Source organism: Amphibalanus amphitrite, unplaced genomic scaffold, assembly GCF_019059575.1.
Source record: "Amphibalanus amphitrite isolate SeventyFive unplaced genomic scaffold, NRLGWU_Aamphi_draft 001752F_arrow, whole genome shotgun sequence".
Classification (NCBI taxonomy): domain Eukaryota; kingdom Metazoa; phylum Arthropoda; class Thecostraca; order Balanomorpha; family Balanidae; genus Amphibalanus; species Amphibalanus amphitrite.
This window is the reverse complement of record NW_024883245.1, coordinates 8,851-80,939: the sequence shown is the minus strand read 5'-3', so window position 1 is coordinate 80,939 and position 72,089 is coordinate 8,851. Positions and strand designations below refer to the sequence as shown.

Here is a 72,089-nt window from a genome sequence, read left to right as displayed (position 1 = left end):
TTGAATAGAATCATGTAGAATCTAGCATATGAGTAGTTATTTGCAAGTAAAGGCAATATAAGACATGAGATAAAAATGATTTTGGCCTTTTTAATGTTTGAATCATAACATTTTGGTCCTCCGGGCCGGATCAGGCCAGTAAAGTAAACTTGATTATCACTAACGTAACGTAACATGTCGTCCAAATCACAAACCAGTTTGAAAACGAGAAGTGTAGCAGGGTCGGGCACATCGACTCAGAGTTCTGTGCGTAGAAGAGCACAGGTTTCACAAGTGAAAGCCGCTCAAGCCCAACGGGCTCTGGAAGATGTGGAGCGGGCTGCTGCGGCCCGACAGGCCGCGTCGGCAGCAGCGGCAGCAGCGGCGGCAGCAGCGGCGGCAGCAGCAGCCGCTGCGGAAGAAGCCCAAATCCAGTCAACATTAGAGCAAGCACGAGCAAATGCACGTCAAGCTGCTGACGCAGCTGAGGTGGATGCCATAGAGTTGCAGCTCGTGGAGGATGACGATGCAATTTCTCAAGGGACAAGAGAGGATGTGGAGGACTTCCGGGACGGCAATGGCACCGGGAGCGGTCTTGTGGCTCCAGCTGTAGAGGAGCGGGAACCTGCCGGCGGTGACTCGCCGCGCAGGGAGCCTGCTGCGAGGCTCCGACGAGTCTCCGAAGACCCACAGAATCGCACCCGGAGCTGGATAACGGCCCTTCCCGGCGGACGGGTCGAACACCGAGAAACAACAGCAGCACTCCCTAGGATATCTCTGGAGAAATTTGACGGCTCTCCGCTAGACTGGCCTAGATGGAGTGGTCTTTTTAAGGCACTGGTACACGACAACGGTACTCTGACCGATACGGAGCGTCTAACGCACTTGCAGTCTTGCCTCACTGGAGAGGCAAGAGAGGCAGTGAGGGGGCTGCTGTGCGATGGTGCACTCTATGAAGAGGCGCTCCGAGAGCTGGAACAACAATTTGGAGACCCAGCAGCGGTAGTGCAGCAGACTCTGGGGAGTGTACTGCAATCCCCTCCCGTGAGACCCAATGACCTTGCGGGGCTCACTCAGCTCTCCCGTTCGCTTCACGCGGCTGTTTGCACCCTGACCACCTACCGCTTCGACGCTGATCTCGCGGCCACGACCAACCTGCGCCAAGTGGTAGCAAAACTGCCAATGAATCTGGCGTGGCAGTGGGGACAAGCAGAACTGGAACTTGGTCACAGCGTGTCGACCCTGTCAGATCTGGATGAGTGGTTGCGAGGAGTAGTGCTCGCGGGTCGGCGCGCCCTCCCAGAGCTGGGCGCCGCGCGCTACTACCGGAGACCCAGTCAAGGAAGGGAGACGGGAGGATCAGCACGGACGACTCGACGCCCCCCGGCAGTGAGCAGCGGTGAGCTTCAGCGAACTACGCTGGCTACTCAGGACGCAGCCACACCTGCAGCAGTGTGCGTAATCTGCCAGAGAGGGGCACATCGACTGGACGAGTGTGAACAGTTTCGAGCCATGACGGCGGACGAGAGATTTCAGGTGGTTCGTGCCAGCAAGCGCTGTTTCAGATGCCTCGGCGAGGGTCACTGGGCTCACCAATGTCGCAAGAAGTCGCTGTGCGGGAAGGATGGCTGCCGCGGGCGGCATCACAGCCTGCTCCATTCACCGGCATCGGCGGTGAGCGAGCTGGAAGAAGTGGACGTGGAAGACCCGCGCAGGGTGCTCGCTACCAATTCAGCGCCTGTGAGCAGCCGCGTGTCAACACTGCTTCAGGTCGTGCCGGTACGGGTGCATGGAGATGATGGCGCGTATGTTGACACATGCGCTCTCTTGGACGCCGGCGCCGACACCTCTCTCTGCACAGAAGACGTGCTGCGGCGATTGGGGATTACCGGTGAGCCAGAAGAGCTGCGTCTCAACAATGTGGAAGAAACTGGCGAGAAACGGATGTCTGTTCGGACCACAGTCACGGTTTCACCAGTTGCTGCGGCTGACGGAGAAGAGCGCCTGACGGTGCCAGAAGTTTTTTCCGTCAAGAAACTCAACTTGCGTCCGCAGAGGATCGACTGGAGGGAAAAGCACAACTGGAAGCATCTGGCAGGGATCTCGATCCCGGACACAAATGGCCGGCCCGTGGAGCTGTTGCTCGGTGCGAATGTGTTGGAGGCCATGCTGCAGAAGGAGGTGCGTGTCGGCCCTCCAGGCCAGCCGACGGCCATAAGAACGCACCTTGGCTGGTGTTTGACGGGAAATGTGCAGCAGCTGCTACCGGTCGGTGCTCGAGAGGTTCTCCACATTCGGACCGAGCGTTCAGATCGGGACTCGCTGTCAGAGATGATGGAAGACTGGTGGTCAACTGAAGCATACGGGACTAGATTTGACTTCAAGGCTCCCCGTTCGGCCGATGATCTGGAGGCTGAACGGATACTGGAAGGAACGACCCGTTGGAGAGGTGACCGTTATGAGACCGGGCTGCTGTGGCGCTCTGACGGTATCATCTTGCCAGATAACTATGGAATGGCACTGCGTCGGCTAGAGAACACAGAGAGAGGACTGAAGAGAGCGCCAGAAAAGGCTGACGCCTATCAGAAGGTCATGCAGGAGTACATAGGAAAGGGCTACGCGCGGAAACTGTCTGAAGAGGAGCGGCGTCAGTCTCACGATCGATGCTGGCATCTCCCTCACCATGCCGTCACGAGCCAGAACAAACCAGGGAAGATCAGAGTCGTCTTCGATGCCGCGGCTAAGTACGGTGGCACCTCTCTGAACGAAAACCTGCTCACAGGGCCAGACTACCTGCTAACCATCCCAGGGGTACTCATGAGATTCCGACAGGAACCAGTGGCCTTGAATGCAGATATCGAGAAGATGTTCCTACAAGTGGCAGTGAGGGCAGAGGACCAGCCGGCGCTGAGGTTCCTCTGGCGAGGTCTGGAGGTGCACCGACCCCCAGACATTTATCAGATGGATCGGGTGATTTTTGGTGCGCGCTCGTCTCCAGCCTCAGCCAGCTATGTGCTGAACAAGACAGCAGAGGAGAAGTGTTCTGAATCAGCGGCAGGCCTAGCCGCAGCGGCCACCGTCCGAGACAACTTCTACATGGATGATCTGGCGACGTCAGAGAAGGACATCTGGGCAGCGAAGGAAATGGTTTCTGAAGTATCAGCGCTGGTCTCTAAAGGCGGATTCTGCCTCCGGAAGTGGCTGAGTAACAGCAGAGAGGTGCTGGCCGGGATCCCGACGGACGACCGGGTGTCAAGTGCGACTGACTTGCGAGGGCCGCTGCCGACGGAGAAGGTGCTGGGCGTCATGTGGGACGCAGAGCGAGACAAGCTGTCTGTAAGCCAGCCGCCAATAGTTACTGAAGATGCAGAGACAAAACGCTCAGTTTTACGTGTGGTGGCTTCGATCTATGATCCCATTGGCCTGCTCTCTCCATTCACGCTGCTGGCGAAGCTGCTCCTTCAAGACCTCTGGTCTGTTCAGCGTGACTGGGACGAGCAGCTCGACGCAGATGAATATCGGCGATGGACTGCATGGCTCACCGAACTGTCACGAGTCTCAGCGGTCACGGTGCCAAGATGGTACGGAAGACTAGAAGAAAGGCCACGTCAGACACAGCTCCACGTGTTCGGTGATGCCTCGGAAAGGGCATTTGGTGCGGTAGCATTCCTTCGAACAGTGTACCCAGATGGACTGGTGCATTGCTCCTTGGTTATGAGCAGATGCCGGGTCGCCCCCCTGAAGAAACTCTCCATTGTGAGACTGGAGACACAGGCGGCTGTCATGGCTGTACGGCTGGCCTGCTGTGTGAGACAAGAGCTCACACTGGACATCCACGAGACAATTTACTGGAGCGATAGCCGAGTCGTGCTTGGCTACATTTTCAACACCAGCCGGCGATTCCACACATTTATTGCGAATCGTGTCGCAGAGATCCGGAGTGTTTCCGAACCGTCCCAGTGGCGATTCGTACCCGGAGAAGAAAACCCAGCCGATGACTGCACTCGTGGACTGGTGGCATCCGAGATGACTGAAGACTGCCGCTGGATCCATGGGCCCGACTTCCTATGGCAGCCTGAGAAGATGTGGCCGGAGGATCCTCTACCACGGTCAGTCGCCGAAGAAGATCCTGAGGTGAAGACGGTTCTGAGCGTGAGTTATGGGAGCGAGACAACGTCTGAAGTGTTACCGGACCCCAGCCGCTTCTCTAGTTGGAACCGGTACCGGCGCACGGTGGGTTGGATGCTCCGATTCTGCAAGAATCTGGCGGCCGCACGCACGACTGGTAGGCGCGGCTCCGGCCCCCTGTCGACACCTGAGCTCCGAGAAGCAGATGCCGCTATCATTCGCCTGCTGCAACGCAAGGAATTTGGTCGGGAGTTGGCTGCGCTGAGAAGAGGAGCTCCCATAGACAGCAGCAGTAGCCTACTGCCTCTGTCTCCGCAGCTGGGTCAAGATGGCCTGCTACGTGTCGGAGGCCGCCTGGACCGTGCTCCGCTATCAGAGACGGCGTGCCATCCACTCATCTTACCAAGAGAAGCCGGTGTGACGTCACTGCTGATCGCAGCCACTCACGAGCGGCTGATGCACGCCGGGACAGATCACGTCCTGCACGAGCTCCGTCAGCAATACTGGATCCCGAGGGCAAGACAAACAGTGAAGAAGGTCGTGCGCGCCTGCGTAGTCTGTCGCCGTCGACGGGCCAAGCCATGCCAGCCGCTCATGGCCGATCTCCCGGACTCGAGATTTGACACCCGTCGCAGTTTCAGCTCAGTTGGGATTGACTTCTTCGGGCCTCTGGTCACCAGGTCGGGTCGGCGCAGCATGCAGCAGAAGAGATACTGTCTGCTGATAACATGTCTAACTACCCGAGCCGTCCATCTCGAAGTAGCAGAGTCTCTATATACGGACAGCTTCCTCATGGCACTTCGGAGGTTCATCACGAGGAGAGGCAAGCCTGAAGTGATCTACAGCGACAACGGCACGAATCTGCGAGCTGGCGAGAGAGAGCTCCGCCGGCTGATCCACGAGTGGAACCAGCAAGACATCAGCGACCAACTGTCTCAGGCTGACATCATCTGGCGCTTCAATCCGCCGGGGGCAGCGGACATGGGCGGCATCTGGGAGAGGATGATAGGAACGGTGAAGAGGGCACTCCGCACCGTTCTCGGAAAGCTGATTGTCACTGACGAAGTCCTACACACTGTCATCACGGAGGCTGAAGCCGTGGTGAACAGCCGACCGCTGACCTACGTGTCCTCTGAGGATGATGGCCTGGAGGCGCTCACACCCAACCACCTGCTGCTGGGATACCGGACCGTCTGTCTTCCACCGGGTGTCTTCAGCGACAGAGACACGTCCAGCCGGCGGCTCTGGCGTCAGACACAGGTGCTGGCGGATCAGTTCTGGGCCCGCTGGTTGAGAGAGTATGTACCCAGTCTGATCTGCCGCCAGAAGTGGACTCGTGAGACAAGAAATCTGGCCCGTGGAGACCTGGTCCTACTGGTGGAGGAGAACATGCCACGCGGTCGGTGGCCACTCGGTCGCGTGGTGGAGGTGATGCCAGGTCCGGACGGTCGTGTGCGCTCTGCCCGCGTGCGGGTTCACGGCGGTGAAGTGCACCGCCCGGTGCGACGGATCTGTGTGCTGGAGGAGGACACTGTCTGAGGGAGCTGCCACCTCGTTCCTCGTGTCGTCAGCCCTTGGGAGGGGGAGGATGTCGTTGCGAACGACAGCTCCCTGCCGGAATAAGCGCGAGGATTTGCATTCTCGTGATTTGTGTATTTTTGTCGAAGCAAGTAAAAAAAGGGAGAATTTGGGGAGGTGGATTCGGAACTTTGAATAGAATCATGTAGAATCTAGCATATGAGTAGTTATTTGCAAGTAAAGGCAATATAAGACATGAGATAAAAATGATTTTGGCCTTTTTAATGTTTGAATCATAACACCACTGTTTTCCTCACGGCCATATCAAAACTCGGGCCATATCAAAACTAAGCAAATAGTCTCTATTCGATGTACCTACCCATTAGCAACGTAGGCCTGCAGTGGACTTATTTTCTAATGCTGTACAGTGGAACCTGCTTAATAAATCCTCGAATAATAAATCCAGCCGCTTATTGTGGCCGCTTGAGCCATAGGCGACGGAACGGGGAGGGCACCGGGGCACCGTGTCCCCTTTTGATTTTGGCATTTTAACATTAGCCCTATGGGCGATGCATGGAAAGAATGGGACCAAAAGTCGGCAGTGCCCACCCCCCCCCTTAATTGAAGGTGTTCCGCCGCTACTGGCTTGAGCTGTTCCCGGATTTTCTCCATAGATATCCATAGTTTATCAATCCGCTTAATAAAGTCACTTTGGAGTTTCGAAGTCTGCAGTGACGTCTCCCGACTCGAAATGTGGCATCCAACCCGCTCCTTAACTAAGGTCCGCTCCTTAACACTTAACTAAGGTCTGGTCACAAAGTCAAATAGCCCTCTAAAAAAATGTGGTCCTTTAACCGTATAACTTATTTCCTAGAAGTTTGAAATTTTGTGTAGTGCAAGTGCAGGACTGCGGGATCGGAGCCGGAGCTTGACAGCTCGTCAGCTTGACTTGACAGCTCTGGCCAGAGTCGGAGCTGGAGTCACCGAAGTCGTTTGTACTTCGACTCCGAAGTCAGAGTCGACATTCTCTGGCTTGAAGTCATGCTCATTGCTCTTAACTGGTTAAGAGCAATGAGCTCTTAACCAGTTCCTTCGAAATTTATGAAGCCGTTTTAGCCGATCGTGGGCAGGTGGGATAAGAGCTGTAGGTTCTGTTGACCGTTGTGAGTGTGACTGGTGGACGGTGGTCGTATCAGTAAAGAGGTCAGACCAATATAGGCCCACACTGAGTATTCAAACCTCCTGGACCCTCCCATACCACACACCGTTCCGTCATTTCTATCCTCAGGGCAGTCAAATCCCTCTCCTTCACGCCTCAACTCCTTGTTCCGGGCTGGACGGGCAACTTTATCCCATGCGGGAACCCCCGATAAGAGCACGCCCGTAACCGGGTGCGGTGACTGGTGTGTGCTTGGGGTGCTGGTCGGCCTGCCCTCTGGACGGGCTCAGCCTCGTCGACTCACCAGGGTGCTCGCCCAGACCAAATGTCCCCCCTCGCCCTCCCCCTCATTCCCATCTCCTTCCGGCTCTGAAATGGTCTCGTCAGACCGAAAAGTCCTAACCCAATAAAAAATCCCAGACCGTGGCGAGGTCCTCTGACCTCTTACACCAGCATCAGGTACTCTAAGCCTCTAAGGTCATGGTGAACTGGTGAGCCCCTTCGGCTGTCGTTTTGCCTAGCACGGGAGGATGGCCGTTTAGAAGTGCTTGCTTGAGTATTGTGAATATTCGAATGTGTGGCTTATGCAGCTGTTACCCCACCCAGAGGACCGAACTTCAGCCTTTGGTGGGTGTACAGTCCACAGCAGAAGTAATGTGGGGTTTCAGTCATGGATATGTTCTGCTTATGAAGCTTAGGAACGATTAGCCAGACTACAATGAAACTTCGAATGTAGCTTAGGTATATGTATCGTCACCCTTGCAGCTGCAACTTTAGCTATTGACATCTTCTTTTCGATCACTCCGCATTAAACAATCGCCAGTCAAAGCCAACCGTTGAGATTGGTAAAACACTAAAACCGTGCATTACTTTAGCGGTGGGCTGTACCTGAGCCGCTTAAGTGTCTGAGTTCTCAGTTGTACCGTCGAACTGACCAGCATCAGTAGGTATTCTTTTAAAAATGGTTTATTTCTGTTTACATGACTCCATATTGAATGACCGTTGCAAATAGTCACTTTTGAAATTCTTTATGGCCGATTTTTTTTAGGGGACGTCCCCCCCCCCGGATTCCTCGACTGCCGGCGGGGGGAGGGCGTCCCCCGTCCCCCCGCTTTCGACGCCCATGCTATCTATAAACACTCTCAAACATCGGTTTATTGGAAAACATGACACACCCGAATATTGCACCCGTTACCCCTTTGTGTGACCCTGAGGTTATCTCAGGTCATGAAGGGTCACCAGCAGTTTTTTAAAACTATTTCTTTTGAATTGATATAAGAGACGACAGACGTGCTAGAGCGGTAAAAACATGTCAGATGTGTTCAACTCGGGGATACGGATCGACTGATATGCAGCATGACCCTTTCCGGTCAGGCCATGCCCTGACCCGAGGTCAAATTTTCCAAATGACCTTAGAAGTCCGAATTTCATTCGACGCGACTCGACGAGGGGAACACGTTGCTGGCAAAAGTAATGTCGTGGCTCCCTTCAGTCAAAATCTGTTACCTAAAACTTTTTTTTTCGTATAAACCAGGGATGCGGAGCCGTGGAAATTTCAGACGGTCCGGCTCCGGCTCCGAGTAAAATGGTCCGGCTCCGGCGGCTCCGGCTCCTTCTCAGTACATCCCCTATGCTATTACTTAAATACCTACGGGTGGAAGAGAAAGGGCGATTGAAATTGGATTGGTACACGTTGCCTCTGTATTTGCATAACAAGGCTAATTTGAATAGTGAATACCACATTGCCTTGTACTGTCAAACCGAACTAGGTCAATAATTTTTTCCTCTTGAAAAAAGAGCCGGAGTCGCCCCCTTTTTTGACGGCTCCGGCACCGGTTCCGGCTCCGGGCTATATTGTTTTACGGCTCCGGCTCCGGCTCTGGGCAAAATATGCCGGCTCCGGCTGCTCCGGCTCCGGCTCCGCACCCCTGGTATAAACGGCTATTTTTATATTTTTTTTTGCCCTCTGGAACATGGAATATATATCACATAGGACAGGAAAAAGGTTAACTGTGAAGGAACGGGAGGAGCTGACGATGATAAGCGCGATCTGACGGTGAGATGAAGATCCTTGCGGAGGCTTGGTTACGGGGATGGTGGACCTGGACACTACACGACTTATTAGGCACTTCTGGTGTGAAAACTGAAAGGGCAATTAATAAACCCACTTTCGGTATCGGTCTCCATTATCGACACTTCAGCCTACCTACATACGTGCCGCGCTTGGATACGCTGCAATGCGTCTTCATGTCATATGTCGTGTTTGTAGTGGTATCGCAGCGATGTCGCTACCAGCAGCTACGCACCTCCGTCTTGAGGATGTAAGGTCATTATAGGGATGCCACTGTATAGAGACTCAGTGATGTCATACAATTCCGTCACTTAGGAACCGTACGTGCCACCACCTATCGGACAGCCATTGAACTAATAGTTTACAGCTTGTACAACAGATGTCACTATTTTGGATGATACGGTCTTGGATGCTGCGGTGCCAAAAATGTTTTTTGGATGATACGGTTTTGGATGCTGCACCCTTGGATGTTTCACTCTTGGATGTCATGCTACAATTCCTCGTCCTTGGTTGCTGCCAATTTGGATGATACGATTTTGGATGTTGTGGTCCTGGATGTTGCAGTTTTGGATGTTTCGCTCTTGGATGCTCTGAATCATCCCTAAGGGGTCGGTTTTGGATGTTATTTGGACGTTTTGATCGCTGGATGCCAAGGTTTTGGATGTTGCGTCCGTTGGATGCTGCGCTCTTGGATGCTTCAATACTCACCCCTTATTCCTTAATCAGATGAATACTTGTCATATATTTTTTGGGCGTACGATATTGGCGTGCGAACTTAGGGCCTAGGGGCCAAAAATGCGTGTCTAAAACCGACTTCTTAGAAAAGAACCGCTAAAGCAGGAATCGATCCATCGACCCTTCGCTCATCACACCGAGATTCTATCCACTCGGCTACGACGACACACTTTCAAATAAAATGTCATATACAATTAAAAAAAAATCTCAACTCAAATCTGGCCTCAATGCATGATTGTCACGTCGGATGGCTATGACGTCGCACTAGAGATGTCGCTAGTTGGTGGGCCGATTCGTGTAATACTATTGGCGAATACGCGGCCCGGCCTGTAACGCTTTTGGGAGGCTTATATCTCAGCAGCCGCTGGGCCGATTGCCCTGCGGCCTTTTTTGCTGGGTAGCCCCATCCCTTCTACCCCGTAATTGTCTACTCTTGATGCATCTAGGTGACCGTCGTGGCACGGTGCACGTGAAAGGTTCAAGCTATTTTGCAAAAGTGGCGATTTTGAGAGGCCTACATATTATATCTCGGCAACCGCTTAGGCGATTGACATACAGTAATTTTTGTAAGGTAGTTACATCGCTTCAATCAAACATCCGATGCTCTCGATGCTTGTGAGTCACCCCACTGCACGTACAAAATGCAAAAAGAAGAGGTGTTAAAACTCAAAGTCGTCCCCATTACAATAATTCGGTAATTACTGAGGCAATTTCGCCGAAAGTTGGCATGCAGGTAGATGCTCTCCAGGCAATGCATTCCTATGTGTTACGGTAAGGGTGCTACTACACGTTCGCCCGTGCAGGGGGTGCTTTCAGATCTCGAAAACGGCTGGGCCATTGCGCTCAAATTTGGTACACAGCTGATAACCGGTTAGTAGGGTACCGTGCAAAAGTCAGTTTTGACTCAATTTGCATGTGCGCACGTGCAGGATGCCGCTTGCAGATCACGGGAACGGCTGGTCCGATTGCACCCAAATTTATTAGATTGCAAGCAACCGGTTGGTAAAGTGCTGTGCACAAGCCCGTTGGAAGTATCTTCTCGCCATCCCGCACGCGCAGGGCTCACTGTCTCGCTCGCTCGTTCTTCACCCATAAGGCGTTTTGCCGGTATTATTGGCTTGACCTTTCGGTTATTCGAGGAGTATTTTGGGCTGCTACCTGGCTACTGCCGACATATACGGCCTTGCTGCCGACCTGCAGGTCATCACCATGGGTCGCCCGCTCTGGCATAAGGCTCTTGGGCACGTTCTAATGAGTGTGACTTAGCATCCGATGTCTTATCTCTGCAGCCCAATAATGTCTTGATTCTTGATTCTTGAGCTTCGGCTAACGATCCTCCACAAATTCTTACCTATGGGCCCGGTGATGTGTTGTCGTTCGATTTTTATAGTTCATTAGGCAAGCCTCGGATATTATGTCACTTAAAAGTGGACACTTGAATCCGTATTTTCATGACCCTGAAATTCGGTCCAAGCATGCCTCAGTCCAAGCATGAAAGTGGAAATTGAAAGTAAGCGTTAACTGTTTGTAATTCGTTACGCTAGTCTTGATGGAAACCCGCCATCTGGGCGCTCCATCAGACCACGTGGCGCCTGGCGGCCATTTCACGGTGGGCGGTTTTGGCGGCCAGCGACGCGACCTCGGTCCGTTGGCGGCTGGCGCCGTTATCCGCAGCGCGCAATGGCGGGAACTCGGGCGCGCGAGTGGGCCCGGCGCGCGAGAGCAAGGTCGTGCGGCGGGGGCGCGGCCGGCAGCCGGCGCCCCGGGAGCTGCGCGTAAGACGCCGCCGGTGACGTAACGGCGTGTGAGGCGTGGCGTAACGGGGACGGGGCAGGGCGCCGGAGCCCCGGCCGGTCACGGCTGGTCGGCGCCGGTGACCGACCGTTTTGGTTTGGCGCGGCCCGGTCACGGTGACCCGACCGGCGAGTCACATCCGGCGGACCCCGCCCGCGGCCGGCGCGCGGTGGGCCGCCACACACTGGCCGCAGCTCGGCCACGTTAATGAACGCCATGAAAATGATCAATGGCGGTGCGTGAATGTGCTGTGTTGTGGTCACGCTGAACAAATGCATGATAAATTAGATAGTAAAGCGTACGCTGTATGTATATTGGCTGGTGATGTTTATAGTTTTTTTTCCTTTTTCCTTCGAGTTACACAGATAAAAGGTTATTTACAACAGAATGGCGCTCCGTTAGTATCTTATGTTGAGAAACGAAATATATTCACTGGCCTTTTTTTAGTCTGCCAAGCATATCCATTTGTGTGGGTGATTTTCACATCCGCTCCCTGCTTTACAATTCATGATATATTTGTGTTGTATTTTTTGCCCGTTTTCCCATTCTCATCTCCCGATCGGCCGACGTCGAAAGTCCAGCCCATGTGTCAGATCATCGGCGGTTGTGTGCTCTATGTGCGCTTTGATTGGCCCGCCCTGAGGCTGCCTTAGAGCCGTCTTTAGGCTGCCAGCTCTTACATCGGAGAAAATACGCATATCTTTCCCTTCTGACCGGATGAAAGCATGCATAAGACCACCTTTTAGTGCATACCGAAGTACGTAAGGACTTGATCCACAGAAATGTCTGCTTTTTCAATGACGGAAATGTCAGGCGGTCAGTCTGATCAGTTAGCAGCGCCGTTGAACCCACTACACCTATGTGCGGACACACAGACGGAGTATGTTGCTTTCATAAACTAGATGATGAGAATTTCCATATTTTTCGATTCGAATACTGCCCCTTTTCAATATGCATGTATACTACGCCTCTGTCTTGCCTCTACAGTTCTATTACTTTGCATACATAAGAGGTTCTGTCATCTGTTTTCATTTTATCATCGATTACCAAACCTCGATTTAGAAATCCGTCAATGCAAATCATTGATTGAGATCATTATGCGCCGCAAACGATAATGACTCTGACCTGTGCAAGTGGGTGTGTCCGCTGGTAAACTGACATGACCAGCAAATTAAAAGGACCGCCGTTAGGCCGGTGATTAAGACTCAGCTTGGTGCCATTATTCATACAAGACGCTTTGAAAGCTCTAAAAAAAAAACGTTCCCAGAAAAAAAAGACAAAGCGCAATAGTTATCTTTTTTTCCGTTGTTTTCTTTTATAGAATGCAGTTGATATTTTCTGGCGCGGTAAAATAGGTAGGTAAATAGGTGGCCCCTAATAAATGGCGTTTGCGTCTTCAACTGATCAGAAATTTAGCGTTAGCGATTCACCGAAATGCTAGCTGCCGAAAATGTCATTGTACAGTGCATTTAAGGTGTAACAAGCGCGCCTAGAGAATAACCAGTGACGTACATTTTCAGCTTCAGTCGATCATTGCGATACCGTCCGAAAGATAACATGGATTTGCTAAATCGGTGAGTTTTTTCCCCTCTCCTTTATCAGAGTGTGGTCAGCTGACCGCCATATCAACTCGCCTGCGACGCTGAACGTTTGCGACTTTCCCAGGCAGTTTGCACTTCCTGCACCCCAGAAAATGGCGCCGCCCACTGAGCTGTAAACCATGCTCCAGTTGCTAACAGGACTGCGACCTTGGTGCAGCAGTCACGGCCGCCGCGCCGCGGCTGGTGGACCGCCACGCCACCTGGTCATGGTGCCGCAGCGGTGGGCCAACGCGTGGCCAGGGGACATTTTCAACAGTAATATCTAAACTAAACAATAAATATGCAAATACGATGCAACTTATTCGCCTCGTCATCTGGAGTGGCATGTTTTAACAAACTTAAGATACATATGCATATGCAATTGACATTTCAAGCAAGGCTTGTGCTTTTGTAGGTCGGTCATCTTTCATACACCCAAGCAAAGCTATGCGTATTTATTTGGTGAACAACATATCATTCTTAGTAATAATTGAAATGCGATGCACTAAAATGTGGAGAAAACTGCTTGATGTAACAGTCAACATATAAAAAGATTAAGGGATATTTTCGATAGGTATACTGCATGGTCACTGGTCAGTGGTCACAATTGCTAAAACATAAATGCTCGTTTTGCGGATAAAGTAACAGTTTATAAAGTCTTTAAAATGAGATGACATCTTTATTCAAAACCTGACCCAACACGGGTGACATCAACACGTTTGCTACTCATGTTCCCTAAGGGAAGATAATAACGTAGGGGTCGAAACAAAAGTGGGGGCAGCGGTGCAGCTCAGAATAGTCCCTGAAGTGCACACCAGTGCGCAGCGCCGGTTTCCTTGTGACCATGACACAGCATACACGCGCACATTATCAGATATTTCAAGGATAGCTCTAATTCTTGCGGGAATTCTACGCAATAATAATGTGATCTCATGAGCCATTTATGAATGTTAATCTCTCAACTCCATACTGAAGGGCTTGTCATAACCGACGAACTGAAACACTTCACCAGTGACCACTGGAAGCGGACACGATCAGTAAACAGTGGAACTGGACACCCTCACTACCGGTCACCCGCCTCCCCCCGCGTCTCCGATCGTCACCTACTCTCCGGTCGGCGCCCCGACGCCCGGCCAGCCGCCGTTCAAGCGGCGCACATGTTGCGCTACCGTTCGACGTTTATTGGCCGTCACCTGCCGCCAAATGGCCCGCGGCGGCCTTGACATTGGTTCAAGGAGTGGTATATAGGCGGCACGCAACCGGCGACTTGCACAGTTCAGCCGAGAACGCCCAGTCACCCAGTCATGAAGGTAGGTGGTCGGTCACCGGGGCGAGTCCGGTCCCACGGCACAGGTCGGGGACTCTACTAGCGTGCAGTTAAAGACAAGGTCCAGTACGCAAGCACTATGTTTAATTAACATTTTTTAATCTAATGTTTGATCATGAATTAATCGGTATTTTTCCTTACAAATATTAATCGTCAATCTAAAAGCGTAATGTGTGTTTTTTTTTTGTCGCCACAGTGGCCAGCACCAAAATTGTGATAACTGCGCAGTGCGCATGGTTGCTCCAATTCTCCATAGGTCCACAAATGTCACGCGTTAGTGTTCTAATGAGCCATTTATGTGACCTCCAGTTCTTCCTGATCGCCGCCCTGGCCGCCGTGGCCGCCGCCCAGCACGGCAACAGCTACGGACACGACGAGTACGACGCCAAAACGCCGTGAGTAGCGTGACTCGGTCATAAATGAGCTGCCAATGCTGGTATTATTGGCGACCCATGAGAACATAGTGGCAACCTCCTTGATATCATTACAAACCGCCAATGGCCTGCAAACGCCAATAATTGTTGCTGAGATGCCTAGACTCATTCATTCATTCATTCATTCATTCATTCATTCATTCATTCATTCATTCATTCATTCATTCATTCATTCATTCATTCATTCATTCATATTGTATTGTTTCAGGTACGCGTACGACTACGCCGTGCACGACCCGCACTACGGCGCCCAGTTCAACAAGAAGGAGACCAGCGACGGTGGCAACGTCGAGGGCTCCTACAGCGTCGTGCTGCCCGACGGCCGTACCCAGCACGTCAAGTACTACGCCGACCACTACGGCGGCTTCAACGCCGACGTGTCCTACGAGGGCTACGCCCAGTACCCGGAGCACCACGCGCCCGCCTACAAGGCAGCTCCTGCCTACAAGCCCGCTCCTGCCTACCACGAGCCGGCCTACAAACCCACCTACAAGCCGGTCCACAAGCCCGCCTACACGCCTACCTACAAGGCCGCTCCCCTCTACAAGCCGGTCTACTAAGTCGCTCAATTGAAACGGCTCATTCAGAGAAACGCATAGTTTCACGGTCATATGTAGAATGTTTAACAGTCTTTCAAGCTGCGTTATGTCGCCGATATTTTCAATTTTGTACATAAAGTCTATATAATGTTTGTAAGTGCATGAGAAATGTACCTGATATGTCCGATACACCTGATGTGTGAACTTTCAAATATGTCGCAGTCATTCCTAGCTTGCCATGTGTCTTCCGTTTGTCTGTTACCTATAATTTGTGTTCAACGTTTGACGCAATACATGTATACTAATATCTACATGAGCATTGTTTGAACGAGTATGATAGGTGGAAAGGTGCATTTAGATAATATGAGCAACACATTTTCTTTATGTTGACATTAAACAGGGCGGTCTGCCAACAAAGCTACTGGGACATATTTTCATTCGCGATGCATCCATTATTTCCACGAGTTATGGCTCAAAATTCCACGAGTTAAGGTTCAAAATTCCACGAGTTGAGGCAAGAGTTGAGGCAAGATTACTAGAACATAAGGTTGGACAAATTGTGACGTCACTGGTGCTTGGAATATTTTTTCTAGTATCCCACTAGACAGGCCTAGTTGAAACTAAATTTGAAGGGAAGGCAATCCATTGCCAAGTATCTGATTTTGTGAAAATAATTGTTGGAAATGTAAAGTAAGGCACAACGTTTGTTTGTTGAGTTGGGGTTCAAAAATTTAAAGAGAGTAAAGGCTAGTTATTATAAGCACACACATGATGACACATGTTTCGATCATACTGTTAATTTGCACTAAAAGGCAGACATGTGCTTGGATCCGAGTGATGATTCTATGATCGCAATGGATCTTGAAACAAACGACAAGCTAGGATCTATAATCTCACTGGATCCCACGCTGAAAATATATCCCATGTATATGTGAGCTCATGGAATCTGACAACAAACCATGACCAAGCATCATAATCCGAGTGGATTCTGTCACAATGAACCAGTTAAAACATGTTTCTACTTTCTAGGCATGGTTCCATGTCATTTAAAGCCGCTAAATATGAATTGTGATGTCTGATCACATAATATCCCTGAAACAGAACCATTGCGAATTGCAGCCAGTTGAGGCACTAAAACTACTTCGTAAATGTTCAAATGGCTTCTAAATTCGAATTTAGCTCCAACAACTAGCAAATAAACATGTAAAACTCGAAAAAGGGAAACGGGGTCATCAAAGGTCAATGACCTGACCTTCAGGTGACCTTGACACCCATCCTTATGCATGGGGGCAACATCATATCACGTGTTTGAACTTTTGAAACCACAAAAAGACTGCAAACGCACGGCTAATGCGAGCCGACATACGCCGAATCGCGATTCCGGCCAAACATGGTCTCGAAAAGTAGGTCAAAAGTAGGTCACAGGTCAAAGGTCATTTGGGTCAGGGTCATGAAATTTTCAGAGTAGGTAGGTGTAAAATTGATTTAAGCGAGGGCACGTAAAGTTTCGTCGCGATCGGAAGCTTTTTACGCGAGTTATTCGCGAAAAACCGAGGGGGGGGGGGTCCATTCGACCCCCCACCATACGAGCGAGGGTTAAGTTAGTGATCTGTTTACTGGTTTATTAACCCGCGCCCCGCTGGGCCATTCAGTCATACGCGCCCTGCTGGGGGGGGGGGGGGGGGGCAGATTCTGCCCCCCTGTCTAACTTCCAAACCGATGGTCGTAGAAAGACGGGGAAAACGGAAATCGAAAGCTCTCAACGAGGCGAATCTAAAGAGCTCAAATTTCTTTGCTTAAGTAGGTCAGAGGTCAGGTCAAGGTCAGGTCAAGGGTACAAAATGCAAGTTTCTACAGTATCGGCCTTGCACCGTAATTGCCGAAGAATGGACTGAGACTGATTGCCCAAAACGTGTTCTTAGGCTACCAAGACAATATTCTTTGCATACAATATCATTCAAAGGTCAAGGTCAAGGTTAGGTCAGGTCAGGTCAGGTCACCAAAACAAAATATAGAAAAGGGCATGTGCGACACATGTTTTATGGGTCATTTCATTCATAGAATTTAATAGGCACACTCAATTAGTGATATGGACCACCTCTGGATGAATTTCAGGTCGAGGTCAGGTCAAGGTCAGGTCAAAGGAGGTCAAATTTTGAAGTTGGTTGTTAAGGCCAAAAAAGGTGTCTATCTGATGCAGTTTTTCACGGCGAGTCGAATGTGCTATTTTTGTTTCCGTACGAGGTCTAGAACTTACAAAAAATTCATTTTTCAAAAAATTTGTGTGTCGTGACGTCATAAAATTTTGAATAACTCCCACATTTTTGAACCGATTCTTCTCAAAATAGGTATGTAGGTGCACATAGACCACCTATCTGACATATATTCCGGTTTTTTCGGTACACTCAAAATTTTGGATTTTATAATTATTTCCCCAAAAAAATCGGTTTTTTGAAAAAATTTGGGCCAAAATCCAAAATTTTCAAAAAACCGAGACAGCCATTTGATAGACAACGTAGAATCACGTATAACCTTTTTTGTTACGTCTTGATTCCTTTAAAAATGAAGATCTTAGCGGCTTTTGAAATTTTGCGATTTTTGAGGCGAAAATGGCGAACATGACGTTTATAAAACGTCATTTTCTCAAAAATTTTCCGATGGATTTCGCTCAAATTTTCAGGGAAAGTGTCAAATTGATGTATGATAAGGTACTGAAAGTTTGACGTCGCTGGCGTTACGCGTTTATAAGTTATTGGCGAAAAACGGGAGGGGGGCAGATTCTGCCCCCCCAGCGGGGCGCGGGTTAATTATGACACCCTTACAGCATTCGAATTTGATCAATTAAACGTATTTTCTAGAAAATGTTCGCCGGCAGCGTATCATAAGTTGTATGTTTTACTGTATGGCATTAGATATGAAATGAATAAAAAAATTTATAAAAAATACCCATCTCCATTTTTTTGCATACTAGTCAACATGTAATTCCATAGGCAACACTGCACAGGCCATAAAAAAACAATATTTTTAACTGGCCACCTTAAAAAAATGAAAATAAGTTGTACTCAAAATTTTGAAAATTAAGAAACCGAAATTTCGAAAAAAATAACTATACCAAAATAATGCTTGGAATGTGGCTATTCCATTGATATATAATTTTTCTACTTAAGGTTTAGCTTTATGGGAGTAATAAATGTTCAAAACAAAGTAGTTTTTCAACTTTGCAAAATTCCCCGAGGCTATAACTCGATCACCGTTACTCTGACGGACCTGACCTTTTCAGCATCGGCTTCTGCGCACAGGAGTACTCAATGTACCAATTTTCAAGAAAATCCGAGATGGTTGGGTGTTAATTTGCAACCCCGAGCTGTTGAATCGTCCTGGAATGCCCCAGCTGAGGTGGGAACTTCGAATGAGAAGGTGGATGACGTTTATGGTGGATCCTTATTTAATGACTGCTCACCGTGCTTCCTTGACACCCATGGCATGACCGCAGCTCACGGACATTCTTTCGTCTGGAACAAATCGTGGCTTTGTTGGCGCTACATGGGCTGTCGCTCGACAGAGCAGCACTGACATCTGTCGGCAAGGCTGGCAAACTATGACCGCTTGGCGTAGAAGGGGACGCTGCAGCTGCATCATCGGGAAATACAGGAGCAAAACGCATCACATCCCAAGTGCGCGTTTCTGCAACGACGATACAAACATGGCCTTCATGTTAGTATTTCCATCGTTCCGTCAATTTTTATCTTCAGAACAGCCGATTCTTTCATCGGATCGGCTGTTCCTTCACGTTCCTTCACGTGTCAAACGATCCGGGCTGGACGATCACCTTTATCCGGCGTGGGTAGCATGCCCATCGTGCGGCTTGGTGACCGTTAGCGAGGCTGGGTGGGCTGTCCAATAGAATACAATACATGAGAAACTGGCTCTCAAACCTCCCAGAAACATGTGGCACGCACGACTCTTTTTTCAACAGCTAGTCTGTCTGAAATGAGCTCCTGCCTTCTCGCGTTTTTCATTTATGGGAACGCGCACAATTGTCGTATATAAATTGTTTTTCTGCTTACAGTTTTTTTACGTTTTTACGATGTTCAGTCTAATCAGTGCCACATTTTTCTTACCTACAGAACATGATGACTTGACGCCTCTTCCTCAACTTTTGAATCAAACAAAAGAGCGCTAGCCACTATGTTCCGGTATGTCGTCAGGCACCTGATCATTGAAAAGATGATTGCTACTTAATAACTTTTTATATTTTGATTAACTAGTGAAGTTTCGAGGCCTCAGGCGCTTAAAAAAGCGGGCTCCGACGACGGCGTAACTCAGCAGCGGGGACATGTGCATTACTGCAAGCTGGATTATGAAGCGATTGTTAAACAAACCCTGCCGCACGCCGTATTTATATGAGGAGCATCGCACCAAAACAGCGAAAATGCTAACTCGTTTATGTTTTATACGGCTAGGCTCTTTCGATCTGCCATTGCAGAGCCGGGAGGATTATATAAGGGTTAAGGGTAACATTGGTCTGGGCGGCAAACCTGGCGCGCCGCCGGGGCTGAGGCTGTTGCCGAGGTTAGAAGTGACTATTCCACCATTTGATAGCTGTTACAGAGATTTCAACCGTTAGCTTTTGTTTACGTGTAAGATAACGATTCGAACTTTCTAGCGCGCGAACCCGTGCGTGATTGTGCAAAATGTTAAAGGGACAGTATCATCGAAAAAAAAATCCATGTATGGAGCTGATTTTTTTTTTTACTAGCATTTCTTATTTTTCTGAATCAGAAAAACATAGTTTGAGGACCGAACTCGGTGAAAAATATTGCAACCACATTTCATTTTCATGATTCATTTTCATGAGCGAACCACCACTATACAAGCATGGCCGCCAGTTTGGAAGCATGCAAAATTACTACAGAACTGGCGCAGATAATACATTATTGACGCTACGCTTACGCGGTCGTTCTTCTGATTGAGTTGTCCTTAGGGAGAGGTAGCCTTAGGTATTGCCTATAAAAATATAACGTGACAATTGGAGGGAGTGACAATTGGACGTGACAATTGACAATGGGAGAAAATATCACGTGACAATCACGTGATAAACGTCATACATTGGAGGGAGATTGTGATTCAAGCTGAAGGAATTCCTTTGTTGAGCCGCTAGAATCCGAAGGAAACAGCGGAAATTGCCTACGACTATTTAATGAATTTAACGGTGATGAATAAGTGCGAAAAACGTTTTGGCTTTATAAAATTTGATGAAATGACCAGAGTAAAAGTTTTATTACTGGCGGTCAATTCAAAACGGCGCAAACATTTAAACAGTGAAGATAGTGAAGCACGATTCAAAGTGTGGTACACCTTTCGTACTTTGAGCGGCGATAGCGGGATAACGGTGTGGAGCTTCGAGGATCGGTCTTCAGTTCCCGGACCAGAAAGGTCGGGCCTATGCAATGTCAAATTTCATCAAAATGGTGATACTGTCCCTTTAAATATTTTGATAACCCACAGAACATCGACAGAAACGACAGACGGCTATTGAGATGGGTTTATAATTTGTTGCTCAATATACCAACTATATCTATTACCTATCAGAGATTACCATCAACAACCTGATTAAAAGATTGATGACGCTACTGCTCAGGAGCGGCGTACGCTTAGCAGTGCCAGTTAATGGCCTGCATGATGCGTACCTAGATTTGCTGGATTAATCAAGCATGCTTCCAAATCCAAGCGATATCAATATTTCTAGAATAGGGCTTTCCACCAAAATCGGCTCTGCTGCTCTGTTGCTCCCTGTTCTGTTCTGGCGGTCCACTGACCGTGCCGGCCCTGTCTGGGTGAGACGCCCGGAGATCAGGGAGCGCCCACCGCTGCTGTCCTCCGGCGGGCAGCGCGGCCATTTGTTGCCGGCCCGGCTGCTGGCGTTTTTGTGGCCCTCCAATGTGACCGTCGCCGACGGTGTCTCATGGCCTCGTTTCCCGCCGAGAGCACCAAATTGTGGCCGGCAGTGTGCCATTTGGAGTGCCCTCGGACGGAATGAAATGACGGCACAGTGTGCTAACGTGGAAATGTGGAGTGTCAATGGGACGTGCTGACTCAATGTGCGAAAATGGTTTATGGTTATGTGGCAAACTAGTATGACAGCAGTTCCACAAAAGATACTAGATGGCCACTTCCTAGGGTGTTTGAGGGTTATGTAACCATTTAAATGAGTGAGCATCTAGACGACGAAAGGTAAGAAAATAAAAAAAGATAAGAAAATATCTTAGTTTGTCAACTATTCGAGCAGTGTTATAGAAATAAAGGCTTATTTTTTTCCGACTCAGCATGAGGAATGAACATGACGCATCAAAATAGCCGTAGCCACTGCTACGATAACACATATATACTAAGTCATACTTAGTACCTCGCCAAAAATCTTCGCATTTCTTAGAAAGCTCAGCCGTTACTCGTTTGCACGACAAATCGATCAAAGTCGAAACACCCCTGTCTCAACTTCTGCAAAACTTACAGACCTGATGCAGGATCATGTATTGCAACATGTGAGATGGCAATTTGGGGTTTCCGGCATTTATTTGTGTCGTGGACTGTCTTTCCTACTGCGTCCCCCACACTTAGGCAATGATGCACGCACAGTGTTTGAGACTTAAGCGCAGCCGAGCTAATGAGATACACCTAGGCAATACTATTTGCCGCCGGGAAAGGCGTCTGTATGTAAATTATGTTGATCTGAGAAACAGTATGTAAATTAAAGGCAATGTTCTGGTGCTTGAACTATCAAATCTCAAGAGAAAATAGAAACTGCCTGGAGTAGCTGAACTGGATCTTAAGTTCACAACTTCAGTAAATAGGTCTGGGATTTCAAAGAGAAAATATTTTGACTTTTTCTACATATTTGACAGATACTTAAGTCTATACGTTTCTCTGAAATCACCTTTCGCCTAAAATGGTAAATGTTTTGGGAGAAAATGTTTCGCGCCCTGCATGCGTGATATGATTATAGTGCTGTCAAAGCTTTATTGCTGGCCATAACGTCAGTATTCAAGAGAGTGCTAAAATCCCTTCCACTAAGCGTGCTCAGTGCCCATATAAATAACATAGGTAAGTACATACACTTTATACTGTACATTGTACAATATACACTCACACTTGTTTTAAACGTGCGTCAAATTCGACACTGGGAGTGCACACTGCGCATTCTCTCCGTCATTCCAAACATCCATTGTTTGCACACCTTACCGGGACAAAGACCAACGCTAAAGCGATGCTGCGGCACTATCATGGTATTCTATGCGTCGAAATCAACTTATCAACTTGCGAATTACAACAATATTCATCGCAGGATACTGAGTGACACGTTTATATTACCAGTGTAAACTGTACCTAAAATACCCACATGCCCACATTGATTTAACAAGATATTTCAGTTTCAGCTCCAATCTAGCATTCAACCAGTGCAATGTTTGTATTCCATCGGGGGCACAGAGCGGCAGGCGTGGGGCCCGGCGCGGCGGTCGGTTTGTTTCACTGTTATCGTTTGTCGGCACCGGTCCCCACGGGCCCGTCGAACGCCGACGCTCCGACACGTGCGTCGGAAGCGGCGCCGATGATAGCAGGGCGATGGTGGGCTGTTTGATGTTGTCGGCAGTTCCCACAGAAAAGAAAGATCACAGGGAAAAGTCTGCGGTTGGATGATGTCTCGTAGGAACTTATTAAATGCATCGTGAGTTTCAGTAACGTGTTTTACAAACTGGATCAAATTCGCTGTTGTTGCGGAATGAACGATAACTCACAGGCAGCGTTACCGATGTCTGTGCCAATGCCTGATGATTACGGTGTACGACTTCAATGTCACAAATAGTACTTCTTATGCTTGGTTTTCACTGGTAGTGACGAAATTACGAGCATTCAATATTTTCACCTTTCCTCACGTCTGACATAACTGCACCGATTTGAAGCCAACAATAAGTTACATCTGGTGAATGCTTACTTGTTATAGGCACAACAATGCTACAAAACCTCAACGGCCCCAGTAAAAGAGAAAAATCGGCGTCAGTCATTGGTTTAGCATATCGGCCGATGCTGAGTGGCAGCTCAGTGAAATCATCCCTGAGAAAGTGAGCACCATAACCCTGTCCCTGACTGTGTTTGTCAGGGACATCGGACAGGGACATTGCCCCCGCTGTGTAATCAGGGAGGGACATCACCCCCCCCCCCCGCTGTGTAATCAGGGAAGGCCATTCCATCAGAGGCTGGCTCCAAATGGCGGCGACAGTCCGGCAGTGAGGGTCGGACAGACAAAAAGATGCTGTGCGGAGAGAGAGAGAGAGAGAGAGAGAGAGAGAGAGAGAGAGAGAGAGAGAGAGAGAGAGAGAGAGAGAGGGAGGGAGGGAGAGATAAGGAGAGGGAGGGAGGGAGGGAGAGAGAGAGAGAGAGAGAGAGAGAGAGAGAGAGAGAGAGAGAGAGAGAGAGAGAGAGAGAGAGAGAGAGAGAGAGAGAGAGAAGGAGAGGGAGGGAGGGAGAGAGGGAGAGAGGGAGAGAGATATGGAGAGAGAGAGAGAGAGAGGGGAGAGAGGGAGAGAGATGGTGGTACTGGTTCGGCTGTAGAGCTAATGACGGGAGGGATGTAGAGAGGGATGGGGAGAAGGCGGCACGACTACGCCCGCTCCATGACCACCTCAAGCAAGGCCCAGGTTTTCATAATTGGAGAGAGAAAGAGAGAGAATGAGAGAGAAAGAGAGAGAGAGAGAGAGAGAGAGAGAGAGAGAGAGAGAGAGAGAGAGAGAGAGAGAGAGAGAGGTGGGGATGAAGGAGGACTGGGTAGTTGCCTTTGTAGAAAAAATAAATTCATGCAACTCATGCAAAAAAAAAAACTAGTTTCCTTGTTGACATTTTGCACAAAACCTTTTTTGTTCATCTGAGTGCATTATTTTATACCTACCGATATTTAGCTTTCTGGAGTGTATCTTATTTAATCGAACAGGTTATGTGGCCCTTTTGCGGACCGGTGTAATGGAAAACAATTGCGCTGGCCAAATGACGTCATTTCACCCTGCTTATCACCACAGTGCCAAGGCAGACCGGGAGAATGGTCTGCGACCCCGACTTCGGACCTCGCTCACTGGCGTCCCCGATTTCTGCGCTTGATTGAACACAGTCAACGCGGCCGAGCGTAACGGTAAGTATCGGCTGGCCGGGGGGATAACAAGAGCGCGCTCTGACGTCACTGGAGGCAGCCGGGCGGCGCCGATAGCCGCTCGAACTGCGAACGGTCCCCAACTCAGCACAAAGCGGCGGGGCAAACGGCGCGGCACGTCACAGCGCGGAGTGCTCCTGACATATCGATGTGAGCTTAGTCATTCGACTGAAGAGACAGGGTGCAACATCTCTCGTGGGTCTTGCAGTTGAATCACTAAGACCTGATATGTAGGATAGCTAAGGTCAGAAACAAAATATCAAACTCTCAGAATGTGAGAATCTAAGTGCAACAGAAGACGTCCCCGTGCTATTTTGCCAGCTATTGCACGCTTCTTTGCGCGTCACCCCTAATCACCAATCAATTCCACCAGATTCGTCACGATAGAGCAAAAAGAAGTGCCCAGAAAAATTACTTTGCCCTCCTCTGATGACTCAACAAAGCCTGCTCCAAATGGGACTCTCTGCCCCAGCTCAAGGGAAGACTGCGATAGTTTCCAAGTGGGTGGACTCTCGGACCTCGGGCCAGTGCGAGCTGCTAGCTGTCCTGAGCAACCGATCACTTACTGCCTAGTGCTCTTTCCCAGCACATCTCTTGGATCAATTCCTTCAACATCTTCTCTTTTTCCTCTCCTCTAAGGGACCTGACTCGGAGCACTCAGAGCAGTCACTTCTGACAAATATCTCAGGCAGTTATTTAACTTGCATTTTTCATGTGATTATGTTTATAAATAATCGTTAGCATCCTAGGAAAAGTGCATTTCTTCAGGAAAAAATCGTTGAGAGGTAGCTTGCATATATGACAGATACTGAGATACATGACATATAATTCATGCAAATATCAAATACTGACTGCAGACAGTAGGTTAAGAGGATGCATCAGTTCGGCCCGGTCCGCGGCACGGGTCAGAGGTCGTCCCGCCCTACAGTGATGGCCTGGTAGCGCGGCCCAGTGTGGCGAGCCGACCCCGCGCGAACACAGCGAGTGATTCACTGAGGCGAGTGTATTGGTGACAATAGTTGCCGCAAGTGGCAATGTGCACCGTGTACTAAGTTGGTTTGTGAACAGTGCAACGATTGCAACTTAGTACTAACGTGACGAGTATGGCTACAGACTCCAGCGGTGAGGAGTCAGCCTTTGCAGACTGTGCTTCGTCCGGCGTTGATCGGGGGCAGGGTGGCAACCGTAAGCGCCAGGTTTCCGTGCCGGAGCTTATGAAGCGGGCGGCATCCCGAAAGTCGAAGCGTTCAGCTCCCGGCCGCGGCTCACGGTCGCCGCCCGATGCTGCGGCGCCCGCGGCTAAGCGTCCGGCCGCTCCGGCTGCGGGCGGGCCGCCGGCCGCTGGGGACGGGCCGCCGGCCGCTGCGGACGGGCCGCCCGCGCCGGCCGGCCCCGCGGCTCCGGCTCCGGCGACTGTGGAGCTGAGTGCAGCTGCACTCGGTGCGATCCAGCGCCTGATTGACGTCGGTAACGCCCGGGTGATTTCTGCTCTCGAAGCAAAGATTGATGTCCTCGAAAGAAGAGTAAACATACTGGAAGGAGAGTGTATGGACAAGGACGCCGAGATCAGTCGTCTGAACGAGCGCCTCGAGCAGCGAGGGAAGGCTCTGGAAGACCTGCAGGCAGTGGCGCAGCCAGGATTTCGTTTCGGGGGGGTCATCGCCTCCAAAGCGGGCCCCCTAGTGTGCGGGCCCCCACCCATTTTTTAGAATCTTTCCATATTTCATACGCATTCTGCTGATCGGGCCCCCTTTACCTATACGATAACCCTGAGCGAGTTTGAATCGGAAAATTTTGATAGAACAATAGCTCGGTAATCACCCGGTGTTCAATTTCTACGCGAATTGACCATGACAGAAATATGTTACTATGACGTATATGAATTCGTATCTTTCGAGGACGAAACATGTGCCCTTTCCGCAATATGCATAGCATACCTATATGCAAACGGAGCTGTAGCCTGCTTCTATCGGACAAGATTTATGTAGTTCCATATGCCTGTTCTTAGTCATCTATTGGCTGCTGTAGAAGATTGTGCCTTTTTCCTTCTTCATTACGTAAATTCGATCACAAGAAGTTTTAAACCTCGCCGGCACAGGGGGGAGGGGATGATGCAACCCCTTAAGGGTTTTCACGAATAACTTGCGTAAAAAGCGGCTGATCGCGACAACACTTTCAGTACCCTCGCGTTGATCAGTTTTACACCTACCCTAGAAATTGCATGACCCTGAATCAAATGACCTTTCACCTGTGACCTAATTTCCGAGACCATGTTTGGCCAGAATCGCGTTTCGGCGTATGCCGACTCGCATTAGCCGCGCGTTTGCAGTCTTTTCGTGGTTTCAAGCGTTCAAACATGTGAGTTGATGCTGCTCCCATGCATTAGAGTGGGTGTCAAGGTCACCTGAAGGTCAGGTCAAGTCATTGACCTATGACCTCGGTACTTTTTCAAATTATACATGTTTCTAGGCTAGTTTATGGAGCTGAATTCGAATTTAGCAACCATTTGAACATTCACGAAGTAGTTTTGGTGCCTTCGTAACATGTTACGAAGCTGCTAGAGGCGGCTGACACGTAGGTACTACAAATACCCGGCAGGACTCCTACTGGTTGACCTGACCTGACCTGACCCGACCTGACCTGCATTTAGCATAAAGACATCATCTGTGATCAAAACTAACATGATAACTATTCGTGATCAGCACCCCGAAAAACCCTATAGCAGCCACACTTTACGACGTTCTAACAGGTCCCGATTTTCCCGATTTTTGGGTCATTGACCTGACCTGGAAGGTCAACCAATGACCAAGAACCTTAAAATTGAGTATCAACGGCTTACTCTCGTCACGGGCAACACGTTCCTTTTTTTTCCGCGAAGCTCAAGCTCGACCATGGGCCAAACGCGGGGGGGGGGGGGGGTCGTACCGTACCACCCTCCCCCTTGTGCCGTCGAAGGACGCAAAATGGCTGGAATGGCCTGTGCCGCCGAGGGTTAACGCGCTCATATGGGACATGTATTGCCTTGGGCCGGGTTTGTTGTGGTGTGGTGATGTGGTGACGTAGATTCTGTCTGCTATCGAGATCCCGGCATGGTGTTATTTAACGCGGAGTACAGGCCAGACCGTTGCGCCTAGTGCGTGAAATTTTCGCGATTTATAGATCAAGGATGGGTAACGTGCCTTTGAGGGTCTCAGCTCGATCGGATCGATAGTGTTACAATACATCGGCTTGCAAAATCGTGCGAAAATGGCTAAATTTGCCCGACACGGGTCCGGTCCCCGTGCAGTATCTCGGTAACCGTGGGCCCGATCGGGGAACACAGTATCGTGTAGAGAATTGAACGGGCTATCGAATGGTGTGCGGTGCAGGGATGGCACGCGCCACGTGCTCCCGTGAGGGCACTTATGCTGGAAAATTGACGTTTCGGACAGATTTGGGACTTTATGCTATTTTCGGGTGACTGTTTGACGGAGCGGGTTCTAACAACGCCTGTTGGCAAAAGAAATGCACAGCCTCGCATGGAAAAATTGTGAAAAGCTAATTGATCAAAAACAAGGTGGAACAAATTGCTGGAGAAAATAGTATTTGTTAATGGCTTATTTAATTACACGGGTTTTACTGCATAACCTGGTACGTTTGACAGTTGAAAATGGCATAGTTGGAAAGAGCATTCAATTTTGTCCAAAATCCAACCATCGCTTTTGCATAACGTGCAGCAGTATTCTTAAAAATATAAATGTTTCAAACCTCTACATAGTAACTCATCGATTGCTTTCATTTTTCAATGACCTACGTCAACCTTTGTTATAAACTACACATGACATGTTCTATAGTAGAACGCATGCTCATCAGACACCAGCACCTCGATGCGATGGATATTTTTTCCCAAACCAAAATGCTTAGCCGTCAAAAAACAATCGACCGAAATGGATACATACGACGTAACCCACGGACACAAGACCAACCAAACGCCCACCCGATCGAAAATGCCCCTTATTCGCGTTGCGGAGCAAGCGGGTCACCCTAGTGGGCCCCATTCAACCGGGGACCCGGGCCCTATCCACACGGGGGCGCGGGCCCTATTCACATGGGGGGCCCGGGCCACGTTCACCTGGGGCACCGGACCCAGTCCAGCCGGGGCTCCGGGCCCCGTCCACCAGGGGACCCGGGTCCCATCAATCCAGGGGCCCGGGCCCCGTTCTCCCGGGGGCCACCCGGGGGTCCGGGCCCCGTCCACCCGGGACCCGGGGCCCCTTCTCCCGGGAGCCCAGGCCCGTTCTCCGGGAGGCCCGGACACATTCACGGGGGCCCGGGCCCCATCCAACCGGGGTTCCGGGCCCCATCCACCAGGGGCCCGTTCTCCCGGGGCCCCGGACCCATCCACGAGGGGCCCGGGCCCGTTCTCCCAGGGGCCCGGGCCAGTTCTCCCGGGGGCCCGGGCCTGTTCTCCCGGGGGCGCGGAGCCCATTCAACCGGGGGTCCGGGCCCCGTCCACCCGGGGCCCGTTCTCCCGGGGGATCCACGGGGCCCGGGCCCCATCCAACGGGGGTCCGGGCCCCGTCCATCCGGGGCCCGTTCTCCCGGGGCCCCGGACCCATCCACGGGGGGCCCGGGCCCCATTCACACAGGGGGCCCGGGCCCGTTCTCCCAGGGGCTCGGGCCAGTTCTCCCGGGGGCCCGGGCCCGTTCTCCCGGGGGCCCGGACCCATCCACGGGGGCCCGGGCCCCATCCACCCAGGGGGTCCGGGCCCGTTCTCCCAGGGGCCCGAGCCAGTTCTCCAGGGGGCCCGGGCCCCATCCAACCGGGGGTCCGGGCCCCGTCCACCCGGGGCCCGGGGCCCGTTCTCCCGGGGGCCCGGACCCATCCACGGGGGGCCCGGGCCCCATCCACCCAGGGGACCCGGGCCCCATTCACCCAGGGGGCCCGGGCCACTTCTCTCGTCTGGTTAGATTAGGGCCTCTCTCCTCCCTCCCTCTCCCTCTCTCTCTCTCTCTCTTCTCTCTCTCTCTCTCTCTCTCTCTCTCTCTCTCTCTCTCTCGAGCGGGCCCCTGACAGAAATTTCGGGGGGGGGTCAGCTGACCCTCTGACCCCCCCCTGGCTGCGCCACTGCCTGCAGGCACGAGTCGAAGGCATCGACGCAAACCGTAGATTGTCGTCCCTCATTCTCACCTGCGAGGACTTTATAGCCTCCAATCCGGACGAAGATATCGAAGAGAAAGCGGTCCAAGTGATCAAGAGAAGACTCCCAAACATCAACATTTCGGGAGCCGACATTCAAGCAGCTCATCGACTTCAAGGCAAGAACAAAGTGATCGTCCGCTTTGTAAAACGCCGACTGCGTGACGAGATATACGAGAGCCGCTTCCAACTGTTCAGCGGTACAGCTGAGCAGAGGCAGCGCAGCACGGCCCCGCTCTACATTACCGAGAGTCTCACCCCCAGCAACAGACTCATCTACTCTGCCCTGCTCGACGCTAGAAGGCCGGAGAACGGAGGGAAGATCGCCTCCGTATTCACCCGACGAGGACAAGTCTTCTGCAGACTGGAGAAAGGCGGCGTCAACATTCGAGTGCCGGACTGGGAGCGTCTGGAGAACATTCTGGATGGTCAGAGACGCTCGGACCCGTCTGCCGGGCCCCCGGCGACTCCGGAGCGCCGCGGCGGCCCCCTTCCGCCGCGACCGGCCGTCGGCCGGGGTGCCTCGCGGGCGCCGGTGGTCGACCGTGGACTTCTGTCGGCGCCCGGGGCGGATCGTCGTTCGGCGTCGTCGCTGGATCCTGGACTGCGGCCGGCGCCTGGGTCGTCGCCAGGTGGTGGCGCCTCGGAGTCGCCGCGGCGGGAGAGTCTGGGAGACCCCAGCGGTCCCCCGGCAGCGCTGGCATCCGAGCCTGAGGCCGCACCAGTCGGGCCCAGTCCCAGTGCTGATCCCACCACTAGCATGGACCAATGAGGTACCTACTCTGAGCGACGGGAGTGATCCGGCCCAACGGTAGGTGACATTTATTTCCACTCCTCCGGGCGTCTCGAAGTGAGTTTGCTCCGGCAGCTCGGATAAGTGATCGGGAGGGATGGGTATAATAAGATGATTGTACTGAACCTGGGAGGAGGTTTTCTTAGTGTTTGCTTAGTGTTAGTGTTTTCTTAATGTTTGCTGTCGTCGGGCGTTTTTTTATTGTGTATAGCTAAGTGTATGTTAACCACTGGAGTCATGATATGATGATTTATATGTCAGCTGGGCCTGCACCACTCGAGCTGGTCGCGAGCGATTAGCGACGCTGATTTAAACCGCACGCTTCTATGAATATCTAATAGATATCGTGCTAGCGTACTGCCAAAGCTGGCTGAAAACGGTATTCAGGACATAATACAGCATTCGTACACTGCTCCCTTTTCTCTCGTGTTGTTTTGTTTTGTCCCGTGATCTTTCTTTTTTTTCATTAATTTCACTAGAACTTCACACTTGTCGCCCGGGGCGCGCTCGCCGCGAACCACCCGGGTGCTCGGAGAGTCCGGTTCTCCGAATCGATATGTCATTGATAACACATACACACGCACACACACACACACACACACACACACCTGCTCACACACCAAACACACACGTACACAGACCAGGCGCGTTGCAGATTTTCTGTATATACACCATGCTTTGTGTTTTTCACTATATTGGATCACCCAATCGCTTTTCGGTTTGATACCATATCTAAAAATCTGTAATGGATAAGATAACTATTATGTCAATGAATTGTCAAGGTCTTGGCGACGCAAGAAAACGCAGAGATGTCATGCACTTTATTAGAAGTAAAGCCTATAACATAGTGTTCCTCCAAGACACGCATTTAACGACAAAGTCAATTCCATATTTCAAAAACCTTTGGTCTGGTAGTGCCTTTCACTCATGTTTCTCCTCACGAAGTCGAGGAACGAGTATTCTCATAAACAACAATTTACCATACACATTTATATCTAGTAAGTCTTATGATAGTGGAAACTTAAATATACTAGCTTGTAAAATATATAATGAATCGTATCTACTTGTGAACGTTTACGGGCCAAACGAGGACAATCCAACTTTTTACCGACAACTTGATGACACATTAAATAAGTTTGAGGTTGATCACATTGTAGTCGCCGGAGATTTCAACTTTGTGATGTCTGCAGAGTTGGACTCGTTTAATTATATCCACGAAAACAACAAACGTGCCAAAGAGGTGTTTCAAGAGCTTGCGTATAAGTATAACCTAATAGACACATGGCGTCACATTAATCCGTCTGAGCGTAAATATACATGGCTACGAAAGAATCCCATAAAAGCTAGCAGACTAGATATGTTCTTTACAAGTGAAGAAATGTTGAACTCATTGAGCCAAGTAGATATTATACCAGGGTATCGAACAGATCATAATGCAGTCACATTATCAATCCGTCAAAAACAAACAAGAGGAAAAGGCTTGTGGAAAATGAACACATCACTTTTAGACGATGAAGTATATGTAATCAAAATTAAAAGATACATTAGCGATATCGTCAAACAATACGCCATACCAGTGTACAACGAAGAAATCTTCAACGACGTAAAAAATTACCAATCCGTTCAATTAACAGTTAAAGATCAACTCTTTTATGAAACACTTATCATGCTCATTAGAGGCGAAACAGTTAAATACTCAAAACAGAAAGCGAAAAAAACACGCGCAAAAGAGATTGATTTGCTTGCTAAAATCAAAGACACTGAAGAACAGCTTGTAAGGTCCAGGGAAGAAAGAGACGCCGAAAAATTAGAAAAGCTAAAAAAGGAACTTGAAGAATTAAGAGCTCCCATTATAGACGGATTAATTATCCGCTCCCAGGTGGCATGGTATGAAAAAGGCGAAAGAAGCTCAAAGTATTTTCTCTCACTAGAAAAAAGAAATGCATCTAATAAAAGTATACAATATATTAAAGATGGAGAAACGATCATTTCAAACAATAAAAATATCATTGAAGGCTTCTCAAACTTATACAAAAATAAATACAACAAAGATGAAAATATCAAGCCAGAGGCATTTTACATAACAAGAAATATATCAAATAGATTAAGCATAAAAGAAAGTATTGAACTTGACGAGCCCATTTGTATGAATGAATTGACAAATGCACTCAACACCATGAAAAAAGGAAAAACTCCAGGCTCTAATGGCTTCCCAGTCGAATTCTTCCGATGCTTCTGGTTGGAAATAGGACCATTTTTATTCAGAGCTGTTAAAAGATCAATTGATGAAGATGAAGATCTCTTTACACACCGAGAAGGCATAATCACCCTTATACCAAAGAAAGGAAAATCGCCTCACATATATAAAGGATGGAGACCCATAACTCTTTTAAACGTGGATTATAAAATAGTTTCTACAGCAATTTCGAATAGGTTAAAAAAAGTCATGGGTAAACTCATAAGACCGACACAGACCGCTTATACCTCGGGGAGATACATCGGAGAAAATACAAGACTAACTTACGACATAATACATTGGGCAAATAAAAACAAAAAACCAGGAGTGATACTTGCTGCCGATTTCGAAGCAGCGTTTGAATCGGTCGCTTGGGAATATTTGAGCAAAGTTATAAAGGAATTGAACTTTGGGCCATATTTACGAGGGATCATAGATCATCTATATTTCAATACTAAGAATAACGCACGTATTCTTATAAACGGACATTTAGGCAACAAAATACACATGCAGAGAGGGATAAGACAGGGAGATCCCGCCTCAGGCTATCTTTTCAATTTAGCAGTGTCGACTCTTGCCGAACAAATCTATAACTCCACTAACTTGACTGGAATAAAGATCAACCATAAAGAAATCAGAATCAGTCAATATGCTGACGACACTATTTTATTTCTAGACGGCTCAATCGACTCAGTTAAAGGGGCTCTAGTAGAATTCAAAGAATTTGGAACTCAGTCTGGCTTAAACATAAACATGGAAAAAACACTGTGCATGGGGATAGGAGGTTTCAACGAGAATCAAATAAACGCAAGCACAGGCGTAAATGTTACCTTTGTTGATACTTTAACGATTCTTGGCGTGAAATTCGAAAAAGACTTGAAAGATGTATCAGATAAAAATATACAACAAAAAATACCGGCTATAAAACGAGAAATAGAGCAATGGAAGCGTCGTAATCTGACACCGATAGGAAGAATTACTATTCTTAAATCTTTGCTCATAGCAAAACTAGTTCATCTTTTTATGTCACTACCAAATCCTTCAAAACAATGCATCAAACAATTGGAAAAAATATTTTACAATTTTGTGTGGAACTGTAAAAATGACAAGGTGAAACGCACAAAAGTAATACAAGACTATTACAAAGATGGTTTGAAAATGGTACACATTGACTCATTTATTAAAAGCATAAAACTATCATGGTTACAACGCTATATGTCATCAAAAGCCGACTGGACGTTTGTGACGAATAGCGAGATTCCAGAACCAACGCAATTACTTACATACGGCACGAACAAATTAAACTTATTACGTGACAAAACTACTAATTTATTTTACACCGACATTCTGGATAGTCTCATAAAGTTTAATCATGAATATAACCCATCAGTAGAACAAATATTGTCAGAAAGCATATGGTTCTCCAATTGGACAAAATACGATACAACAATTGTCAAAAGGTGGGACAACAGTGGCATAAGATTTATATGTGATTTATACAATAATATGACCGGGAAAATATATTCAAAAGAAGAGCTGGAAACCGTTTATGGAATACAAATGACTTGTTTATGTTACACGGCTTTACTGCGTAGCTTACCAACAACAATAAGCGCAAAGGTGGATAAAGCATTAATAAATTATCCAAATATACCATTCAAAATTTTGCTTGTAGGCAATTGCAAGCTACCCAAGGTTGCATATCACACATTTGTTGAAAAATTAACAGATGAGAATAAAAAAACTAACAAACATCTTGAAACCAAGTGGAAACTTGATATAAACGAATTTGAACAAGGAACGGTGCAACGAGTTACCAAAGCCACAAGATCAACATTTCTTATCTATCTTCATTTTAGGATAATTAACAGAATTTATGCAACCAACAAATATTTGTCAAACATTGAAGCTATCCAGAACGATAAGTGCTCATTTTGTGACAACACCACGGAAACAATAGTTCACTTATTCTGGCAATGCCGAATAACACAAATATTTATCAAAGAAGTTCTGTCACACTTGAAAAATAGATTCAATATTACCTTGCATATTAATAGTGTAAATTGGTTTTTGCTAACAGGTTTGAATAGTATAGAGGTGATGATTATCACACTTATCAAAAAATGCATACATAAATCACGCCTAAAATCAACAATACCGTCTTTGCAGATGATGTCCTACAGCCTTAAATTTGAAGTGAAAAATGAGTTCATCATAGCGAAGCGAAATAATAATCTTACAGAGTTTGAAAAGCGATGGGGTAATCTTACAAAAATACTTGAATAAAAATACATTCCAATTTAGTTGATTTGCAACGCGCCTGGTACAGAGGAGGAGATTGTCACACAAACACTACATACACATATGCACCTACACCGTCCGCACACATTCACATTCACCTATGCATAAATAAACATAAACGCCAACTCTCTCTCTCTCTCTCCCACACACCCACACACATACATACACGCACACGCACACACACATGCACACACCCACCCCCACACACACACCCACACACACCTACACACACATACACAACTTACGCATAGGTCTACATGTTATTTATTGATTTAGTCTTTGCGTATATTTTGTTTCCTGCTTTTTCGTACAATGCTGTTTTAGCTGATAAGGTCATCGTGGCTTCTTGCAACGAACATTGTGTGTCATGTTTGATAACCGTTCGAACCGTTCAATAAACTAGCCCTTAAGTGGGAACAACCGAAAAAAAAGAGGATGCATGCGGCTAATATTTCGGGGAGATATGACACAGACCGGCTTAATTAACTGTATTTTGTTCAAATGTATGTTCTAGATCTAGCTCAGTATGTAAATTTGTGACGCCGGAATGGTATGCAATAATGCTAGAGCAATATAACCAATTGGTTAGGAGGCTTGCATTGTCCTTTAGGACGAATTTGTTCTGAAGATTGGTGTATCTATAAACATCCTGAACTGTTAGTCATAAGATATCAAACACTTTTGCTTCCTTAGAGCTCCCCTGCTAACTATATGAAAATGGGAATAATCAAGACAGTTTTGCAGGACACCCAAGGGTGGCTTGACCACAGGGATTTGACCCAATAATTCTTTAGCATGTCTATCCTCATGACGTTGTTAGCATCAGAAACTGACGATCTGTCGGCGCGTAATAGACACGCAAAGGAACTTACTCTGTTTATGACGTCTAGGGGCTGATACGGGCCGGGAAACTTTGAAAACACATCCTCTAAATACAGCGCTAGCAAAGTTCCAACACAAGGTAGTCTTTAAAGGAAGTTAACACAGGCAAGGGGATTCATTTCCTTGAACTGTTCCCCGACATTGCATTCGCAAGCTACTAAATTGTTGTCTAAGCTGATTACGGGCAGAAAGCAGGTGCATTAGCTATTCATGAATCGTTCGGTGCTCCAATTTCGAACAGGAGTTTCCTTTGATCCTGCCCTGTATTTCGACTGCCGCTGGTGGCCATTTGCGGAGCGCCCACCCGAAGGCGAACATGTTGATAACATTATTCGAATGTACATGGAAGGAAGGATTCCTATGGGGACAATAAAATACCAAAATAGTTAGGTACTATTTAGCCATATTTAGTAGTCATATTTGTGGTCATATTTAGAAAGAACAATGCTTTTCAAACAACTATTGAAAGTCGTATAGCTTTTTCGGAAGTCGAGTGATCATTTCATAGTCTTCTGTTCATTGGTATCTGTCTATTTGTGTTGTCTGCCTACTGGAACGCATCGAGTTTCAATTCTGCCACACCCTGAGTGTGGCTCCAAAAACACACCGATCAAAACCATCCCACTGTGACATTTAAAACGACGGAACATCTACTCATCGTTCCCTTCCCTACCTATATGACGATAGTGATTGATTGCACTATCATCAGCTCAACATTGTACGAGCTGTGAAAGATTTGCTTGATCTGCAAAAGATTTACAACTAAGCGAATTTTTGTGTGGATCACAGATGTCTTGGCTCTAAACGATCCGTCAATACCATGCGGCCCACTCAGTACCCTATTTATAGCGCACGTGCACTTGGCTTGTGGCTTGTCCTGAAGCCACTTTCGCAGGGCTCATATAATGCCCGTTAGCTTTACGCGTGATCTTACACTTCGGCGTTACTAGCCGTCGCGAGACGCCGGAAATTAACAACTTACATATTCATAGCGGGTGCGCTAGGCACGGCACACCCGGCGGCGCTGGCATGTGATGTCACTCCTCAGGTCACCGCACCCGGCAGGCCGATTTCTTTGAAATCAGTTGCCGTAGAATCAATGCCGCTGTCTGCCGGCCGGCCGCACCACCACTGCTCTGTTCGGCGCGGCGGACGGAGGGACAGACCGGCGGGCGGGCTGGGGCGGGCCGCCTCCGCTTCCCAGCGGATATCTGCAGTCAACAGACGCTGCCGAGCCGCCCCGGACCGGATCAGCCGCCCCCGCCCCCGCCACCGCCCACAGCGGGCGGCGCGGCGGCGAAAAACAGTCCCCCGGGCCCTCGGCTGCTGCAGCTCTGTTGCCGAATAGCCGGCCGGGGAAACGCTGTGGGGCAGTCGTCAACCATCCTTTAGCGATGAAAGAACATGATTAATGGAAACCCATGATATCAGATGAAAGGTTTGAACATAATTACCGGAATGTAAGCAGAGTCAACAAAACTTCAGCAAAACAACCTCGGACCTCGGTGTTAGTCCTCGAACTTTAGCCATTAGACATTCTCGTCAATTTGTTCCGGTAACCCACGTTGTTTGGCGTAGAGTTCGGGTTCACAAGTCGCTCAAGAGGCATGCGTCTCAGCGTCCTGGAACCTCGTGAGCTGCTGACGGACTGGGTGCGGTTGTGATCTGGGGTCACCTCCGGGTTCGCTGTAGCCGGCAGAATGGGCCGTCACCGCCGCAATAGATCTCGGGCGGTTTAATTAGCCGGCGCGCGGCGGTCTTCTTTCCGCCTCAAGATTGACGAGGTAATTGGTTAATATTTGGTCGGTGTGGAGATTTATATATCGCAGCTGGTCGGTGTGCTGCGGCGATGCCGGGCGCCCCTCCCTCTCCCTGCCCCCTCCCCTCCGTCGGGCCGCGGTCACGGGTGGCGGGTCAGCTGTGGTGAAGCTGGGTCAGTTAGTACGCAAACAGTGGTGATGACTAATACGTTCTATTTTTGTGGTATTTTGGAACACGTTTTTACTTGGGTAACACATCTTTGAATTAATTGGTAAACTTTATATGTGGACTCGTTTGTTTTGTTGGGTTAGGCCCTTTCGGTCGACAAGACCATTGCAGAGCCGGAAGGATGATAGGAATTAGGGGGAGACATTGGTCTGGGCAGGCACCCTAGTGAGTCGCCGGGGCTGAGCCCGTCCAGAGGACAGGCCACCCAGCCCCAAGGCACTCACTGCACCCGGCTACGGGGTGCGCTCCCTCGGGAGCAGCGGTGCCGCTCCAAGGGAGCAGCCCGCATGAGATAAAGTTGCCTGTCCAGCCCGGAGGGGGGTTGTGGCGTGGAGGAGAAGGATTTCAGTATCCTGAGGATAGAAGCACGGATAGGTGATATGTGGACTCAGATGTCTTGGTAATTTATCCTGGCGACCGCCAGACTTCAGTTTAAGCTGCAAGCCTGCAAATAAAACAATTGTTTTCTACACTTAACTTTAACCAAAGAAGGCCTCTCAAAGCTCTACCTATAAATGTAGATGTTTGTTCAGTCAAAACTATGGAAAGCATCATTCTGAATTCAGATAAAATCATGTCATTTATCCGTTGCTTAGAAACACAACAGGTCAGTCATGAACACATTTCAATTTATTTCTGAGCCTTCGGACAGCGCCTTTTAATGTCATCACCGTCTGCGCGATGCCATTATCCATTGCACATCAATAAACATATCACAGTGAACAACGTCAGTCAGACCCATATGGCCTCCGGCACTCATTCGGCTAACAACACAATCTGCGTGCTCTTATAGGTATGTAAACCAATATGAGGGTGACCCGTCAGCTAAAACATGTAAAACATAGGTATAAATTGCCCCTAGCTAGCCAATACATTAGTTCACCCATGCGCTGTGCGTTGTACACTGATTGATATAAATGCAAACGCAGGCTGCCGTACAGCAGCCTCTGTCTCGGAATGCGGCCAATATCATCGCGACAGCGCCAGTGGCGATCACTGGCGCGATGAGTACAGAGCAAAGCAGACAGTGCGGCAGTCATACTATGATCATTGACAGTCACTCTGCACACACATCCAGCAGCAGATCGGTTCAAAGGGACACCCAGTAGACCCGAGTCCGATCGACACCTTGGTAATGTTGGGGGCACTGGGCTGGGCATTGTCTCTCACAGGAAAAGTGAATGTTTGGCGCTTGCTAGAATGTGCTGATAAACTTTCAGCAGCTTTGCTTTTGAAAGATAATGAGGCATTATCTCAGGGCTTCTTGGTAGAAATTTGCCCTACTGCCTAGCAATTTAGGGAAAACTGTTAGGGTGAAACTTCTTTATATTTAAGATTTTTGATAATGATGCTCATTGTGATTTTTCATTTGTTTCGCATATAGCAGAAGTAAGTACAAAATGCTTTCAACTTTGATTGTATACACAAACATGCAAATATGAAGGAAATTTTGTGCCTAAGTAAATGGCTAAACTGCAGTGCTGATAAATAGAGGAGTCATGAAATCTGACAACGGTCACACTTTTGTCCAACATGCCTCTAAAGTAATTATTTGCCTGTGGGCGAAACTGCGCCTTTTGCCTTATTTAGTTTTCACGGAGATTTATAGGTATTATAAAAAATTACCTAAGTGAAAACATAATGATCATTATGTTACTTATTAGCCGTTTTTACGACGGGCTATCCGGCGAGTGCACCTAATTTGACCAAATCTGCACCTAATCTCTTTTACAGCAAATATCTTTATTTTATGAATTTATTTCAGTGTTTTAATCGATGATTCTCTCTGATAATATGACAAAGCAGGCATATAAGCAATTAGTGCAACCCTAGCTGATAGCTACTAAGAGACACACTTAGCCTAATTTGACCAAATCTGCACCTAATCGGCACCAGATGTGCACCAAATGTGTACCAGATGACCGTCGTGAAAACGGCTATTATGGGGAGGCTGTGCAATAAATTATCGAAGCGGTAATTATAACTAATAAGTCACATCTAGGTGGGCAGCGTCACCAATCATTTGCTCTCTGCCCGTGCCTACTGAGTACTGTTTGTTGGGTGTCGGTTGCATCCAAAATAGCATGCCTTAATTAGAGCATCGTATTTCTGAATGGAAGCATTCTTGGAGGGCACTTAGCGTCAAACAGGGCTTTCATTCCGCTCCTATTCCGGCTGTCCCCAACCCTCGCCAGCTCACACTTGCATTCACACTCGCACTCGAACCATCCCACAAACAGACGTGCCTCTTATGACGTCATAACGTTCAGACGCAACCCACGGCAGACAAGAATATCTCCACTGACGCCACAGCGTCTGGACACGACCCTCGGCAGCCACGTGCCTCCAATGACGCACACACGGTCGAACGTCCCCTGGCAGCACGACGGCGTCATCGCGTCATCAACGCGTCATCAACACGTCATCTTCGCGTCATCATCGCGTCAGTATCTAACAGCTATCCAGTCTCACACCAAATCATGCTCTCTGTTCGCGAGGTGGTGACCGCCGGCTCTGTATCCGGTGACGTCATTAGCCAGTGTCACAGAAGCAGCTCTAGCCTCCGGAGAGACAGCGCAGGCCGAGCAGCAGCAGCAGCAACAGCAGGGACGCCGAAGACCCACTGAGGGCCAGTGCAGACCCTGCAAACAGGTGTTAGGGTGTCTGTCTGTCCTGCTGTGCGCGCGTCGGTCAGCTGTAAAATGCTTAAGAACGAGAAAATCGATAAATATTCTACGGTTGGATGCTGCTGGTCAATGAATATGAGCTTGAGCATTATTCATATTGGTGCCCGTGGGTGTTTGAATGACGTGCCATGCTATTTTTTGTTAATTGTGTACCTATAACAAACATTTTTGAGATTTGTTTAGTTGCCATTAAATGACAAGTTGTATGCACATTCAAGGGTTAGAATTAATTTCAAGGCGGATATCTTTTTCAAGCACTAACCTTTTCATCGTCGGAATTCGGAACCAATTAAACTAACCGCATGATTCCGAACGGTATTAACGTCTCAAACCCATACCCAGGATACCACGAGCAGCTCACCCTTTCCGAAGGGGGACCGCATGGCCATGGTCCTGCTGACGATGCGGACGTTGGCGCTCTGGTAGAACACAGTCTGGATCTCGGCGGTGCACTTGAGCATCACCAGGCCGGTGGAGCCGAAGTGGGAGCCCCGCAGCCGAAAGTCCAGGCCCAGTGTGACATTGCGCAGCCCGGAGGGATCCACTGGCTCTGGGTACCACCTCAGAGAGGCGTTATCCGACTGGGGGAGATGAAGGGGATGTCAGATTAACTGTGCTACGTCAATGTCGTCGTCATTTTAACAAAAGTGATGCAGACGAGAGGTCGAAAGAAAGAATAAGAGAAGAGAAGAGAAGAGAAGAGAAGAGAAGAGAAGAGAAGAGAAGAGAAGAGAAGAGAAGAGAAGAGAAGAGAAGAGAAGAGAAGAGAAGAGAAGAGAAGAGAAGAGAAGAGAAGAGAAGAGTAGAGAAGAGAAGAGAAGAGAAGAGAAGAGAGAAGAGAAGAGAAGAGAAGAGAGAGAGAGAGAGAGAGAGAGAGAGAGAGAGAGAGAGAGAGGGAGGGAGGGAGGGAGGGAGAGAGAGAGAGAGAGAGAGAGAGAGAGAGAGAGAGAGAGAGAGAGAGAGAGAGAGAGAGAGAGAGAGAGAGAGAGAGAGAGAGAGAGAGAGAGAGAGAGAGAGAGAGAGATGATTCGCAAGGTATAGATATTCCACATGAAGGTAGATGAGCGCAATGAATCAATTGATTCCGCGGTTTCCCGAAGTTGCACAATCTTGACTTTGAAATCAAGCCTACGGAGCGTTGAAAATGGAGTTATTTAGTGTTACTAAATCGTGATATGAAACCAGTTTTCCGGGCAAGCTATCGACTACGTAGGTGAATATCTCCTTGGACAGGACCGAATGCCACTGGTGAATACTCCTGCGTGGCGTAACACTCACATGCATTAACTGAACGCCTGAGACCAGCCCACTTGGAACTCATTCCTAATGCGGCGAGACATCAGCGCCTTTAATTTGCATTAATCCTGAGTACCTAGGTGCCGTTCCATGAAGAGCAATACGAGCCGGCCGGTCGGCCGGGCTCAGAAGCACCGCCGCGCTGCCGTGCCAGCAGTGATAGCCGCTCCCGTGTGAGCGAAGAGCACTCGATGAGGTCATAAACCAGCGGCTGTCCTCCGGGAACCGGACGACGACTGAGCGCCGCCGTAGTCGCATTCTCCGCCTCCTGGCCGGAGCCAGGTCGAGCGTGGCGGGCCGAGTGACGTGCTCGCCATCATATTCGACATCTCTCGAGCGGGCGCTGCAAGCTCGAGCCACACGCACGCGTCAAATTTGCACTGCAGGCACGATCGGAGCTGTCCGGCGGAGCCGCTACTTTACGGCAGCCGGGCCAATTTTCCGCGTCACTAGCGGCGACTGTTCGATATATGGCGGCTGGCCACAGCCATCGGCAGCGACCGACACCGGCGGCCGAGACGTGTGGTCGGCATGGTCCACTGACCGGCCGAGCCGGTCTTTCAGGTGATTTCTGGCCCGGCCTATCATTCAGCGTGTTTGATTGGGTCGCCGCGGCGCCGGACCGCGAGCCAGGGGGGTACCTACCGTGCTGGCGACGGGTGGCGGAGGAGCGGGGGCAGAACTCGGGGCGGCTGACACCCCGCTCCGACTCGGGCCGATATTGCCTGTCACACGCAGAGGCCACCTTGCTTCGACGCTGAATACACGGTCAACGGGTCGGGGTGAGCAACGTCCATTCACAACTTATAAGAGTTATATTTATGTCGTTCGCAGCCAAGCATCCGGCAGTTTTTTTCTGGGCAAGTGTGAAAAAGCGGCTGTAGATCGAGCGCGGTAAGTATCAGTCGACAGCCGGCAAGTCGTTCAGACCAGACGACAGATGCGTAAGGTTCAGTTCACATGACTGCTGGAAACGCTGCCTAAGTGTAAAGGTCTGAAAATATATCCAAAGTGTTTGGTGACTGGCGTGAAGATCCGTCATCGGGACGCTTGAAATTGACGTGAATTTACGTGTCACAAAAACAAAAGCCTTCGCATAGTCCTTCGCATGGCGCATTTTTCCGTATATGTTTAAATTTATTAGCAAACATGGGTTAGTAGTTACTTGTCCAAGTTGGGCAAATTTTACTAGGGGTTCGGACTTCGGCTACCTATAACTTTATATTGATGAGCTGGTTGGGTCACGAGTGCTATTGACAGGTGTTTTGGTTTTCCATGAGAGATTTATTACCGCGAGACGTTGTGTGGATTATTTATTGCAACTATTATGTGCTGAGGGGAGTGATTTACTGGCTGGTCAGGAGCACGCTATTTGTCGTTGTGACGAATAACCCACACAAGCACAAGTTCAGCGCCATTAACTAATGTATCGACCTCTGGCACCGATACGGCGCGTATGGAACGCGTTTATTTTGTGCATGCTCGGCACAGGTTGAAGACATACCTAATATCTCAACATCATATGCAATGTGGTTGTGTCAAGGAATGAGTAAATGCTGTTGGTATTACGCCATTGGAAAACATAATATGAACTCCACAAATATAGGGACTCCCGAACACGATTTCCACCAATAAAATGGAAATAGGTGGTGACAGTCAATTAAAAAGACAACATATATGAGACATTGTGTTATGCTCTACCATTAGCGATCACCCGTGGACATTTTAGGAGAAGAAGTCGTATTAAAGTCTTATGATCTCATTAGTCGACAACTGTTCAGCGAGAGATATTTGGCACATATTAGCCGTTTTCACGACGGCCATCTGGTACACATTTGGTGCACATCTGGTACAGATCAGGTGCAGATTTGGTCAAATCAGGTTCAGTGTGTTTCTTAGCAGCTATCAGCTAGGGTTGCACTAATTGCTTATATGCCTGCTTCGTCACATTATCAGAGAGCATCATCGATTAAAACACTGAAATCAAGTCATAAAGTGAAGGTATTTGGTGTAAAAGAAATTAGGTGCAGATTTGGTCAAATCAGGTGCATTCGCCGGACAGCCCGTCGTGAAAACGGCTAATTTCAACTGTGTATAATTTTAGGATCAGAACTAGACTACTTGGTACATTATACAGCCCTCGGAACTGTGATCCTGAAAACTGCTGAGGGAATGAATAATAATATTAATGATATTCTTACCTTATATTCCGTTAAAAACCCTTCCTTACCTACTGCATGATGGAAGGTACATTTTCAAGGTATTTAACACAAACAAATTATGTTTATGCTTTAACAATCGCACTCCCGTTAGTCTTCCCCACTTAATGCTGGTGCGTGTACTCGTATAATGTATGCGCACTAAATTGCACAGCAGGGGTAGTTATTTACCGACATAGACTGTCACGAGTCATTCGATTAGATCTCGTGCGCGGGAGATGCGCTCACCCGGCTCGCGGGGTCTATTGTGCTTCTCCCTCGCGTTCTCTGACGCCAAGTGTTGCTCTTCGTCCCCAGTGACAACCCTCACAGATCAATGCCATATCAGCCAATGTGATCACCGTCCGCCAGCCTTCTCCCCCCCCCCCCCCTCCCCCGACAGATCCCCTCATTGGGCACGCTCAGAGGGGAGACCGGTCGAGCCCTCGCGCCTCAATCCGACTAATGCCGACTGCACATTACTGCGATCATATAGCGCTGTAAGCCGGCCCGCTGCACTGGCTGGTCGCTCGGTTGATTTATGCCCGAGCTGGGAGCGACGGACTGAAAGGGGCCGCAGGGGCGTCAGTCTGTGCTTACACCTGTACATACGGAGGTGTTGTCGCCGCGACTCTGCTGTAGTGTAGGGTCTCATCTATCATTGAGATGGATGTATCACATTGCGTTGTTTGTGTAAGCAGTGGAGATCAGGCATGCAGTGAGATGGGTACTGATTGAATTGAGCGCCTTTCTTCTGGTTGGCGCGATTGAATTGGACGCATGCTTTCGTTTCACCTAACTTAGGTAACTCAATCGCAAAGAAGTTGGGATAGCGTCAGATCTGCCAGATTGTTGTTTTTTGCACAAAATATTTTGCTAAATACATTTGTTGTCAATAAAGTTTGGTCCTATAGAGCATAACTATTTGCTTTCTCAGCTCCCTTCTTTTTATATTACCGCAACTTGAAGGTCTTGAGTTGGATTTTCTTCTCTTTAATTCCATGCTTAGGTTTATATTATCAATTATTTCTTGTCAGTTTTATTTCATGCAAAAAAATATTCAGCTGTTAATGCCATTGATAATTGTTCCAGAATTTATTGAAATTTTCCTGACGAGGCCGATCATTAAAAGGAATTAAGGTATTAGAGCTTTTGAAGCGAGACACTTCCGTTAACTTGAAGAGATCAATCAGCTTCTGAAACCAAGATAGAGGTTCGCTGAAGTTAACTTAGTTAGCGTTTGATCTTCGAAAATATTGGAACATAAGCTCACGGGCTATGACTACGCTCACGGAGTTCATTGAAGAATGTCGATTAGCCTGATCCATGGCTTCGCCGCCATAATGCTCCAGTGGGGAAAGCCATGCATGAACAAATTTCATCAGACTGAAGTCTGACGGTTTTATCCCCATAAAATAGGCGGTAAATCCCGTTTGGGCCCAATTAAATCAAGGGTTATCGTCGCACGCCAGATTTGCCGAGAACTCCCATCCGTGCGAATGGCGAGCGTTCAATATCGAACCAGATGGCCCCAGTCTCGTCGGGCTATGGCTGGGAGCGCGTTCCGTTAAATGCTGACACTAGGCGCCTGTTGCATACTCCGGCGCTGGTAGCGTTGTGTCCCAATGTCACCCGGCTCCAGAAACAAGAAACGCACCCATCGGCGACTCGAAGAGGCTCTACACGACAAACAACGCATTACTCATCCTATTTTGCAGATGGGCCGCTGCGGCCGCTGTGCGCGAGTTATGGGCTGACCAGACGGCCGTACTGGGGGTCACTGTGGGAGGGGTCGGGGCGGGGAGGGCTGAGTTAGGGCCGACGGCAAGCCAGCCGAGCGTCCACGGGGCGATAGCAGTGAGCTGCTGGCCTAATCGCCGCGACCAGCGTCCTATAGCGAGTGGACCGCAGTGGCAGTCGCCAGGCTGGGAGGGTGTGTGTTTGTCCGATCAGCCACGGCGGGAGAGCTTAGGGGAGGGCGAGCGAGAGGGAGAGAGAGAGAGAGAGAGAGAGAGAGAGAGAGAGAGAGAGAGAGAGAGAGAGAGAGAGACAGAGACAGAGACAGAGACAGAGACAGAGACAGAGACAGAGACAGAGACAGAGACAGAGACAGAGACAGAGACAGAGACAGAGACAGAGACAGAGACAGAGACAGAGACAGAGACAGAGACAGAGACAGAGACAGAGAGAGAGAGAGAGAGAGAGAGAGAGAGAGAGAGAGAGAGAGAGAGAGAGAGAGAGAGAGAGAGAGAGAGAGAGAGAGAGAGAGTCACCCAGTCTGATGTTGCATGCATCTGTGTGTGCTGCATATTTGTACTCAGATGTAATATTTGTGCCCTATATGGGCTGTATGCATTATATGCGTTATATGTTATATGCGTTATAAGTTTATAACATTACATGCGTCATGTGCGTATTTTCACTCACCCTAGCACCGTTGATATACCAGGTGAGCTGCGCGGCTGGCCTTGACCTGTACGAGGTGCAGTTGACCCAGACGCGGTCACCTTCGTCCATGCTGTCTAGAAACAGGCCCGTGATATTTGGACCTCGCTGCGGCAACGCTGCGGCGGAAAATGGGGAATCGATCACCGACCTGCCGTATGACCGCTGAAACGACGAGGACTTGGCAGCATTTGGCAGCATTTATCACAGGCCGTTTCTCGCACTGGAACCTGATAGCATTGTACCATATGTCGCCATTTCTGGCGCAGTTTTATCGGCGCATGAACGGTTATGGCGCGGACGAAATGGTTTGTTGCCGTAGTAAATTATCTCCACGACAGTAATATGTCCGCGCTGAGCTGAGCTGCTGCGTCGGCCGCGTCTGCGATTCGCAGAGAGGTGACTGTCGAACAGGGTCACAGAAAGGAAATATAGAGTTTGAAGAGGAGACAAACGCCTCCCTTTCCTAATTGTGCTAACTGCTAGAGAAAGTTGAAGCTCCCTGATGAAAGGCTGGGATTGGATGCTACTTGAAAGTTTTAATACGCAAAAGCCCATGGACAGCATTGTCACTGAACATTTTAGTGTTATAGACGAAATTGTTCAAAAAATAATAATAATGCACTTGAGCTCACGAGTGCATCTGCTCGCTCCCACGCCACCGCGCCGGCTCACTTCGTGCAGCGCGGTGGAGAGGTGCGGTGGTTAGCGGACGCACGGTGGGTAGGCTGTGCCGCCGTACCAGGATGTTATGCGGCGCAGCCTACCAGGCGCTCACCGATCCTTCGTTCAGCCACGTTACAGCGCGACGGGGTGTGGACTGTGGATACTGGATATTGATATTGAATTGCTATTCGCAGCTTATTTGCTTGTGCGACCGACATAAAGACATGCTATTAGTTAGTTTATTAAGAACTTAAGCTAAAATACATTTCATATTCATCATTTGTCGTTACGCAAAGTTGATATGTAAACCGGCATTGTAAACCCGCACCTACGCCAGGCCGAGTACCTCACATAACAATTTACTCACCGACGATCATGACGTCCCCGACTCCGATGACTGTGTCGAAGGATGAGTCCATGGTGATCTCGCAGCCGTACCTGCCCTCCATGCGCAGATCCACGTCGTGAATGACGACACTCTTTGCTCCTGACAACTCCATCTATCGGCAAACGGGGCGACCAACTCGGATACTTTCCCCAAACTTGACGGCGGGCCGGTGATGACCTGACGCTGAACAAACACCGTGTATGGACCAACTCGACGGTATTACGCAGAAGGGAAACAAAGGTGGGGCTGGACAAGTTACGGTCCGGAAACAGTCTGTACTCGGGAGTGGTCGCTGATGGTCAAACTTTGGAGAGAACTCTGCTCTTAGAAGTGACATGTAACTGGTGATGTGCAGTGCGGCAGCACTTCGATATTGATATACCTAGGTAAAACTTGTTGAAAGTTATGTCTATTTTGAGCGAGTAAAATTTGTTTGAAGCTGACGACCAAGGCAAGACCTTGCATTCTACATCACAAATCACACCTATTCCAGACGGTGTGTATAGGCCAGTCCCTATTTTTGACCAGTTGGTGGTGGACAATGAGTGCAAAAAGAGCCGCGTAGCCGCATTCCCGGGCGGCGCATTTTGGCATAATCCATACTACACAAAACGCCTTCCATTCTATTGAAATTGAAGGGCATAAGAGCTGGTCCTCTTAGCCCGGGTAAAGGATGTGCTGAGGCTGGCGACAATTTGCAATATATAGAGAGTAGATTTTTAGATGTAATTTGGAAGTATTTTAGAGCCCATAAAAACAGGAACTGCGATGCTCACTGCAGTGGAAGTCATCACAATCCTCATGGAGATGGATGGACCGTTTTTGACCCTGGCCCTGGACCTGGATCCTGACCTGCCGTTTAGGTGCGGAACTACGAGGTTTTACCGATCCCATTTTCATAATGGTCAACTATCGACTACACAATGAAATAAATGTTTACAACCGGCCCATTACAAGAATACTGGCGGTTCGGTTAAGTTTAGTGTCGCACTTTAGCGGCTAGTTATAAAAGCCCCCATAACAAATCCAATAACGTCTATAAATCCAATAGTAATATACGAATACTGCATGGGGGAGCGGGCAATAGCAAAAAATATTGCCCGATGTGACGTCACTGTCGCCCGAGGGTGAAGACCGAAACAAGTGCTATTGCCCGAGGCGAAGCCGAGGGCAATAGCACTTGTGGAGGTCTTCACCCGAGGGCGACAGTGACGTTACAGAGGGCAATATTTTTGCTATTGCCCGCTCCCCCATGCAGTATTCGTTTTATTACATGGCCAACTCTCGGAATCTTTACTTAGTACCTACTCATTCATCCCGTAATAAAAAAATATCCAAACACAAAAATCATGGTACAATTGAATGTATTGGATATACAATCATAGCCACGTCACATGTCTACGGCACACACTAAGTTGTTTTCTGTTTTCTGTTTCTGTTTTCTGTTTCACGCCGTACTTGAGAGTGTGGAGACTCTTCGATTTGTAGCGTTCGCCGTCCTTGCGTTTTACAGTAATGAAGAACTCCTTCACAGCGTTGTCCAGGACATCGTTGCTGTGCATGCAGCTTTCAACAGATATGCCTTTTACTTGTAAGAACTCAATGAAGACGTCTTCTGCTGATTTAATCACCTTTTTAGTGCCCTGAGCCCTGCGCGATGAAAATAGCTCATCCAATTCATGCGGCTCCAACAAATTAAATCGGGGCATTTGAACGGACATGTTCAAATGACGGCCCAGTTCTAGATGACTTGACTAGCCAATCACGAAATCAAACTGAACAGTCTGAGAAAACGACGATAAAATTACGACATTTGAATTTTTGTTCAAACACCACTGCGCGAGCAACTTACTATTGACCGTTGACATGGCAACCGCTTCTCACCTTCATAAAGGTCAGTAACCTGACACTGAAAGGGTCAGTAACCTGATGCCGGGCAATAGTATACGAATACTGCATGGGGGAGCGGGCAATAGCAAAAAATATTGCCCGATGTGACGTCACTGTCGCCCGAGGGTGAAGACCGAAACAAGTGCTATTGCCCTCGGCTTCGCCTCGGGCAATAGCACTTGTTTCGGTCTTCACCCTCGGGCGACAGTGACGTTACAGAGGGCAATATTTTTGCTATTGCCCGCTCCCCCATGCAGTATTCGTTTTATTACATGGCCAACTCTCGGAATCTTTACTTAGTACCTACTCATTCATCCCGTAATAAAAATATCCAAACAGAAATATCATGGTACAATTGAATGTATTGGATATACAATCATAGCCACGTCACATGTCTACGGCACACACTTAGTTGTTTTCTGTTTTCTGTTTTCTGTTTTCTGTTTTCTGTTTCACGCCGTACTTGAGAGTGTGGAGACTCTTCGATTTGTAGCGTTCGCCGTCCTTGCGTTTTACAGTAATGAAGAACTCCTTCACAGCGTTGTCCAGGACGTCGTTGCTGTGCATGCAGCTTTCAACAGATATGCCTTTTACTTGCAAGAACTCAATGAAGACGTCTTCTGCTGATTTAATCACCTTTTTAGTTCCCTGAGCCCTGCGCGATGAAAATAGCTCATCCAATTCATGCGGCTCCAACAAATTAAATCGGGGCATTTGAACGGACATGTTCAAATGACGGCCCAGTTCTAGATGACTTGACTAGCCAATCACGAAATCAAACTGAACAGTCTGAGAAAACGACGATAAAATTACGACATTTGAATTTTTGTTCAAACACCACTGCGCGAGCAACTTACTATTAACCGTTGACATGGCAACCGCTTCTCACCTTCAGAAAGGTCAGTAACCTGACACTGAAAGGTCAGTAACCTGATGCCGGGCAATAGTAAAAAATATCTCATGCCAAATTAACACAGGAGCCATGTAATAATAAAAAATATCTCATGCCAAATTAACACAGGAGCCATGTAATAATGCAGTTTACTCACGTCAATATTGTCGATATTCATGCCGGTCGTGTCGTAGGTTTTGGCCGAACTTCCCGGAATGTAAGTGTAGAACTCGTTGTCGTCTTTGTACCACTTTACCTGGTACACGCGCTCCCCCTCCGGGTCGTAGTCGCACGTCATGTTCATCGACTTTCCCATAACCACGTGACTTGGAAAGTGGGTTTTTATCATCCTGACCGCCGATACACCTAGAAAAGAGCACAAATATGTTAAAAACACAATACATTTAGCGACGAATGGACAATATTTTGGTACTGTTTTACAAGCTCATCACATTGCAACTTGTCAAATAAGAGCCAGCTCACGAATTTAACAAGATGAGATGCTCATTTTATTTCCGGTGGCTTTGAAGAACTTAAATTATTATTGGGGCAGATTTCGTTGAGCAGGCTACTGCTGACTCTTTGATCTTAAGCCTACCTATATGATGACTTCTGGACAGAATATGGTCACCAAGTGGCAAGAGGATTTGGCTGCCCCAGCGCCGACTAAGTTGAGGTGTCGTCAGCTGTCAAATTGAATGGCCCATGAGCTGTGGCCGCTCAACCAGAACCTAGAGACTGGGAATTCACGACCAGCGAGCCTTTAATCAACGAGCGGTCAACCTTTAAGTTGACCAGCGGACCAGCACAAGACAGTTTTCCAGATTTATTTATGTTATCTATGAAGTGAAAGTGGCAGCTAATACAATAACTACATGTGTAGTGCTTAACTGCTTATTACGCAGTGCTTGGTGGTACGCAAGGGAACGAAAATCGTTCCACTGTCCTAGCAGCCATTTACGGACAAACACTGATCTCTCTATGCATCAATGCATAGAACTTCTCCAGCGAATTGCCAAATTGAATAACTTGTAGGACTTCACACGCCCACGACTTCAGACTGCGATGTTATGTCAGTGGTAGGGTGTCCCGCGTGGGTCTGCTAATGAGCTGATGCACTGGAACGCGGCAGGCCGCCGGTAGAGTCGCCACCCGCATTTCTCCTCTCGAGCTCAACCGTCCCGCCGGCCGCAGAGCAGTTCATATGCCGGCCTCTTGACGCACTTAACATTCATTGGATGCAAACGAATTCCAAACCGGGCTGATGGTTGATGGCGAATGATTCGAGCGCAGCGAGTTTGATGCATGAACTGGAGTGACGCCTCGCTGCTTCCGCCGCGCCGCGCCGACTTAGGCGCCGCCGCGCCGCCGCCGCCGCCGCCGCCGATGTCGGCGCGGCTCCACCGGGAATACGCCTCGGTAACCCAGCACGGCCGAGCTCTCGCTGCACGATTGGACCGTGTTATCGGCCACTTGAGCCGCAACCGTCGGGGACGAGCCGAACATTTATTGTGAACGCAGTCTCGGATTCCGCGGATTTCACCGGCCGTTAGCATTTTGGCAGAACTGGAGGTGGTTCTACTGAAGAGGCCATTGGCGCCGAAAGGATACAGGCAGCGAACGTTATCTGCGGACGCAGCCTTTCGCCCCACAGTTAGACAAACAATAAGGACAGGCGACATTGGTTATATGTATGTATGTACTGTATCCTCTTATGTGCAACCCTGAACAGTGAACGCTGAACCGAGAACAGGCTTCGAAAGCTCTTAACCATCGCAGCCAGCGGGTGAAAGACAGGAGAGACAATTAGACATCAGTGGACACCGGAGGGTGTCGCCGTCGGTTCCTCGACAGAAGAGCTGTCGCCGCCGGTCCCTTGGCGATGACCGGTCGAGCGCCGCCGCTGACGGATCAATTACACGACCGTGTGGCGACATAATTGACCCGCCGCTCCCCGGGGTCGAATCGCGGCCGCGGTAATTAATTCTTGGTCGATCCATCAGCTACGGCGATGAGACGCCGGCCGCGCCACGGCTCGCCACGCCGCGCCGGGAGCGTCGCTGTCGTGCCGCCAGCGCCGCCGCCGATATAAAATGCATTGTTTTGCGTCACGCTGACACGGGAGCGACGGGTGGTGAGAGGGAGAGGAGCGGGGCGGGGAGGGGGGAGAGCAGCGGGCCGGCGAGAGGAGGCGGCAGCGGCCCGTCGGTCCCGTCGGGAGAGGGCCGTTTTACCGAATTATCGCGGCACTGATAGCGCTGTTACCGACCATCGCCGGACCACTTCCCCGGTGAAGCTGAAGGGATCCGAGCTGTTGACGAGAGCCTTTATGGCACGGGCGACGGCAGACCAGCGTTGTGATGGCGATGCTATATGGGGCGGCTTTTAAATAATGTTAGCCGCTGTGCTAGCCACTGCACACGGTTGCGTGGCTCTCGGAATATTCCTCCCTGTGCGTAGAGAAGGGATCTTCCGTGTGCGCTCCCTATCAACCCTCGCCTGACGCAGCCGACTCTTTTTGTGAAGGACATTGGCGTATAAGCGCAAGAGCAGAGTGATGAGGAATTTCGCCGCATAATGTGCATGTGCTTGGTGCTCACATAGGCTTTGGCTCCCAGAAAAGAATAATGTGTAGGCACCAGGAAAAGTGTGCTGATGGCGATGGGGGTAGTGTCGGCAGTGTCGGCGGTAGCGGTGGCGGCGGCGGTGGCTGTGACGGTAGCGGCGGCGGTGGCTATGACGTAGAAGGTGAAGGCGGCGCTCCAGAAGAGTACCAGGTGCCGTCAGCAGCCGCCACTAACGGGTGCACGGCAGGCGTCTGATGAGATTACTCCGGACGGCCGCGGCGCCAACCGCCAACCGACCACCGCTAGCTAACATCATACCAACGCGAGTCGTCCGAGGCTACGGTAGAAGTGTACTACTACTAGAGCTAGTAACCAAATGTGCGATCTATGATTAAATGTGTTGAGTGACGGAAACGAGGGCTAGTAAGTAGAAGTTAATTAGTTTTAACGTCGCTTGCTCAACTTTCCAACTTGAAAATGTATTTAGCGATGAAGCTGTACAAATTGTCGCATGTATGCTGTGCACCTAATTTCATAAATAACATGAATCATGGATAAACAGCTTACATGATTCCTCTTATCTATGGTATAATTTTGATTCAAACACATGACAGCAGCTTATTGTCAAAACCAGCCGACAGTATACCAATATGCTTACAGTACAGTACATACAGTAAAACTCTGTCATTTGTGCTCCAGGCTATCTCTGAAAGTATGATATTCCGCGCTCGCTCCAAACTTTCCCTGTCCTGGGGTGAGCTCGCTACACGGCTTACACACTTATTAGCTGAGCTGAGAACAGCTTAAACTTTCAAAAATAATTTCCATCATACTTCCAAGTACTCGAACACTGCAGCAAGATAAGCGTTCCAATGTCTCAAGAACACCCTTCCTCACCAGCCAGCCACCCCAGCTAACTTCAGTGGCGGCGCGAGTTCTCGCATCAGATGCATAATCCGACTCATATCCGTCACATGTCAGTGGGACGGCCACTGCGGCTGTCACGTCTGTCACAGACCCGTCACCGATGACGGCTGACAGACGCGCCGCCGCGGCGACAGGCGCCGCTCCCGCCGGCCCAGACGCGTCGCCGGCGCCCAAAAGTTGTCCGGCCAGTCGGTGCCGAAGTCATATTTCTGTCTAACGCCAGTAAATAAGCGCTTCGCGGACCGTTGGACCCGAAGGCGGCCAGCGGCGGCCGGTTCGGAACGATCGGCCCGGCCCGGTGAACCGAAACGGTGCCCTCGCCCTCTCCCAGATTTTCTCAGCCCTCTCTCAGTCCTCTACCGCCGCATCTCAGTCCTCTCTTTGTCCTCCCCCAGCCCTCTTCCTGTCCTCTTACAGTCCTCTCTTATAGTCTTTTAACTATTCTCTTGTCCCCCCTGCCCTTGTTCTCGGTCCAGCACAGCCCAACTGGTGTATGCAAAATCTTCCACTCATGGCACGGTGTAACACCCCTGACGTCATCACTTAGGTCTTTCTATCATCATGGGTCATGCCAGGGCCATCAGGTTTACCCTGGTCCGTTTTAGGCTGGTCAACCCACGTCCATTCAGCGTTGTAGGCACTAGGCAGGCCCACTCTCGTTCGGTCAACGTCCTTGACAGGCTAACCCTCGCCCTGGCAGGGCATTTTTCATATCACGGCCTGGCAGGAGGGGGGGGGGGGGTCGATGCGACCCCCCTCGCGATTGGCTCCTATGGCACCTAGAAACACCAAATTTGGTAGGTAGGTAGGCCCCCAGGACTTCTCGCCCCTGTGCAAATTTGGAAAAAGGTTGCCCCATAACCTGTACCGAATTTGGCGGCGCTGCGCGCCGCCGTTTTTACGCTATCTTTGAAAAACCTTATAGGGTCACATCGATCCCCCCCTGCCAGGACGAGGGTTAACCCTGGTTCAGTTAGCGTCTCACCCAGTACCGCCATAGTCCGCTCAGCTCTTAAGGCAGGTCGACATTATTTCAGTCGGCGCTTCATGCGCCTCTATGCCAGGTCTGGCCAGCGCTCTAGGCAGGGCCATCTGCGTCCGTCCAGCCAGCGCGGCCTCAGGCAGATTTGCCCCCCCCCCCCAGTCCGGCCCTAGCAGCTTAGGCAGCTCCGTCACGACCGCGCTGAGGAACGAGCGGCACTCTCGGCCGGCAGAGCGGCCGTCCAGATAACGTTACCAACCTTCGACGGGGGCCAGCCGCCGACGGCCTGTCGTCGGTCCCGGCTGCCGACGTCCGCCCCCCCCCCCCGAGAGTCACAGGGCAGAGCGACGGACCAGACGCGGCGAGTCAAGACGACAGATTGTGTGGTCAACCATGAAGGTACGGTACGGGGCAGACGGTCTCAGCTTCCGAGCAATCGTTTACTGCAGATTTGCAATGTTGTGAGGTCATGCCGAACACAAAAATGTCATACACGAGATATTCTCAGAGATCTCTCGGTTGATCTGGCTGGTTTTCATCGGACCGTTGTCATGTCCTGCCTCTCGCGAGTCCCGAGATGAGGCTAGGCTGGACGAAAAACAGCCAGCCGCCGTCGACAGCAGCCGGGGGCAGCGGTGGAAGACGGTGGCGGCGGGACGGCGAGGGTGGCTGTGCTGACGGCCGCGGTCTGCGTGGTAACGCGCCGCTGCGGAGGGGAGCGGCCGCCCCAGCGGCAGGCCTGGCCGCCGACAGCAGGAAACATCAGACCGACATTGTTTGCCGACAGCTCGTCGGGGCCGAGCGGCGGCCCGCGGCGGGCGGCTGGGGTGGCATCGGGCTGCGCCGGCCGCCTCCGAGAGCGCGCCTATCGATTCCACGCCGCGCCGCCGTCAATTTTCCTCGCGATTTGCCGGCGGCAAAACGAAGCCGTCCGCGCCGCCGGGGGCTGCCGGGAACAATGGCTCGGCTGGTGAGGTGCTGAGCGGGCGAGCGGGCGGGCGGCGCGGCGGCCGGGCGGACGGCGGCTCACCTGGCCCCGAGTCCCCACGGGACCACCTGTAGCGGAGGCCGCCCATCTGCCCACTCAGACCGCCGTAATGGCGCGGTGGCGTGTCGGCCATGGACCCGGCTCCGAGTTTGTCCAACCGGCTCAGAAGTCATTAAGCGCAGGTTTAACGATTTAAGTACCGCCCAGGGCTGGGTCCAAAAATATATGAGCGGTCATCTTACTTGTCCCTACGGTGAACTGGAATGATTTGTTCTAAAAGGGAAACACGCCTGCTCCTCTCCCACATTGCCACATCCGGCGCCAGCCAATTTGGACGTTTATGAAGGCTGACGAGTAAGGACATATAGTTGTATGTGACTTCTTGAGCAGTCAGGCCACGGTGACGTAGCATGATTTGAGGACGCTCACAGATGATTTAAGAGGAAATTTCAGGCACCGCAACATGATCGTGAAAAGTGTCGTTGGTATGGTAACAGGCACGTTAGCCAGGATTTTGCTCAGGGAGGGGCCACAGGTCGCGGCCTAGTGTCGTACCCCCTCCAAAGAAGAAAACTCGTGGATTTGGCCAACTAATTATTTTTGGGGTCAATGCAGCTGTTTTATTTTTCTATTTTATTTCGTTCAATTTGTCGCCTTCAGGGGGGCATGGCCACCGTTCCCCCCCCCCCCTCCCCCCTTTGGCTATGTCCCTGTATGGTAATGTGTTAATTCATCAAACGATGGATCCACTAAATGATGTCTGTGTAACGATTTTCATTAATTAGTGAGCTCAGTAAGCAGCACACAGTTTGACATTCTCATCCTTATTCTTCACAGTGAAATCACAACTGCAAATATTAGTTCCTGATTAGCTGCTCCTGTCCCCGATCCTGCCAATCCCCTGAGGCCGCCACTCCCTGCTCGGTGTTCGTGTTCAGACCGCCGCTGATTTATTGACTATCATCGCGGCACGGAGGTGATGAGCTTCGCTAACGTCCGCCCCGGTAGGGGAATTCGCCGGATTCATGTGGCTAAAACTTCTGCCTAATGCGCTTCAAACATCCAATATTCATGAGAGCTGAAGAAGGTCATATAGTCGCTTGAGAGAGTCCCTTACTGCAACTTAACCCGCGCCCCACTGGGGGGGGGGGGGCTATTTATAGCCCCCCCCCTCCCGTTTTTCTGCAATAACTTCCAAACCGCTTGACGGATCGACGCCAAACTTTCAGTACCTTCGGCTGCATCATTTTGACACCTTGTGTCAAAATTTTAACTTCGTAGCTACCATAGGTCGGCCGGAAATGACGTCAGAGTGACGTCATGTTCGTCCGATTTCGACGCAAAACATTGAACCACGGCAATCGCTCCCAAGAGCTCAGTTTTTAAGCTAGGTCCAATTTCTTTGCATGAGAGGACTCAGAATTGACCGCGCTATCAAACTGCTATCTCGAATTTTCAAAATTTTGAAAATTGCGAAAATTTTATATAATAATATTCAAAATTTATATTTCTATATTTTTTTTCAAAAAGTTTTTGTTTTTTCGAAAAAAACCGGAATATATGTGACAGAACGCATTATTATGACTAACTCTAGCAAGTTTTAGCTAAATATCTTCAAAAATGGCCAAGTTATACGCATTATTGCAAAAAATTCACAATTATCAATTTTTCAAATCAATTTTTCAGTACGTATTTGACATCGTACACCAATATAAATGGCACCATCGTGTTCCTGAGCTCAAACTGCATCCGATAGACATGTTTTTTGTTGAAAAATTTCAACTTTGAAATTTGACCTTTTTTGACCTGAAAGTGACCTGACCTAAGCTAAATTTGACTCAAAATGACCTCGAATGACACAGACGACATCAAATTCGAAATCTATGGCCTAAATGGACCATAAAACATGTGTCACGTGACCGACGCATGATATAATATTTTCGTGACCTGTGATGACCTGACCCTGACCTGAAAATCAAGGTACAAGTTTGGTACCCTCAAGGTATCTAGAGTATCTGTTCACGAGTGTGGAAACCAAAAATGAGCCTGATCTGACTTGTAAGACGGCGGCCAGAGCCCAAAATGTGAACAAGCCAAAGTGCTAATAATTTTTACTTTGACCTGACCTGTGACGTCATCGGTGACCTCGAGGTCAATGAAATTAGGTTTCGCTCGACAGTTTTTCCGGGGCTATCAGACGCCGTTTGAATTTTGACGATCGGCCCAGTAGTTTCGGAGTTAGGAGGGGGGGGCTATGAATAGCCCCCCCCCCCAGTAGGGCGTGTTATACACAGACCCCAGTGGGGCGCGGGTTAACCGTGCTGCATGTGCAACGTATGAACCCCAAACTGTATGAAGCATGGTATGGGTAATGTGCATTGTGCACATAATTCTGCCACACAAAATGTCATAATATTGCCACTAAATCTGGAAAATTTGAACGATGTAGGTCATGTAGTTAGGAAATGGGAGATGTTCAAAACCGTGACACTTTTTTTGAGACACCCTGTATGTATGTGTGGCAGTACCTAATCTTTTGCCGATGAGGGTACCTACTCTCGATTGGACGGAATGACGGTGAAATGCTTTTAAAAAAATCTGACCTCCTTTCTGTCCCATATTTCAGCTTCATATGTTTCACAACCTTCGAATGCTGCCATTCCATATTCTATATTTGCGGGTCATAGGTCATCGTCATCAATTGCAGCAAGCATATTTCCTCACTTTCAATATCCTAATGTAATACTAATTTCTACCGTTTTTTTTTCTTTAAAAAAATGTAATTAATATTCTCTGGAACTACGACCAGTGAATTCATCTATCAGATATTGGCTTATTTATCAAGTGGTCATGGACCATGGTGCCTATGGTACCAAGCATATTAGAAGCATATTAGCATATAAGCATATTAGGCAACTTTGGCGGTTGACCGCTCTCCAATCTCCCACGTCCTTACAAAGGCCAGTGCATATGCACTAAGCTTATCCCGGCCAGCACTTGTAAGCTGATCCCGGCCACTGCCGACTCAAGTAATCCCTTTCATCAACTGCACGCAGCTATCAGAGCGCGCATGTTTGTTCAGCGCAGCCCACCAAGCTCTGGACTCACGAAGCGCCTTCGCAGGCAGCCGCTGGACACGAGGGGGACCTTGATCACAGGATTTACCTTGACACTTCTCAGAAGCCGGTCGGATTGAATTCGGCCGGTCTTGCACTAGACAAACCACCACGCCGCCGTAATCTATCACAGCCAGTCAAGAGGCGGCTTTACCTTTCAGCTGGACTTGTCTAGAAATCGTTCCTGTCTTGAACGTCTTGCCTGCCGCGGTCTGGCTGGGGGCAGCGCGATAAGGTCACAAGGTCACTGCAAAGTGCTGTTCCACTCCATGGCTCAAGTGTCCTTTAGAAATCCGCTCAATCGGTGGGGCTGATAGTGCTTTCAGTTCGGTGATATTTAAGCAGAAGACGACGGCTGAACAGAAACGGAACGTACGGAGTATGCCAGTAAATGTCCGGTACACACAAGTGATCACTTGGAAGCACGCTGATTCAAAGTCTCAAGACATTCTGCAATATTCATTGTTGTTTATTCAATGTTTTTTTTTTACTGATCTCCAAATACTCGATGCACCGCGAGATCGCAGGCATGGCTGGCTATCGCTTTGACCTCTTTTACCTTTAGTCGTCCGTTGGGACTATCGAGCCAGTTAAATTGGCTTACAACTCACCAAAGCACTCGCCTATCCACTTGTGGCTTCAGGTGGATGGGGTTGGCAGCTATTACTGGGATATCTCCGTCAGGTTACCGTACGTGAAGCCGCTTAATTCTGCATACTGACAAAGTTAGGCCCATAACGAGGTTAACTTCGTGATGCAAATGCCAGAAAGACACCGGTGACATTTGCTAAAGGCGAACTATCCCACAGGGTCCGTTCCCATTTCCAAGTCGGAACAAGTGAAGCTCCCTCTCCCTCTTTCTCTTTCTTTCTCTCTCCCTCTCTCTTTCTCTCCCTCTCTCGCTCGCGCGCGCGTGCAGCAATTCGTCGCGACCCGAACGATCGCCGAATACCTGTTTCAGCGCCGATGCACTTCACACTGCACATTCTTCTTACAGCATCCAGCTCATGCCTCTCCATGGCATCGGCGAGGGTCTACTGGCACCTCCTCAAAGGCCAGAAGGTCTGCCTATGTGTGTGTATGTGTGTGTGTGTGTGCATAGGTGTGTGTCTGTCTGTGTGTGTGTCTCGGCTGCTGGCGCTCCCACGGACGATTAGGCTCGTCGAGTGTTCTGGCAACAGCACCGACCGCACCGCAAACAAGGACCGAAACAAAGCCGACTCGCCGCCCGCTCACAATAGCAATTAGTGAACTGTGTCGTCCTTTCGGTGGGGTAGCCGGGGGGGGGAGGGGTAGCACCATGGTGTCTGTATATGCGAGGGGTGATGGTCATACCTCAGTCGTCCCAGAGGTTTTGTTGTTATGAAGTGCCTAGTTTAGTTATGGTGCTGATTTCCCGGCATGTTGACGAGTTGTCGCCCAGCTTGATCGGGCTGCTAATGCTAACAAGTGTCGCGTTGACCCATATGCTTTAAAACATCGGTATACAAAATAATTGTTATCGTATAATCAAATATTGTAATTGTATTCAGGGCCTTGATTGTAATTGCATTGGCTACGGCATTTATAATTTAAGAAGTGATGCGCTTCACTTACATCTGACTTCTATCTGCCAGGTTGCAGTCCAAAAGTTGTACCGCCGATTATATCGTTAGACAGCATTTAATCACGTATGTTCGTGTTAATGCGTAGTTCACTAACTTTGGGATCTTTCGTTGAAAGTGACCACCTCGGTTTCCAAGAATTGAGTGGCCTGTTGCGAGGGGCAATGTATCCGAAAATGACTATGGCTATGGTTATGATTATTGAATCAGTGGGATGCTCTCCTTCGGTGCGGTTCAGATGGTTCCTCGAATGTGACACGTGGGACTCTGTCCTTTCTGGATTTACCAGCGAGGGCCTTCACTCACGTCCCCAACCCCAGCATTCATGAAATGAGTTCCTCGCTGTAAGTGGAAGTCAAATGGAAATTTCATTCATACCACTTAATATAAAACAAATCAACTCGGTGCCATTAGAATGTCTAATACCGAAACATTACTCATAATCAGGCTGGACGAGTATGCAAGTCCCGCCAGGGTTTCATTTTGTCCGGAATTTATGCTCAGTCACGTGTACTTAATCTAGTCGCATTTGTTGCGAGTTCCATCGCAAGTCGCACCATTTTAGCATATTGCCTTCTGAGAAAAGCAATTTATCTGAGCTTCATGACAGCCAAATCTGGGCGATGGTGCTGCTGGAGGAGTGCAGTCGGCCCCTGTGTGACGGCGTGTGCCTTGCAGTGACACGGGGCGACCCGCGGCCCCGGGGGAGGGAGGACTGTCCAGTGTCCACTGCCATCGCCGGAGGGCACAACAGGTGTGAGAACAGCAGAAAGGCAACAGCGCTGGCTGTGAGGTTCTCACTGATGACTTTGCCGAGGAAGGCGATGATGTAACACAACTGGAGAGAGCGCTTGAAGACTGACCAGCAATGAATATTGATTCAGCGCCTCTTTGTTTGAGACTATAATTTTTGTTCGGCTGGACTGCATGCATAGCGCAATGCAGGCACGGGACTCGGGAGCATGCAGCATCACTGAAACAAAAACGTTTCTTTTGGTTTATTATATAAAAAATGTTTCTTATACCCGCCTTTACAAGCATTTACTGGTTTTCCTTCAGTGCTGCTTCGCAGAAAGGAAGAAATTGTCATTTTAACGTAAGTAACTAGTGGTCCGTTCAGTAATAGGTATAAGTACGAGGTGCGTACTGTTCCAGCTGAAGAAAGAATGCATTGACTCCCAAAAATTGCAAAAACACCACTGATCCCATTCAACTTTGCGATAAAATAACGAACAAAATTTGACACTGCACAACAATATGTTGTGCAGTTTTCTGGCATCCATAAGTGTTATGTCATGCATTCTTATTTGCACAAACAGGCTGCTAGCTGCCACTGTATTCATTCCAAGTGAAGAATGAATACTAATTACACCGCGTAATTAAAGATATGATAGCAATGCTAAATGCATAATGATCCTGGCAAAACAATCACGCAAGCGCCACATATGATGTCGCAATTAGGCAAGGGAATGGCCATGTGATTAGCATACATAGAACTAACAAAGGATGTTTCCTGCAGCATTGTAGTCGTCTTGGAAATGCATAACTTTAGTCAGGCCAGAAGACTAACATATAGTTACCCATAAGAGCTCATACGGCTCAATATGTAGTAGAACATTACGTTCCAACGAATTGGAGTAAACGGAGAGCTACACGCGCATCAAAGATTGCTGGAAAATTGCCGTATACTGGAACTGAAGGAGCGCGGAATGCTTGTGGCCGGCGCAGATTTGGGCGTTACCGAGGCGAGTGTTTCTCGACATTTTTTTTTTCGAAACACCGGAATGTGACGGAGCGAATCAATCGTTTGCATCGTTTGTTAGGTTTTATTTCAGCTGAAGCTACGCGCCCTATAAGTGATGACGTCAGTACACTTTTAGTGAATTAAAAAGAACGGAGTTTTCTGACTTAACAGTGATTGATCTTTGTTTCTGGAACCGGCCCAAAAGCATCTTTTGTTATATATTTACCCCAGCCGGTCGGCCCCGCCGTTTGGTGACCTCTCCCTCCCCTCCCTCCGTCCCTCCCCTCCCCTCGGACGCGGCTAATGAGGTGGGGCAGTGCGGAGGAGTGCCGGAGGGGCAGGGGGCGGGGTCTCCGGTCCCCACCGGCGCACAGTAGGACGCCGAGGAGTGCCGCGGAGGGGCAGGGGGCGGGGTCACCGGTGCCGGCGGTCCCCACTGGCAGCCACTCCGCCCTCAGATGGATGGGGTTTTAATGGCGGGGTCAGCGGCCAGCCGTCACCTGACCGAACCGCCGCCGACATGCGAGTGATCCATTGCACATTGGTTTTGCATGCGGTTTCTATTAGGACATTTTGGAGGTATGCAGGCCATGGGAAGTGGGTTCGGGTCCGCATGTCGCGTTGGGGCAGTACCGACAAGGCACACGCTGGCAGAAAAGCTATTATAAGGATAAGATCAAATAAACCCTGGTTGGCTCAACGTGTTGACTCGTTTTGTTTTTGGCAGTACCTATATTGGGACATGACAGGCAATTGAGCTTCGCTAAGCGAAATTCATTTGAACCTGTGGTGTGTTTTTTACACAAATATTTATACGATGAGTTTGTGGTAGCAGCATGTCCACCTTATCGCAGATGTAACTACCCATAGATGTAATGATAACTACGTAAACTGCAGTGTCATGGCCTGCCTGCCTCTAGTCACGTCTGCGGAATTTGTAGTGCAATAACAATATGTTATTGGACTGCACACGACCACAAACTGCCGCAGCGTCCAATGCTAATTCCATTTGCTTTACTGCCGTATAGCCACATCGCTATTGTTACGGCAACAATACACTTATCACTGATATCGTAACCAGCAAGTTGATGCCAAAAGTCAAAACGAAAACATAACATTGCGTAGTATTATTGACAGAATGCATGAAGTCTTACAAATATACAAAATTGCTTTACAAGCGTGAAATCAATAGACGTTGCTTGTAACTATTTCAAAGAAGTACATATGATACAAGCCCACAACTGCATCCAGCAGCAGGGGATCGCGGAGGCTGTCTCGGTCGCGAGACCACGGTGTGTTGTGCTATCGGTGATTGGATGACGGTCAGGTGATCGGTCAAACAACAATGCAACTTTGTAATGTGTGGAGATGGTAGTTTGGATATGATAGATAGGTATATAGAAATCGGGAAAATGATCAAGAGCATTGCAGAAAAAGATGTATTATTACGGAAACACATTTCAAAATTTGCTAAATTTTGTATTGAAATTGATACATTTTTGTCCTGATATTGATCGTTTCATTCAATTTCTAAAAATGTAAAACACCCAGCTGCTGAGTCAGCCGCATGGATTGATTTGACTGACTAGTATTAAGCATCACAGCTGTCTCAGCTCCCACGAGCTAAATGGAGACTTAGCGCTTGTTTATCTGCACCTACAGGGAAGAACAAACAAAACATGTGTGCATTAATTGAACACTTCTCTAAGGCCTGAGACTGAGACGTCAAGCATAACTAATAACTTTCTGCAGCTCTGCCTGAGACAAGGGGACTAGACAAATGAAATCCAGCACATGCATCGTCATTGGCGTAAAATGACGTCATTGCCTCGTTTCTGGATTGCATAGTGTTCTCACAAAATCGTGCGGCTGCTCTGTCGCCAGGTTAAGTCACCCATGCTCTCCCGAGTGATTGCAGCTCAGCATAACGTTAGGCTAGCCCCAAGTATGCTAATGTCTGTAATATTTTTATGCTTGTAGACTAAATATGTTTTATTGTTATTCGGCTAGCTCGTTTCCGAATATTATTAAGTTGAAAGTACACGTTGTCTGGGCTAGCTATTGCAAAATGCTACTGCGATTCACGTGGTCAATCGTAAGTGACCCCAGAGCTTCCCACCACTACATTATTTGCCTTCTTCTCGGTATCTGCTGATCTGAAAAGTGTTTGTTATTCACATCTTAGCATCCGTATTGTATTCTAGAAGTAGCCTCCCACTTGGAGCGCCACTGATAAACTGCGGCACTGGACGACTCTCTCCGCCGTAAATTTGCGGTTAAGTGCCCAGAGATAAAGTTAGCTACACTATTTGTTGGCAACAGCGAGCCTCTGACGGAACAGAAAAATCGGAGCCGCCGATCAGCTGGTGGAAATATCCGCGTCCTTGACGGTGCTGCCGGCGAACTGTCCTTTGTGAGCTGGCGCTCGCTGAAGATGGATGGCTGTAAGCGTCGCCCTCAGCAGTCAAGCAGCGGCAGCAGATGAAATGTGAATAAATGAGAAGCCGGCCGAACGGCGGCCATCGTGAGCGCGCGACAAAAACGACCGAGAGCCCGCTGCTCCGGAGAGGGGATCGCCGGAGATCTGCCCTCAACTCTCCGGTCCTGTCAAAAGCATGAGCTATATCCGGTCTAAAGGAAGCGAGCAGAACAGCCCAACGGGAGGGAGCATTGGCGGACGTTATTTATTTTTCTGTGATACCGGTTGAATAAATAAGTCGTAGATGCTACCGAAAATTATTGTCAAATGATCATGTAAGGCCTTTGATCATTAATGGAATGTCTGAATGCCTAAACCTAAAGCTGTTAAGCTGCGAAAAATGGTCAATAAAATGATTGGATTGCACACGTCGGGCGGTGTGGTTTGGTTGAGTCGCTATCCGCTAGCTCACCCAAGCCTCCATCGCTTTTTACATACCCACGGTCAAGGGGGGGGGGCACGGTCGAAGGGTACAAGCCCCCGCCGCTGATTCGCTCCAAATTGAGCTACAGAGCTTTTCGGAAAAACAAGCGTGTGTTTCGTAACGAGACGCCACATCAGTCAATCAATGTTAAGGGCTTAGGTCAATTGATGACCTCTGGTTCAGTTCAAAGGCCGCGACGTAGGGGTCCGTTTTTTTTTTTGTAAATACTTATCTACACCGTAACTGTCGCAGAGCCGCAATGTTGTTACGATCGTGTTCGTCATGTTCAGATGCGTCCAGCAAAAACCTTTTTGTATGAAAAAGGTCAACTTTCGATGTTGAACTAAAGTCAAGGCTAGGTTAAAGTCTCTTCTAAGGTCAACCGACCACACCGTGGGGTTTCTGGGGTCCTGAATCCAAATATGTGGTTCAATTTTCACCTAAACGCCTTCCAAACTGTTCCTTGACCTTTACAAGGTCAATCCAGGTCAACAAGGACCGTCCTCGTTGGCGGCGGTGTGACCTCCCGTGTGCCCGGGGACTTCATCACGCCAGTAATGACTGAAATGCGGACAACTATACATCATGTTGTTGCTAATAATTCGTTGAGGAACACGGTCGTGAAAGTTTCATGTCGCTATCTTTCACAGATTCGCCAATATTGGCTTAGTAACTTGGAAAGTTGTAAGCTTTCCCTTGAAATTTGACCCTTGACCTGCCATAACTGGGCCAGATAATGACCTAGGGTCAAAAACAATACCACCAACTGCGAGTACTCGTTGAGAACAGTCGACTGGTCTATGTTGCGAAGCTCTACGACGCTTAGTTTTGAAACACCAGGGGGGGGGGGGTCGCATCAACTGCAGGCCGCGTTATGAAAAATGCCCTGCCAAGGCGAGGGTCAAGGTACAACTTTTGCTGGTTTGACCTTTTCCACTCCAATACAATATAGAAATATTGAATTTGATGTGGAAAGATGGTGGATTGGGCAAACTTAAGCGTATTTTATGTAATTGTTATATGTAATTGTTTATCAAGCAGCGCCTCTTGCATATTCTGCTTAACTTGACGTAATGTAAAGTTTCAATAAAATATCTAGGTCCCATATGGAGATAAGTCCATCGGTAATAGGTACATTTGTAACCTTGCATACTGCGCAGTGAACAGCGAAGAGCAATATGACTACCACGTCTCATCAGCGGACGTCGTGTTTATGCTCTTAGCTTGATGCTCCGTCGAGACTTGGCTTTTGCTTGTCTGGATGACTCTGGCATATGGGTCACTGATCACTTTCACTTTTAACATCAACAACATCCCTCCGAATTGATCAACTTTGCTCAGCGTCTGGCCCAAGAATCTGCCCATACTACCCAGTCTCCGTCCTGCTACGATTGGCTGAGCCTTTGATCTAATAATTTACCCATCCCCGCCCCGATCATCCACCATCTTCCACCCAGATTATCTGCCCAGCCTTCGACCCAAGCAAACCAAACCTCCGAACCGATCCGACCCAGCCTCCGTCTTGATCAGTCACCCATCCTCCGCTCCGATCATTTACCGAACCACCACTCCGATCATTTACCCAGCCTCCTCCCCATAATTTACGCAGCCTCCAACCCCTTTCAGCCAGACCTCCGACCCGATCTTTTAACCGAGAAACTTTCATTAACCCTTGCTGTCCATGCTCTACTCACCGGCCAGCAGACAGTACCAGCTGAGACAGGCGAGCTGTGCCCTCATTTTGTACCCAGCTCCGCCGACAAGGCGCTGCGTCGGGCCCTGCACGTCGGCGGAGGTAGCCGCGACCCTCGTCGAGGCCGGCGATCAACTGGTCGCGCTGCGTCGGCTGGCGGTCGGCAGCGTCCGCGCGCGCCGCTGCCAGCCGGGCCTCATCCCCCGCACGAGCGCCCTGGCCGTCCGCGCCGCGCCCGGCCCGCCCTGCCGCGACACCAGGCCTCAGCAATTGATTTTACGGCCGTGTCGACAGCGTTGGCCGACCGTCACTGACAGGGGAAGGGGCGAAGGGCCGCGCGCCACGCGCCTACACACAGACCGGCCCCTAGATGGTCCCTCGATACGGAAACACGGACAGATGAGCTGGATGCTGACTGGCAGACGACAGGAAATTGTTAGGCAACAAAGGGGATTACGTAGCTATAAGCACTTGTGCGCTCTATACGTCCATGCAGGAAGTGCGTAAGAAACATGCTGATACAAGTGTGCAATGTGCATCATTATGTAGCGTGTTTCTTGGCATGAGACTTCGCAATCTTTGAACATGTATTACTCCTAATAAAGATCCATGGAATCGGATCTTATATTCATTTTCTGTTCAGAAGTCAGAAGATCAGAAGTGTCAAAAGAAGATGAATAGAATCAGAAGAATGATCGAAAGATGATCAGAAGAAGTGCATATCTGTGAATAAGCAACGTTTTTTTCTGAAATCTTGTAACTACATAGGTTCTGGCTACATCTTGTCAGCCAGATTTGTCCGCTAAAGGCTCGATCAGAAAGCCGACTCCTCGCTCTTTCCCCAGTTGCTAGGCAACGTCTAGTGAATGTGGGTTGTCCTGCGACATTAACAATGAGTGTCATCGGCTTTTTCTCGTCACGGGAAGCATGTTCGTTTTTTCTGCATAGGTCCAGCACGATCAGGGACCGAACAGCTCGAAATTTCTCCGGTATTTTTTAAGCTTCTCCAGTACTTTTAGGGATTTCGATACAATTCCTCCGTTCCCCCTCCCCCTCCACACACACACACAGCAAAAGATACCCAGCCGGGATGACTTCTGGCTCTGTGTTCTGGGCAAACAACCCGATCAAGTTACCGCCGAGACTGCTTCTGCGAGATGTGTCCCTCTGTCCTTCAGGCTTGAGAAATGGTTACCTGAAGAGAACTCGGGGGAATTTCGATATTGCTTAACATTTGAGAGGAGGTCATGCATTTCGTATCCGCTACCTTGCGTCCGCTTGAAATGGAATACCAAGCGCAATTTCCGACAAGATTTAAATTCGATGAATATCACGAGTGGTCCACCGGGTGCACCCATTACGATTTCAGCATCAGTTGGAAAGGTGGAACCTTTCAGTTGGTGCCATACAGAAAGGTCGCTGCTGATTATTGATATACAATATACATACTAACTTATCATTGTAAAACGGGGATTCCTCATGGTGGTTATTCCTCATGATGAATTTGCTATTCCCAAATTTTTCTTGCTTAATTAAGTGTATGTAGTGTGCATTTGCGATAAGCATGGCATAATAATACAACTAGCTCTAGTTGATAATCATGCATTTTGAACAAAAATTGTCTTTTCGACCGAACCCCTATCCCATTCTCTCTCTCTCTCTCTCTCTCTCTCTCTCTCTCTCTCTCTCTCTCTCTCTCTCTCTCTCTCTCTCTCTCTCTCTCTCTCTCTCTCTCTCTCTCTCTCTTCCTCTCTCCTTCTCACTCCCTCGCTCTCTCCTCTATCCATCCCCTCGTATTCCTTAGTCGCCTCTGTGTCTCTCTATCGCTTCCCCCGCATACATCAGACCCCGTTCGGTTCTCCACTCGACGAGACGTAAGCGGCTATCGCAGCGGGACAATAGCTCAGTGATTACAGCAGCTGCGACTCAGGCGCCTCCCGAAGCTGGCGACTGATTAAAACAGCTATTAAGACATTATATTGGTTAGCGCCTGTGAATGGCCGGTTTGAGCGAACACATAGGCTGGTTGATTACTATGCGCCAGTGGATTTTGTCAGAGAGGCCGTAGAAAGCAGAGAGAAGCCGATACTACTGGGGCGCAGCGCCAGCTCAATTTTCGATCACATGGGTGTGATTTTGAAAGCAAATTTGTAAAAATATTAATATGAAGTTTTACACAAGGTGACATTTAGAAGAAAAATGTGAGGAATCTGCGTCTTGGCGAACGAAGCAAGAAGCTGCGTGGAGAGCACATTAGGATTGGTCGTCTCATCAGCGTACAGAATATTCATGGTCACGCTCGCGGCGCAAATCTACTCACAGGGACGTGTCCAGGAATCAGTCACTTCTGGGTGGCGACGAATAGAGGTTCGCACCATCCGACAGCGAGCCACTCCGGCGCCATTCACCAGGGCTGGCACGCAGACCGTATAAAGAAATAATCTGATTAGGCTGCGTTACTGGGGGACTGTATGAAATAGAATCTTACTTTTGGTATGATGTTTGAGAATTCTGTTACGCGGATGAAGATTACGCGGAGAATTGTGTAAGTGCTGCTGCACATTTTTTTGTAAGGAAGCCGTCCTTTAGCTGTCGAGAAGAACAAATCCATATTTTATGTTGTGGACAGTGGTAGCCTTACATAGATTGATTTTAGCATTCCAATGCTTACACATATTCATCAGTGGACCCAGAATGTTGGTAGGTACTGTTAGGTATTGCAGGGGTATCATATTCCCCTGAAACGGTTCACGGTTCCAAAAATCATTTGACTTTGTATACTTACGTGGTACTTTGATTCTTTTTGATAGAAGCAAGGGTTTGTTTACTGCGATCGTTATGTAAGAGAAATTAGGGCATGTCCCAAATGTTCCCATATACTCGTATCCGTTGGTGCCTACCAGTGCCTACGCTATGCCAACAGGCAACATGCTGACTTCTCATTCCAGCCAGCTTACAGCAATTGCAAAACACGGTCAGCGCTCAGCTGACAGCAATTTTATATTTTTTTTATTACTTTTAGTGCTATCGCATAATGGTACATATTTTATCTTTCGGTTTTTCTCAGACAGACGTCACTTGTACGCTGATAACTCACAGAAACAGTACCGCTTCGGTTTCGGGAATCCATTTCTGTTTTATTCTCCTCCAGTTGGTCTCTGTGCTAACTGAGCGGAACTCCAGGCCGTCTTAAATTTCCGAGGGTCTCCCGGCCTAAACGACAAACGGATTTCGTAGCGGCGGCCAGGGCATGGGAGCCAGCCGTCACACGTCATCGGCCGCGCTACGCCGCACAGCCGAGCGTCCGTAATCCCGAGAACGAGAGATGACGGACGGCCCGGCCCGCGGCCTGTTGACCCCGCTAAACCTTAGGAACCGCCAAATAAATTGTGGCCTTAGCGGCACAGACAGGTGGATTCGATTGCTACAAACTATGTCGGTTTTATGTCTACGATTTGACGCGAACGGCCAGATTGCATTCCAGTTCAAACTGCGGCTACCTGGCCGCTAGTCTGTGCCGCCTTACATCGGTGTTATGCGGTGCAGTCTACCTATCGCACCGTACAGCCGCCGCACCGCGAGACGGGTACCGCCGCCCCATCAGCTTCAATGGGCTCTGCTCTGTCTTGATATGTGAAGAGGAGATGCCGAGATAGCGTAATATTTATATGATACTTTGTAAGTAATGAATAACGTTCAGGTAATCTTGTAATACGTGTAACACATGCATGAATCTACGAGATCTAATAAGATATTTCACTCATATGGTTTGAAAAACAGAAAACAACCAGATCATTTAAACCTTGCCAAGAAAATGCGTGATTGTTCTGCGCTGCATTTCAATGCGAATTGGTGCAAAAGCGACGGTCACATCTCGGAATCAGCGCCGCTCATCCCGTCAGAGCCAAGACGCGATGTCAGCGCGATCAGAAACTTTTTGACGACGAATAAGCAATCTCCGAAACCGCGGGAAATCAGAATTCTTCACCGGATACTAGGGTGCATCAAACGCCCCACTTTTTCGAAAAATTTACGCGAACCCCCTGTCACCAAAATTTATTTGTTACGCATCCTAAATGTATCCTCCATGCCAAATTTCAAGAATTTCTGAGGCCATCTAGGGGGTCCGCATCGACCCTGAAGTTAACGAAATTTCATGAATTTAACCATTAATGGGGCTTACTTACAAATTATTTAAAATTAGTCTTAGGCCAAAATATCTTTTGGTATTGCTAATCATTGCAAGTGCTATCCTAAAACTGTCCACCAAATAAACCTGAAATGTATCTGACTTCACCTAGGAGTCTTAACCCGCGCCCCGCTGGGCTATTCAGCCATACGCGCCCTGCTGGGGGGGGGGGGCAGATTCTGCCCCCCCCCTGTCTAACTTCCGAACCGATGGTCGTAGAAAGACGGGGAAAACGGCAATCGAAAGCTCTCAACAAGGCGGATCTTAAGAGCCCAAATTTTTTTGCTTAAGTAGGTCAGAGGTCAGGTCAAGGTCAGGTCAAGGGTACAAAATGCAAGTTTCTACAGTATCGGCCTTGCACCGTAGTTGCCGAAGAATGGACTGAGACTGATTGCCCAAAACGTGTTCTTAGACTACCAAGACAATATTCGTTGCACACAATGTCATTCAAAGGTCAAGGTCAAGGTCAGGTCAGGTCAGGTCACCAAAAACAAAATATAGAAAAGGGCATGTGCGACACATGTTTTATGGGTCATTTTACTCATAGAATTCAATAGGCACACTCAATAAGTGATATGGACCACCTCTGGATGAATTTCAGGTCGAGGTCAGGTCAAGGTCAGGTCAAGTGAGGTCAAATTTTGAAGTTGGTTGTTAAGGCCTACAAAGGTGTCTATCTGATGCAGTTTTTCACGGCGAATCGAATGGTGCTATTTTTGTTTCCGTACGAGGTCTAGAACTTCCAAAAAAAAATCATTTTATTTTTTTTTTGTGTGTCATGACGTCATAAAATTTTGAATAACTCCCACATTTTTGAACCGATTCTTCTAAAAATTGGTATGTAGGTGCTCATAGACCAGTTCTCTGACATATATTCCGGTTTTTTCGATACACTCAAAATTTTGGATTTTATAATTATTTTCCCAAAAAAGTCAGTTTTTTGAAAACATTTGGGCCAAAATCCAAAATTTTCAAAAAACCGAGATAGCCATTTGATAGACAAAGTAGAATCACGTATAACCTTTTTTTGTTACGTCTTGATTCCTTTAAAAATGAAGATGTTAGCGGCGTTGG

The 72,089-nt window shown here is 48.8% G+C and overlaps 3 protein-coding genes across 3 annotated transcripts in view; 1 reads left to right on the top strand and 2 right to left on the bottom strand.

Moving 5' to 3' along the window:
• Positions 1-10,299, bottom strand: part of LOC122374989 (cuticle protein 7-like) — a 22,542-nt gene extending 12,243 nt beyond the window's left edge. The window contains exon 1 of the mRNA XM_043354115.1: positions 10,276-10,299. The gene's annotated coding sequence lies outside the window, so the exon portion shown is untranslated. The remainder of the gene's footprint in view (positions 1-10,275) is intronic.
• A 3,862-nt stretch (positions 10,300-14,161) lies between these two features.
• On the top strand, positions 14,162-15,577 carry LOC122374988 (cuticle protein 7-like). Its single transcript, XM_043354114.1, has 3 exons — positions 14,162-14,274; positions 14,601-14,686; positions 14,934-15,577. Exons 1-3 carry the CDS (start codon positions 14,269-14,271, stop codon positions 15,283-15,285), a joined length of 444 nt encoding a protein of 147 aa, XP_043210049.1. The 5' UTR covers positions 14,162-14,268; the 3' UTR covers positions 15,286-15,577.
• A 22,878-nt stretch (positions 15,578-38,455) lies between these two features.
• LOC122374991 lies at positions 38,456-67,098 on the bottom strand. Its single transcript, XM_043354117.1, has 6 exons — positions 66,828-67,098; positions 50,460-50,668; positions 47,500-47,632; positions 46,449-46,585; positions 40,889-41,108; positions 38,456-40,482 (listed from the first exon to the last, which is right to left on the bottom strand). Exons 1-6 carry the CDS (start codon positions 66,871-66,873, stop codon positions 40,397-40,399), a joined length of 831 nt encoding a protein of 276 aa, XP_043210052.1. The 5' UTR covers positions 66,874-67,098; the 3' UTR covers positions 38,456-40,396.
• Positions 67,099-72,089: the final 4,991 nt, after the last annotated feature.

What these genes read in the sequence shown, in the direction of transcription:
- LOC122374988 (XM_043354114.1), top strand. An exon ending in GAGTACGACGCCAAAACGCC is followed by an intron (nt 14,687 to 14,933) that starts GTGAGTAGCGTG and finishes GTATTGTTTCAG; the next exon opens with GTACGCGTACGACTACGCCG.
- LOC122374991 (XM_043354117.1), bottom strand. Translation starts at nt 66,873, where the DNA reads ATGAGGGCACAGCTCGCCTGTCTCAGCTGGTACTGTCTGCTGGCCG. An exon ending in CGGGGACGTCATGATCGTCG is followed by an intron (nt 46,586 to 47,499) that starts GTGAGTAAATTG and finishes TTTCCGCCGCAG; the next exon opens with CGTTGCCGCAGCGAGGTCCA. An exon ending in GGTATATCAACGGTGCTAGG is followed by an intron (nt 41,109 to 46,448) that starts GTGAGTGAAAAT and finishes CATCTCCCCCAG; the next exon opens with TCGGATAACGCCTCTCTGAG.